The sequence below is a fragment of the Neolamprologus multifasciatus genome, chromosome 10 (genome assembly GCF_963576455.1).
Source record: "Neolamprologus multifasciatus chromosome 10, fNeoMul1.2, whole genome shotgun sequence".
Classification (NCBI taxonomy): domain Eukaryota; kingdom Metazoa; phylum Chordata; class Actinopteri; order Cichliformes; family Cichlidae; genus Neolamprologus; species Neolamprologus multifasciatus.
In genome coordinates this window covers 20,506,141-20,578,229 of record NC_140448.1, presented here as the reverse complement: position 1 = coordinate 20,578,229, position 72,089 = coordinate 20,506,141, and the positions used below count along the sequence as shown (strand labels likewise).

General features: G+C 39.3%; 2 protein-coding genes and 1 long non-coding RNA gene across 4 annotated transcripts; 1 reads left to right on the top strand and 2 right to left on the bottom strand.

The window, feature by feature from the left end:
• The first annotated feature begins 16,438 nt into the window (after positions 1-16,438).
• On the top strand, positions 16,439-18,701 carry LOC146510188 (uncharacterized). Its single transcript, XR_014876500.1, has 2 exons — positions 16,439-17,983; positions 18,141-18,701. It is a non-coding gene; the product is annotated as an uncharacterized LOC146510188 (long non-coding RNA).
• A 7,074-nt stretch (positions 18,702-25,775) lies between these two features.
• On the bottom strand, positions 25,776-27,494 carry LOC146510187 (uncharacterized). Its single transcript, XM_085175160.1, has 2 exons — positions 26,588-27,494; positions 25,776-26,350 (listed from the first exon to the last, which is right to left on the bottom strand). Exons 1-2 carry the CDS (start codon positions 27,492-27,494, stop codon positions 25,776-25,778), a joined length of 1,482 nt encoding a protein of 493 aa, XP_085031286.1.
• Positions 27,495-30,510: 3,016 nt separating this feature from the next.
• Positions 30,511-54,817, bottom strand: grxcr2 (glutaredoxin and cysteine rich domain containing 2). 2 transcript variants are annotated; one of them, XM_085175162.1, is made up of 5 exons: positions 49,723-51,541; positions 49,052-49,235; positions 46,374-46,483; positions 41,528-41,755; positions 30,511-39,825 (listed from the first exon to the last, which is right to left on the bottom strand). In XM_085175162.1, exons 1-5 carry the CDS (start codon positions 49,777-49,779, stop codon positions 39,652-39,654), a joined length of 753 nt encoding a protein of 250 aa, XP_085031288.1. In that variant the 5' UTR covers positions 49,780-51,541; the 3' UTR covers positions 30,511-39,651. The 2 variants fall into 2 exon arrangements, with proteins under 2 accessions (XP_085031288.1, XP_085031287.1); XM_085175161.1 differs by lacking the exon at positions 30,511-39,825 and having other exon boundaries at positions 39,842-41,755; positions 49,723-54,817.
• Positions 54,818-72,089: the final 17,272 nt, after the last annotated feature.

Here is a 72,089-nt window from a genome sequence, read left to right as displayed (position 1 = left end):
GGAAAGGGAAGGGGAGATGAGTGAGTGCTTATCAGTGTAAGTGTGTGTGTGTGCGTGTCCATAGTTCAGCTGAGACAGTGTCCTTCGCCCTATCAGGCTAAGTAAACAGTCCTCCAGCCAATCCAGGTGGCCTTGCATGGGATGGGGAGAATAGTCATCACACAGTCGTTATCAGGGAGTGTTTGTCCGGCTTCAGCCTTGGGCCTGTGCAGCTGGCGCCGTGGTGGTGTCTGCATTTGATCCCGAATTTGTTGATTGTTGAGAATTTTCAAAGCTGATCTTTTAACACTCTGATACTGGTCTCTCGATCTCCCGTTGGAGAGCCGCGAGCCTCCCCATGATGGTATCAAACTTCTGATCTGTGGTGTTATCATTCTTTTGATTCTGATACTTCACAACTGCAGTGATCCGTTCTGTGATGTGATCCAACTTTCGCTCAAGGTTGTCGTTTTGAGCAGGGCCCTCTCTGATTCAATTCAATTCAATTCAATTTTATTTATATAGCGCCAAATCACAACAAATGTCGCCTCAAGGCGTGATGTATCCCACCATACGCTCAATGGTGTTGTTTTGAGCCTTCACAGCAGCTGTAAGCGTCTCCAAGGTGTTAACCATGCTGCGTTCGTTGTGAGAGGTCGCGACTCGTCCCGTCGCTTCGATTCCAGCGGGCAGCCTTGGGGGGGTTTGAACGGCCGGTTCCGCTCTCTCAATTTCTCCGATAAGTCAGGGCCATGCCAGCTCCGATCAGCAAGAACCCTGTTATCATGGTTCCGAATAGGTAGATATATACACACACAGAGACACACATAAATGTGTATTTTATGAATGCTTTAATTCCATAGAGGCTGTCTTTCCACCCTTTCCTGGAAAAACATAATTACACATAACCTTGGCACTTTTGTGTAAACCATACACAGTACAGAAGATGGACATGTTATTGTGATATCTCTCATTGATTGCTCATTTTTCTCAAGATAAATCATTTCGCCCTTAAAAATTGGCTAACAGCTTATGACTGATGATTCACTGGCCAACAAGCATGTGGTTTTATACCACAGATATTTTTAACAATAGTATGACCAAGATTTATAAAGCAGGCCTAATTTTTTACTTAGTATGACCCAAAATAAGTGACTGAGCCCATCAACTCAGCAGGAAAGTGCTTACAGAGGTCAAGACATTCCCTAATACTTCTACAGGACCAGAAATCTTAACCACAGCTGTAACCACAACTATTGGTGGCCTGCATTTAGAATGCAGGTCTAAAGTGCTTAAGCCTATATAGGCTTAATTTTTCTGACCCAGAATCTATTTCGGTGTTTTATACCATCTAGGGTCTAAACTGAATTCACCCTTGTGACTTATTTTCCTTTAATCTACAGGTTGTGTTTATTCACAAAATTTTAATCCTGCAAAGACATCCATTGCACTATAGAGATGGCAAGTCATAATACTTCCTCTGCTTTATTTCACTGTCCATAATCATCAAAGATATTACATTGCCTCATCACTTTATAATGCATTAGCTCCACAGTTTTTAGCCATTGCACATGCCTTCAAAGCATGGATCAGCCATCAGTTTTGCCTCACAACTACTCAATCATGTAATTGAATATCAAGCCTACTGGGCTTTCATAACTGACTGACCCTCTGAACACACATCATTGCACACCCATTTGCAACTGTGGAAGCAGACACGTGCAGATGCATTTAGTTGGCTGTCTGATGCTCTTTTCCACGGTAGCTTATAGTGAGTGTTCAGTGTCTTGCTTAAGGGCCACGTGAGAAAGACGACATGAAATCACACAAGAGAAAGAGCAGGATAAAGTTGAATAGTTTTTCCCACATAAGCCTTTGATCTATAGATAGAAAAGTCCAGATAACTGGGCACCATAATACCACCAACAAAATAAAAATACATACAAACAGTGTCATTATCATCAGTAACATCAAAATCATAAATAGATTTGACATTTTAAAACTATCTAAGGTTCAAAGGAGTGTATGGCGTTTTTGGCTTGCAAATGTAATCTCTGGATGAACCACAACATAACCAGAGTCTGCTAATTATCTGTGCCTCAAGTTACAACACAAGCAGCTGCCCTAAATACACAGTGCGGCAGATATATGCAAAAAGGATACAACTATCATATAGTTTGCTTTAAAATAAACTTGTGTACACATTATGACAATATGATTTCTCTATCATTTTAAACAACTGAGAGTGCTAGTTAATATTTGTGTTTTAATATAAATATTAAAAACTGAGAAAATATTGAATCTCAATTTGCAAATTCACTTCATGTATATCTGACATGACTGATTTACATTGCCCACCTAAGCATAGTTTAGTCTTGTGCATTTAATATAATCTTTAAGACTATTCAAGAATGAAACCCTCTCCCGTTAATGCAGCAGGTAAATAATCAACTAACAGTGCATGTTATGTTAGCACGATCTGCCTTATTACAAAACCTGCCATTACTGTGCATTTAGGTGACCATGATGAGAGAGACAGACAGAGTCTGGCTGGCTCAGATGCTGGCATTTCTCGCTGCAGTCTACCGGTAGCGTCTCCTTTCAGGCCAGGATAGACGAATGTGACTAAGTTTGTGGTCAAAGGCTTGAACCCATTTGCCACAGCAGATGCCCCCGATTTTCGGTAAGTGAATGTGTTTAATTATAGGCAGGGACATTACTGGATATTCTTGTGTAATTGCTACATTATAATTTATGTTATACTTTGTTATTGCTACAGAAGAATATTTATTTTTATTATTTTACATTTACAATTTTTTTCCCGGGGACCCTGTGACACCCCATTGAAGAGCCGTAGGCTGTGGATCTCTTAAGATGTCACTGCTGGTTTTGTAAGGCCATGTTACTCCTAAATGTCTGTCTTGTTCAAAGAGAAGATATAAAACAAAGTTCTAAGCTAATCGACCTTAGTGTTCTCCTTTTTTAAAAATAAGAATTGATAAAGAATCGAATCGTTAAACAGAATCAAAAATGGAATCGGAATCGTGAAAATCTTATCAATACCCATCACTAACCATGTGTGGAGGGTTTCACCCCAAATCCAGCACCCTGAGACTGTACACTAAGCAGAAGGATAGAAACCCAGGGCTAGTGAGAATCAGAAGCATGATACGGGATGAAACAACAAAGATCCATGAGTACAATACAAAAATGGTCAAGGAGCAAGAACAGGAACCATTATGGGAGGACAGGCCGCTGCACAGCAGACAAAAGAAATGGCTGAGATCAAGAAAATGACTGGACAGATTTGGCAATCGTTTGTTCCTTATACATTAAAGCAGTCCATATCAGATGTCTGTATAGCTGCAGTATATTTGTCTGATCTTAAACTGTGTAATATTTGATCTTTCTTCTTTGGTCCAGCTTCTCTGCCTGAAACTCCCATGCTGTATGCTGCCCCCTGCACGAAGCCTCCAACATTACAGTATTTCACAGTCAGCTGTAAGTGTAATTAATTTCTCATTAGTGTGGGCAATAATAACTCTTGCTTGCCCTTTCTCCCTCTTGCTTCCGCTCTCACCCTCTCCCTGCATATGTATTCCCCCCACACCTTGCCACACCTCCCTCATTTTTGCAACGCCACCGATTCCATGCTGAGGGGGACTCATGTGTGTACTCACGTTTGTGGAAAAAAAAAACACGCAAACAAACAGCAATTAGCTTCCTGTTGACATGGAGAATAGTAGACTCATCTCCTGCAAATTACCACTCACTGAGGAATAGGCAAGTGGGGCTTTTATTTTAGGTGTTTTTAATGACCCACCTACATGGAAGCTAATCATGAAACTAAACACACAGGAAAAAAAAGCATCCGCAGTAAGTAAGGCACCTCAATAAAATTGCTATCCTAATTGCAATCATTTTAAACTACTTGTAAAAGCTTATTAACTTAATATTACTTGTAATTATTCTTCTTGGACCACTAAGTATCTTGCTTAAAGTCAGCATTACTGAACAACTTAAATTCACTTATTTGGTATCAGCAGAATAACAAGTTAGGCTGTAACGCCTTATTATTTAGGGTCAATGATAGTGCCTACACATTTATCACTATTGTCTTTCATTTGCTAAACCACACGCTGTCTCCTCATGTCTGGGGCAAACTCTGTAATCAGTTAAATAACTTACTGATGACCGAGTTCTTTCTCACAGAAGAAGGGTTTAATTGTGTGAAGGAATATCAATTTTCTGGCAATCTTTAAACATTTATGCTTCAATACCATGACATTTGGAGCAGAAGAGCATGAAATGCTGTTCTTCCTGTGTTTCGCAGGCTAATGTGCCTCTCTCTCTCTCTCTCTCTCTCTCTCTCAATGCACATAATCCATCTACTGCATATTTTATCTCTTTTTCTCTTCCCTCAGTTTCCTTCCTTCATCCTTACTGGTGTGAGTCCTTCTGTCCCTCGCTCCAACTGCAGTAATATGTCAGATAAAAGTTAGACTTTGATCGCTCTTTGACTTCGAGCACAGCTGTGCCCCTCACTTTTCATCTAATAGATTTACCATTTCACCACAGTCCAATTTCAAATCAGCTCAGAGCTTCTTTTCCACTCGTTCATTATGCATCGCTGAAAGTTGAGAACTTTTGGGCTTCCTCTTGAATACCAAGTAGTGTCACAATGAAGCAACTCATTAAATACAACTTTTCACTTTGAAAGAGCAACATTTTTGTAGTGACACGTTTTGAATTTGGTTGTAAATAACACTTTAGCTGTGAATTCATTAGATGCTAAGTGTGTTAGAATCGAGAATTAAGTAGTGAAACGCGAAAGAGAATGTTGAATCAGCATTTCTGTGTCACTTATCACAGCAGCCTCTATCTGTGTGAACACACCCGAGCTGAACTCCAGTAAAATGCGTGGTTTTAGAGGACCATAAAATCTGTTTTAACCAACTTCAAACATTTTCAGTGGGATGCTACATTTAAACATGTAAACGTGCTGCATTTTGATATAGAAATGAATAAATTGTGAGTTAATAATTACCCAAACATGGATAGCTTTAAAAAAAAAATCCACATAGGCACAAGTAAAAATATGTGGATTCCATTTTTTTTCTAAAGGCCGTCTACAATAAGAGTGAAAAAAATCCAAAACTTTTACCATATGATCCTCAAGACTTTCATATATGGCAAACGAAGGAAAAGATAGGTGTCTAAGGGGAGGCAATGAAACAGTGTAGGGTCCATCACATCTCAGCTGCTTTTATCCCAATTAAAAGTGGTACTAACGTGCACGCTACACAAAGTTAAGAATGCTAAATAATTTAACATCTTGCCTACTGTTATCATTTATTGATGAAATGCAGAAACATTCCCTATTATAAAGCCCAACCTTTGATATTACAGTGAAACGCTTTCAATCACCGCGTGCTCTCTTTAATTGGGTAAACAATACTGAGGCTTATTACAAGAAAGATCAGCCTATTAGAGGGACAAGGAATTAACCTGACATCGTTACCATTTCTTTTTCTCTTTGTACTTATAAAGACTGAACACATAACACAATCATATGTGAAATGTTGCATTAAAGGATGAGCATGTGTCAATCAACCAAGAAAAGTAGTTTAACCACAAAAGGCAACCCCCCCCCCCCCCCCAAAGGAAAAAAAAAAACCCCACAATGGATGTCAGTGGATATGATGCATTTATACAGAGCAGAAAGGAGCAGCTAGTGGATGCCATTTATAAACACAAGCATAGCATTAATTTACCCTTTTCTAAGCACACAAAGCTCTTAGCCTCAGTTTAATTGAACCCTTTTGAGACTTTGTGATGACTCTCGGATGATAATGACTCTTTGTTCCTCCTTCCCTTCATTACGTAGACTTACATGTGTAGGAATCCTTAAAAATGCTGTTATTGCTGGTTTATTGTATGCTCCTGTCACTGAGTTTCTTAGCATATATACTATACATCCAGTTGCTTACCTCTCATTTTCTTGTTTGTCTTGTACTCTTGTTTCCTTACTCAAGCTTTCCAGCTATTATTTCCCAGTTTTTGTGTTTCTGTTGCTTTGCTTGTATTTTCTCATGTGACCTTTGCTGTTTGAATGCTCTGCATTTAGCTCTGTCTGGTATGACCACTGCTTGTTTTTGATTAACTATACGATTTCAGATTTTACACAGCCTCCTGCATTTGGGCCTCTCCTGTAGTATGTCCGTCACACTACATAAATAAAAAGAACAACACATGCTCATGAATGCCAATGCATACATTTACATACATATATCACTGTTTACACATTTATCAATGCAAATTATAAGATAAAAGTAGCTCCTGAGCTATAAATCAGTCAGAACAGTTCTTTGAAGCAACAATCAAGTTTAGCATCTCCTTTTTTCCATTTCCCCCCCTTTCCTTTGGATCCTACAAAGCTAAGCTAAGAGCACACCTTCACCCTGTGGGGAAAGGCTGATCAACCCAATAGCTGCAATCAGAATATTCTTTGTTACTGAGAAAATCTTGGAGCTAATTGTGTAATCTTCTGTGCTGCATGTTGAATTTGCAAACAATGGAGAACACTGCGTTCTGCTCACGGCTGATCTCTGGGGACTGTTCTTACAATAACCATTGCTGTCTTGTGGCTAATGGAACGAATAAAAGATGCATTAAAGAGGTTGTGGGAAGAAAAGAGAGAAGGAAAGGAAAGTTACAAGTGCTGGAGAAACAAAAACAAACAGCAGTTGAGTGTAGTCTCCAGCATACTTGATCAGTATAGGTCCGAAATCAGGGAGGGGTTGGAAAATGCCAGTATGGGCATGATCGATTGTGGCTTTATCGCCAGGAAACCAAACAGGAGAGAGAGAGGAAAGCATCCTCTGACTACAGTTTGTAAACTATGAGGACTCTAAAACGCAGAACTGCCATATAAATGTTACCTCAACCAGAAAGGAGTGATTGATTTAAAACAAAAGAGAAACCCAAGGTGCTCTAAACTTTCTAACCCAAACGTATAAGAGTACTTCTTTTTACTAACGTAAGCAGCACACAGTCTATATTGAGTCCCCAAGCTATATTTTTTTAATTTGACATTTTCCTTTTCTTGCAGTTTCACTTTACAAAGCCTCTCTGAACAGTCAGTTTTCATCTGTGTTCTCAAAGACTGATTCTCTGAGTCAAAGAATTAATAAATAGAATGACACAATTTATTTCATTACAAAATGACCTGTCAGTGTAATCATTTCTCGTTGTCGATGGTGAACGGTTAGGAGATTTTAGATTCACATTGCATTGCCACAGTGTTGACATGTAATTCAACATTCCTGCTTATTTGATTTGAGCCTCGGCAATTCCTGCCCCCTCTCCTACACCAAAAGCCACAGTCTGGTTGTACATAGACTGCACACCACCAGCCTCTCAGCAATATAACTCTTGCTTTTTGTCTCTTCTGTAAAAATTTACTGGCACTATGTGCAGCACAAAATCTAATTACGGTTGTTAGTGGCGTTATGGAAAAAAGGAAAATTATTGGCTTATATCTTCATTGAAGCAATGAAAACAAAGTGTGTTTGTTTGGCTGCACTGTCTACATATATACAAACTGTTTTTTTCCCGATGCATTTCTCTGCAGTATCTGAAAACCCATATTATAAACAGGAACAGGTACAGGTGTTGACAGATCTGTCAGAAGTATTATCTTTTCTTTTTTTAGAAAAAGAACATGGTTTTTGAGGTCTTCACACAGCAGTTGGCAACACAGCAGATGTTGCCACTATGTTACAGTTCAAGAGCTTTAAAAAAAATTCACACGGAACAGTTTTAAGGAATATAAGTTGAAAGCATATTGTAATAAAAAGTATGAAAATGATTTAGGAATACTCCTTAGAAAGACACCATGTAGTCAACAACTGCAAAATCTCAGATGCGATTCCAGGTTTCTGGTCCTAGTGTTTGTCCAGGAACTGACAGCAAAATGATCTTGTATGCTATCTGTTAGTCATTTTGCATGTACACGGTGACGCTGCCACAGCTCTGTGTCACTTACAACCAGTGTTGGTCAAGTTACTTGAAAAAAGTAATTAGTTACTAATTAGTGATTACTTCTCCAATAAAGCAATCCCGTTACTTTACTGATTAGTTATTTTCAAAAGTAATTAGTTACTTAGTTACTTTTCAAAAACATGATGCACAACCTGAATATGTTATAAAGCAATAAACCTTTCAGCCCAATTCTTTTTTTATGCATAATCCATCATATAAAATTGAATCAAATGGAAAACCTCTTTCTAAAAATTGTTTTATTAGTTTTCCTTTTAATTTTATGCACATTTCATCAAGCAAAAATAAAATTATATGCAACTGTCTTTGACAGAATTTGTTTAACATTTAAACCTATTTTCTGCATAGTCCAGTATAAAAAATAAAATAATGTTTTGTGTTTACACTCACTCGTTCAAATAGATTCAAGTAAAACACAACAAAAAATGAATAAAATCAGAGATTCAGCAGCACTAAGTCCTGTTGCTCTTAAATCTATTGTCACCTGTTTAGCAGGAGTGGGGCGGGCGGAGTTTTGCCCGGTGACACAGCGGTCATGTCAGTGGGGGGATTCGGGGGTTTCTCTGTGAATTTCACATTCCTGTGGCGGCTTGCAAGGTGCTTGCTCAGATTTAAGGTTTCCTTTTTCTTTCTTAAGTTTTCTTCCCACGCAGAGTGTACAGCGGTCGCTAATGTTTTTGTCACTTTTCACGGAATAAAACATAAAGTAATGTAAGTGCGTCCACGCTTTAAACGCTGCATGGTCGTACTCTCTCCCGCACTCCATATTATCCATTGTTGATCTACACACGTCTGTTGCTGCCGCAGACGTCGCACGTCATTGTCATGAGACACTCTCACAAACAAAATCATGGCAGTTTAGTAAGTAACATTGGAAAGTAACAGTAATCTAATTACTTTTTGGCAATAATAATCCCTTACATTACTTGTTACTTGAAAAAAGTTATTGGATTACAGTAACGAGCTACTTGTAACGCGTTACTGCCCATCTCTGCTTACAACAACCCTGGTATATGAGAAAAAGTCAAAACTGGGGGCAAATTCATTGCAGTTTTTCCAAAAAAGTCTCATCTCCTATAATATATGAATCTCTGAGGTTCTGTTCTAAGCCATTAAAATGGAAAATAAAAAGAAATAAATTAAAATGGAAATAAAAGCTGACACAATTTTAACATCGTGTCTTTGATCCAGCAGTGGCGTGCCAAACAATACAGTCTGAAATGGCACCAAAGCACATTTTGTGAGAGCGGATTTGATATCACTTGTCATCCAGTGTCATTTGCAACGGCAAGAACAGCAAGTGTAAATTGGGAATTATTGAGAGGTAGCCATACATTTACAATGGCCTTGTTTTTATTAGGATAACATCGGCCAGTATAAAGGAATTGAAATTACAATCTACAGTAGCTTTCTTTCCTTTTTTTTAGTTTCAAGGTTTACATTTGGTTTCACACTAAAGTATTCCATATCCACTGCATAATGGCATCTTTCTTTCATGCTTTTCTGTTAATGTTTTTATGTCATCAGCTCCACCACCTGGCCAGGCCCTTGCTGTGTGCATGTTCTTCCTGCGTCTGTCTGGGTTCTCTCCAGGTACTGCAGCTTCCTCCCTCAGTCCAAAGACATGCAGCTAGTGAGGTTAGGTTAATTGGTGAATCTAAATTGTCCATATTTGTGAATATGAGCGTGAATGGCTGACTGTCTCTCTTAGCCCATGCCCTGCAACCTGTCCAGGATATACCCTATAGCTGCCCCTCCCACAATCCTGACAAGGATACGTGGAAGAAAATGGACAGATGGATGTTATGCACCTAAAGGGGTCCAAAAAGTCCTGCGATGAGCTAAAGCTTCCTGTTAGGGACTAGATTTACTCAAGTTTAAAACAAACCTATTTCCCTCTCAGACCCTATGACAATATGACAATACGCTGAAAGGCTGTTAAGGACTACTTCCCTGTCCAATGATCCTAAAACCACGTTGCCTACCCCTGCTGTAATGCACTCAGTGATATCATTCAGAGTTTAATTTAGATACAGCATATTGAGTACTTGGCGAGCTAACAGTTATGATTGCTGTGATGTCTTCCCCCATTCAAGTACTATACCATCTACTTTCACTAATAGCGTTCATTTATAAAGCAAATGAGTTCATACCACTGCTGTTCACAAACAGAACACTTAAGTGTGTGCAAACATGCACAAACAGAGGCATATTGTCATTCATGTCACGGGTATTAATACATTTACAGCTAATAGTCACACACACCCAAACTATAGTCACATCACTATTCTACAAACCTTAATTAATCACTTGTGTGCTCCTGGTCACAATGATTCTTTGACCGTCTGCACTGTCACTCGCTTCATAAAGAGGTCCGCACTGAGGAGAAGACAGGAAATGGGAGTCTATTCAGCCACGCAATACTAGTAAATGATGGTCTGGTGCGTTCCTGCAGACACTGGGTAATATGTCCACTGCTGAAAATAGGATTCTAAATGAAAAATATATAGCACAATGAAGGACAAAGACACAAGAAAATGCATCAAAATCGAAGGACCACATATGAAAAGAGTTTGAGAACTACAGTGGGGCAAAAAAGTATTTAGTCAGCCACCGATTGTGCAAGTTCCCCCACTTAAAATGATGACAGAGGTCAGTAATTTGCACCAGAGGTACACTTCAACTGTGAGAGACAGAATGTGAAAAAAAAATCCATGAATTCACATGGTAGGATTTGTAAAGAATTTATTCGTAAATCAGGGTGGAAAATAAGTATTTGGTCACCTCAAACAAGGAAAATCCCTGGCTCTCACAGACCTGTAACGTCTTCTGTAAGAAGCTTTTCTGTCCCCCACTCGTTACCTGTATGAATGGCACCTGTTTGACCTCATCATCTGTATAAAAGACACCTGTCCACAGCCTCAACCAGTCAGACTCCAAACTCCGCCATGGCCAAGACCAAAGAGCTTTCGAAGGACAGCAGGAAAAGAATTGTAGACCTGCACCAGACTGGGAAGAGTGAATCTACAATAGGCAAGCAGCTTGGTGTGAAAAAATCAACTGTGGGAGCAATCATCAGAAAATGGAAGACATACAAGACCACTGATAATCTCCCTCGATCTGGGGCTCCACGCAAGATCTCATCCCGTGGGTCAAAATGATCATGAGAACGGTGAGCAAAGATCCCAGAACCACACGGGGGGACCTGGTGAATGACCTGCAGAGAGCTGGGACCAAAGTAACAAAGGTCTCCCATCAGTAACACACTACAACGGCAGGGAATCAAATCCCGCAGTGCCAGACGTGTTCCGCTGCTGAAGCCAGTGCATGTCCAGGCCCGTCTGAAGTTTGCCAGAGAGCACATGGATGATACAGCAGAGGATTGGGAGAATGTCATGTGGTCAGATGAAACCAAAGTAGAACTTTTTGGTATAAACTCAACTCGTCGTGTTTGGAGGAAGAAGAATACTGAGTTGCATCCCAAGAACACCATACCTACTGTGAAGCATGGGGGTGGAAACATCATGCTATGGGGCTGTTTTTCTGCCAAGGGGACAGGACGACTGATCCGTGTTAAGGACAGAATGAATGGGGCCAAGTATCGTGAGATTTTGAGCTAAAACCTCCTTCCATCAGTGAGAACTTTGAAGATGAAGCGAGGCTGGGTCTTCCAACATGACAATGATCCAAAACACACCGCCCGGGCAACAAAGGAGTGGCTCCGTAAGAAGCATTTGAAAGTCCTGGAGTGGCCTAGCCAGTCTCCAGACCTCAACCCCATAGAAAATCTGTGGCGGGAGTTGAAAGTCCGTGTTGCTCGGCGACAGCCCCAAAACATCACTGCTCTTGAGAAGATCTGCATGGAGGAATGGGCCAAAATACCAGCTACTGTGTGTGCAAACCTGGTAAAGACCTATAGTAAACGTTTGACCTCTGTTATTGCCAACAAAGGTTATGTTACAAAGTATTGAGTTGTATTTTTGTTATTGACCAAATACTTATTTTCCACCCTGATTTACGAATAAATTCTTTACAAATCCTACCATGTGAATTCATGGATTTTTTTTTCACATTCTGTCTCTCACAGTTGAAGTGTACCTCTGTGCAAATTACTGACCTCTGTCATCATTTTAAGTGGGGGAACTTGCACAATCGGTGGCTGACTAAATACTTTTTTGCCCCACTGTACTTCAATTGACCATTACTGGTTTTATGCTGTAGTTCTAATAATACATTACGTTCCTGTAGTTATTCACAACAGCAGTTTATGATGTGTCATGAATGTTCTCTCCTTCTCTTGGACCTGACAAATTTTTGTATCCTCTTACTGTCTTTATTCAAACGAGACTCATTTGAATAAAGACAGGCACTGGACATGACAAAAGCCTGTTCTGTTTCTAGGAATCATCTGCTTTTATTTGGCCCTTAAAATAAGGCAAAAGCTGAGACATAAAAAAATTCACATTCAGCTTTAAAGTGATTATGTGGGGAATAAGAGTATCATTATATATCGGTGGCATTCTGTAGTTATTGCCCATAAGGATACAGGACTTAAAAGAACCACTAAGGGCATATAGAATTCACCACTTCAAGTGGAAAAAAAAGTGCCAAACATATACAAGAATGGACTTTAAATAAATACAGTTAGGGGTCATAAATATTAGGAGAGAGACAACTTTTTTGGTTCTGTACATTACCACAATGAATTTTAAAATGAAACGACTCAGTTGAAGTGCAGACTTTCAGCTTTAATTCAGTTGGATGAACAAAAAGATGAGGAACTAAAGCATTTTTAACACAATCTCTTCATTTCAGGGGCTCAAAGTAATTGGACAAATTAAATAACTAAAAATAAAATGTTCATTTCTGATACTTTGTTGAAAACCTTTTGCTGGCAATGACAGCCTGAAGTCTTGAACATGGATATCACCAGATGCTGGGTTTCCTCCCTTTTAATGCTCTGCCAGGCCTTTACTGCAGCGGCTTTCAGTTGCTGTTTGTTTGTGGGCCTTTCTGTCCAAAGTTTAGTCTTCAATAAGTGAAATGCATACTCAACTGGGTTACGATTATGTGACTGACTCTGCCATTCAAGAGTATGCCACTTCTTCACTTTAATAAACTCCTGGGTTGCTTTGGCTATAAATTTTAGGTCATTGTCCATCTGTATTATGAAATGCTGCCTAATCAATTTGACTCCATGTTTTACAGATGATGTGGTAATGCTTTGGATCATGAGCTGTTTCCCGCCTTCTCCATACTTTTTACTTGCCATCACTCTGGTAGAGGTCTATCTTGGTTTCGTCTGTCCAAAGAATGTTGTTGTTGTTTTTTTTTGTTTTTTTAGCAAAGTCCAATCTAGCCTTTCTATTCTTGAGGCTTATGAGTGGTTTGCACTTTGCAGTGAACTCTCTCTATTTACTTTCATGCAGTCTTCTCTTTATGATAGACTTGGATATTGATACACCTACCTCCTGGAGAGCATTGTTCACTTGGTTGATGTTGTGAAGGTGTTTCTCTTCTGTTGTCTACCTTGGAAGTCTAGGTCATTTTGCGTTGCTGAGTTCACCAGTGAACTTTCAGTGAACAGGATGTATCAAACTGTAGATGTTGCCACTCCTACTATTGTATATATTTGTATAGTTTTGTACATACTCCTAATATTGTAGCAATTTCTCAGATGGGGTTTTTTTTCTGTTTTTGCAGGTTAAGGATGTTGTTTTATCTGTATAAAGAGCTCCTTTGACCACGTGTTGTCTGTTCACAGCAAAATTTTCTAAATGCAAGCACCACACCTCAAATCAACTCCAGGTCTTTTATCTGCTTAATTAATAACAACATAACAAAGGAATTGCCCACACCTGCCCATGCAACAGCCTTTGAGCCATTGTCGAATTATCTTTGGTCCCTTTAACAATGCACAATACACAACTCCTAAACCCTTTATCCAATTTGAATTTGAATTTGGATACCCTCAAGTAAAGGTCTACATAGTATGTCCATGTCCATGTCCATTATATAACTATTACTGATATGTTTCTTTAAACATTAAAAAAACAAAACAACAACTTGTCAGTGTCTAAATATATATGAACCTAACTGCATGCAGAACTTGCAAACACTGACAAATAACTTCTTTCACATCTCATATAATTTACCTTGTTAACTATTTATAGAAACTGCAGTCAAACCTTGTTTTGACCAATCTGATTAAAAGTTACAGGGATATTGTGTTTGCTGTTGGTAATGGAGAAATGACACCGTCATTGTTTAGCTTGGTTGCCTAGAAATCTTTTTTGAGGAAGTGTGTCACCAATCACACAAACCCAAAGCTCTATGTTTTATCTTTATAATTTTGTAGATTGTTATGCTTGTTGTTGTCATTGCTTGTCTGTATTCTGCTGTGTACAGTGTCCTTGAGTGTTTTGAAAGGCGCCTTTTTAAATAACATTTATTATTATTATTATTATTATTATTATCATTATTATTATTATTATTATTATTAGCTGATAAACTGAAACCTGGAAACAGCTAGCCGTTAGCAGCTAACTATAGGTTAGCCTAATGATGTGAATTGTTTTCAGAAGCCAAAACAGAGCAGTTACTTATTATATAAGAATTTTTTGAGACTCACTCATCAAGGTTAGGATGTTCCATTAGCATTAGTAGGCTAGTACTTGTTGTATAATATATACACAAGTGTGTTGCATTTTTGTTAAAAATCCATTCTCAAAAAAACACACTGTGAAAAAAATTATCAGCCTATGATGAGCTGGTGCTGATTTTTCTAAACAAGAAAAGGAAAAAAAATAGATTTTGGGCTCCAAGCAGGGTGAATATCATGGTTTGAGCCGGGAGTTGATGCTGAATCATGGTCGGTTTCATCCATATTTCAGGATGTCAGTGGGGCAGTTTGAGCTCTCGTTGGCAGAGTTGGGAACACATTTAACAAGTCTGGGAAATAATTTGAGAGAGCTGATTGACCTGGAACAGCATCTAGCTCAATGCTTGAGTTAAACTAGTATTATTTATACTATTTGTATATTCAGTAGTGGTGCATGCTTTGAGCTAGAGTGCAGTTGTTGCCAAATGCAGTGGTCAGATCAATTTTTCAGATCTGAAAAATCAAGCTTTAAAATTTGTCCAGCAAATTAGTCTAGCGTCTAGCATCATGTGTCCAAAAAATATTTGTAACCCACTAAATATTTGCACAGATTTTATGCGTCTGGTGTGTAAATGATTCATATTTTAGACATTTTTGTTTTATTTATTTCCTTTTTTTTTAATTTGGCTTATAGATAATACATTTGTGTAGTTAGTAAATATAAAGACACACGAACAGCAGTTTTATTATAAATGTATTTTAATAGCCCGTAATGAACAATGCTCTTTATCATTATGGTAAACTGTCGTCTACTTTTATAAAGCATGTATAATGTCTCCCAAAGGGAACTTACTACATCATCTGTCTAAACTCACTCAAGAAACCAACATAAGTCTGTGCCAAAACCAATGCCACAAGCTGGTTACTAGGCAAGGTAACCAGGTGGCATAATTGAAGTGAGGCTATTATCCAATCAACGAAAAGAACAACTGAGCTCAGCTTTCTGTTACAAAACGTGCTACAAAAGAATTCATACATTTATTCAGGTCCTTTGGCAAGTGGAAAAGAGATCCCAGCCCACTCAGAAACACCCAGATAACACCACTGGATCACTTCTGGTACCACATAAGTTGCAATTTAATTTTATTTACTGAACTTTTACTTTTTTTTTTGCCTGTGGACGAAGGAGATGATTGATCTCAAAATGGTTAGTTATCTGTACTGCTAGAGCATTATCACTATAAAGCTGTATTTTCTAATGAAATCAGTGCTCGGACCCTAATTTATTTTTTAATTGATTCTGATTTTTCATTTGATCATTTGTTAATAAGTCCTAAGAATTTATTTAAAAGTTTGGTCTTAATTCTTACATACCCAATGCCTCCATGGTAATGTCAAAATAAAAAGACAGACCAACAAACTTGTAAACTTATACCTGATTTGAAAAAAAATCCTGGAATCAGACTCAAAATTAGAATTTCTATTTTTCATGACATTATATTTTATATATTTATATGCTTTTAAAAAAACTGCATTACTTATAAGTGAAAAGGCGGCACGTTTTTCTTTTGAGTATTTGTCAGATAATGATGTGACCGCTATCAAAAGCTGTTGCAAAAGATCACAGAATTTTGGATAATTAAGTCTTTCTATCCTGCAGTACTGCGTTAAAAGGACAACACTTTGGATTAACTCAGGAAAGTGTTAAGTTCTCAGGATATATGCTATGCTAAAGAATACTACTGGCTTTCTGTTATATTTACATCGGCTACTAAGAAGTTAATTTGAGGCAAAAAAAAAGATGGACTAGCTCACCAGCTTCCAGAAAATGTGAATTGCTCATGAAAAAAAAACATAGTAGCTTCTGTCATGAGAAGGCTCTGATTGAATCCCACACCAGCTCTGTTCTCAGAAGTAACTCCTCCGCTCTCTCAAGCCTCTTCTGCTGTCACTTCAGATCAGCTTGCAAGTTCACTTTTAGCTGGATAGCTGGAGGTTAACTTGCAAAAGGGAGAAGTCAGAGTCAGCAGAGCACCCAGAGTGTCTGCAGACAAGAAGTCCATTTCTAAACACTCACACAGTGACAACACTCCATTCCTCGCTCGCTCTCCTCTCTCTCGCTCTTTCTCTCTCTCCGTCTCTCCCTTCTGCACCCCCTCCTGCTCTTTGAAGTATATAAAACAGATTCCCAACTTGGCAACTTAATTTTCCCAATTGTATCACACACTGAGCCTTGAGCTATGCATAATTTTTATAATGCACAATTTCACACTTAAAACTCCAGATGAATCTTAAACCAGAGTTGATCAAAAGTGTTGCAGTAGCCTGTGTGTGAGATGGAAAAGGAGAGTATATGAAGTTTTTATTCTTCCTCAATTTATCCATTTTATAGTCAAGTGCATTATGATGTAAGAAGTATTGATTGGACCCTTTTATAAGCGATTATACCGTTCGATCACCCAGTCTTTGTTTACACAGCTACATCAGACAAATCACGATGCATGCTGGTGGACAGACTGACAGACAAGACCGTGTAAAAGTCTCTGTGAACTGTCATGTTAGCAGATGACTTTGTGATCCGTACTGAGAGCAGGAGTGTGTTTGATTGAGACTGAGGACAAGAATATAAGGAGCAAAAGTGGTAAAGGTGGTTGAGTTAAAATAGTCCACCTCTCTTCTGCACACCCTGAGGGTGCGGGCAGCGTTAAGTGGATGGATAAGAATCTCAGGAGTGATTTGGGGCAGAAAAAAAAGAAGCAAGAGTAAAAGAAAAAAATTCTAAAATGGTGTTGAGGCCAGCTGTGATATACAGGCTGGAGATGGCACCTTTGAAAATAAGACAGTAGAGGAGCTTAAAGCAGTTGTGTTAAAGATGCTAAGATTGTCACGGTCTGGGTTGAGTGTTAGGTTTTTTGGTGTAATTTTCCACTTTGGCTCCTGTGCCAGGATTCGCTCTGTGGGGCGGAGTTCTGCTTCCCGCTCCAGCCTCCTCTCACCTCTGTAATGGATCAGCCGTAATGAGCAGACCTGCATTTAAGACCAGCTCAGTCTTCCACTCCCCGCCGGATCATCTGCTAAACTGCGATGGTAACTCGGCCTTCATGTTGAGCTCATACCTTGTTACTCCTTGTGTCTCCAGTTTCCTCTGCATTGGATCTGTCACCCTTCTGGTTTCGCTGGTGTACTCTGCCATCCAGCTACTGCTGAACACTTCCCTGCCAGCCTCTTCGCTTCTCTCTTTGCTCAACGCTTCTCCATGGCACTCCAGATATAGCATAAGACTTTTCCTGCCTGCCTTCCTGCTCGCTGCTTCCCCTTGGAATGCTGGGAAAGACAGAGAAGGTCTGATATCTTGGTTCTTTATGCTCTCTGACACTCACGCCACCTCTGAATTTATTGCTCTACGCTTCTCTTCTAAGCATTCCTCACCCACGCTCTGAAGAAAAGGCTACCTTAACAGTCTTTGCCTGGCAATAATACTCCTCTCCCTCTGTTGCAGTGGACTCCACTCAAGTGACACTCGCTCCCTGCCTCGCTTTAATCATTAAGACTCTTGAGGAGGTTTGTACATTGAGGTAGTTGGCATAACAGAAAAGACAGTAGGAAGTGTTCCCCTATGATCAGCTTTCATGGCCAATAAGAAATACCAAAAGAGAAAAAGAAGATGAAGGTGATGTCACTATTGAAGACGGGGAAAAGATGAAGACACTTAAAAGATCATTAGCACTCCACAGCCTTCTCTGCAGAGCAACTAACATCGCAGACCCCAGAGGACAGATACCCCCATCCTCAAGGACCCTACCTACTCTGACATGGGCTATTTATACTTCTATCCTCAGGCAGAAGGGATAGACGTGTGAAATCTAGAACCTGTATACTAAAGAACTCAGTCTTCCTCACTGTCATTAGACTCCTATACACCTGACAGGGGTTGATAACCTTGGTCTACCTCAATCTACGACTGTCTATTTCTATGTTTGCACACACATAATTGTGCAGTCACTCCTGTCTACTCAGTTTGGTATTCTTAATTACATAAACAAGTACATCTCTTATTGCAGCTCAGAGGTTTTTATTTGTATAGTTATATTTTTTGAAAATCTTATATTTCTTATTTGCTGTTTTTATTGTTTTTAAATTAAATAAAAAAATATCATTTATTCTATTTATGTATTTTATATATGGAATTTTCTGTTACTGGTTGTGGACAGCAAATTAAGAGTTTCACTGTACAAGAAAACGTGTGTCTTTACAATAAAATGTTTATGACAGGAGATGAGCGGGTAATATGTCATACAATAATGCCATTTTGCAGATTTGGGTAGTCTAAAATTTTAAAAAAGACCCTCATTGAATTCAAAGTTTCCTCTTTCATCAGTAAATAAAAACTTGGATGCAGATTATTGTTCAAAAAGTAAACATTGCCAAACGTGACATCGCATTATGCTAGCAGATAAGACTTACTTATGGGGAGGTATTGTGGAAGTTTGGATACATAATACATATAAATAAAGACTGAATAATTACATCCATCCAGCACTGAACCTGGATAGAGGTGGTCTGTTTGTGTTGACTGACTCAATGATATTAGATCTGAACACAAAATATTCTAGGCTCAGCTAGCTCCTCCTCATCGGTATCTTAGCATATTTGCTAAAAATAGGAATGATCATACTCTCCAGATACCAAGGTATAACTTAATGCCAATGTAGTCTAGCCACAGGAAAAAAACTTTTGCATTTGTGTATTTTAAAACATAAATGAGACCGTTTGAGTTTGACAGTTGTTTGAGTAGCGACCAGCTAGGTAGAAAATGCCACATTACGGCTGCAGGCTATCTATATGATACGATCGATCATCCTGTCATCATGTAAAACATTTGGAGAAGTCAAAGCTTGCGTCCACTCTGGCTTGGTCTTCCTTTTTATCTCCTTCTCTTTCTCTTACACACACACACACACACACACACACACACACACATCGTGATTCACACATTATTTCATTACCTCCTTGAGGAGTTGTTAGATAATGAAGTCAACAGTCTCAGGGATAACTAGTGGGGCTTGAGTGTAAACAAGTCACTCTCACGTCTACTTTAGAATTCTCTTTATTCTATCAAGGATGTCCTCTAAAGGAGTCTGCAGGCTATAAAATTGGCAAGGTAGAAGAGCTTGAAAATTCACTTCAGTGCTATTTAACTGGGCAACCTGAGAAAAGGAAAAAGGAAGAGGAGTACAAATAGCCATGTGGAAAACACAATAGCACATTTTTAAAAAGAGAAATCTGTGTGTGCCAGAAGTTTGAGTGTATCTGTCATAAATAAAAGGTTAACAGCTTGCATATTTCATAGTTATTGAAGAAAACAACATAAATGCTTTCAGACTATAATACATGATCACTACACTAACTGATTTCATAGGACGTACAGTTGGAAATTTAATCTACACAATTGGTAACATCCTTTACTGCGGCACTTTCATGTCAGGGGTCACTCTTTGTCTTCCTGGATATAAAGGCAATGCAGAACCAGAAGGCAATTTAGATGTAAAGTAAGATGCACCACCTTTAATTTTAAAAAATGAATAGCAGGAAATAAATAAATACATATTTAAGAGGTGCCACTAAAGGAACAAGCAGAAAAGGGAAAAGGCCAAGAGATCAGAAGCACAGACAGGCATACTGATTTTGTTTTTCGACAGTTAAGGACTTGGAGAAATTTAAAAGAAACTGAACAATTACCTGATTTATGTGTTTGTCTCAATTCTAGATTAACATCTTTTAGTAAAGTCTTCCCATTCCCAACTAGTTGTTCAGTCAAAAAGTATATTTTTCTGTCACCAGTTGAAATACCACAACTCTTTACGGTAGTTTGATGACAGAAATGTTGTTTCTGCTCTTCAAGTACAGATCTAAAGATGGTAAACAGTCTTTAAACATTTTCCACAACAACATTTTCCCACTGCAATGGAAATTAAACAAACAGCCTAAAATCTATGTCTGACTTCATTTACAATTGTTAAAAATGAAATTTATAAAAAACAAAAACTAAGTACACTTTTACTGCTTCCACAAGAAGTCCACAAGTTCAAACTGATCAGAATGATCAGAGAAATTGCAACAAACCCAAGAGCTACATCTTACTTACTCTCTTACTTTGCATGTATATGGTAAACGTCATGACAGTATAGTTAAAAAGAACATGCCAGAATACATTTGAGCAAATCACATGACTTGTGGAACAATGTTCTTTGGACAAGCAAAACCAAAGTGGAGAAGTGTGGCCATAATTCACAGTGCCATGTTTGGTGAAAGCACAATAGCATATCTGCACAAACACCTCATACCAACTGAAAATTACTGTGGTGGTAGTGGTGGTAAGATATTCATGGTCATGATTTTCAAAGTATTCTAGAGTGAAGAAATCCGTACAAACACTAAAGCTTTGTACTAATTGGCTCATGCAGCAAAGCAATGATCCTTAGCACAGCGGCAGGTCTACAACAGAATGACTGTAAAAGAAAGAGAATAAAGGTGTTGCAATGAGGTCAAAGTCTAGATCGCAATCAGATTAAAATGCTTTAGCAGGAACCTAAGAGAGCTGAGGATAAACAAACACCAACAAACTCCAATGAACTGAAACAACATTATAAAGAAAGGTGGGCCAAAATGCCCACTCTGCAAGATTTTCGAGACTACATAAAGTCATGATGAAAATAAGTACTGTAATGGCCCAGTCAACAGCCCAGGCTAAAATACTGAGGTGGGACCTCAAGAGTGCTTTGCATAAGTGAATGCCAGTGGGTGAGCAAAAAACCGATTGTATCATGATAGCACAAGTCTGAACGCAAAACCACCACACACTTGTGCCCTCAACAGCTCCTCCAAAACTGTTCTTGTTACAGTCACTGCAATTCCCAACTAACGATCTTTCTGTATCAATCAGCTTTTCTCCCATAAGGCAATCTACTGCTACAGCTGCTTCCACCATCACAGCAACTCTCAGTCTCTGTGTTTCCACCAGTCTGCCTCACACTGCCTCAGTCCAAGAGATGTTGGAGAGCGGCCCAACAGGGTGTGAATTGATGCCTCATACCCATCTCCTTTTCTGATTGGACTCCAGCTCTTCAAAGATGAGCATCTTCTCAGCAGCCGGGCCGGAGCTGCCAAGGCTGCTGTGATGGGATTATGGTGATTATTGTGTGGCACATGCAGCCAGTGACGAATAATAGCTCGGTTGACTGACTGTCGTTCAGTATGTGGCCATTTAGAAAATAGTTTTACAGGTACGATGTAACAAAAGTTCAATTTGTAAATGTATGTTATTATTTTTCCTTGAAGCTGTGATCCAGTCTTAAAAAACAAACATGACTACGGGAACATTGTTTTCTGTTGTTCTCACTTCAAAAGTGTGGTGAGCTCAGATTAGTGCCAGTATTCTAATACTATTTCTCTTTAAATAGCAAAGTGTGTTGCTGCTTTATTAAAGTTTAAAATCTTATTTATAGAACCTTTAATTCGCAACCTTGCACCTACCCACACAAAAGCACTAACCTCATGCCTAATCAACTGAAATTACGTAGGTGAAATTGCATGGTGAGATATACTGTTATTAGCTTGTCCTCTATTATAAATATTTTATATTTTTTCAAGCTGTGCACCATTTTCAACAACATGAAAAATGAAGAAAAACATTTAGCTTCTGTTTATTCACATTGGCAGCAGAAAGTGCCATTATTTTTCTTCTTTTCTTCTTCTTTGGTCACTTGATCACTTAAAAAAAGAATGAAATCCTCAAAGAATGAAAATCTGTTCCTCTTTCTAACCTGCTTATCACAGCAGGTTTCAATGACGGTGTAATTAATGACCAATCAAGGTGTCTTCTGCTTCATATTTTAGTAAACATCAATCATTCACCTCTTTAATATTAGGAGATATAGTACTTACATTTCAAATTTGCCACAAAACTATTTTAAAAAATAGTTTTTTATGTATCTGTTAGCTATATTTACTTACCCCTCGATTATTAGTAACTAAAAAGAATACATGAACACGCTCCTATAAGCTACATTACATGACAGGATAATAAAAATAAATGATTTTACCTTTCACTCGTCTTTATCGGAAATACACTTTACACCATATTGCTACCATCATTAATAATCTATAAGTCTTGCCACATTTATATCACTGTGACACCAACTTTATACCAACCATCTTTACTGACTGTCTCAATAAAATAGATTGACTAAGGACCAAATAGATTTTTCAGCCTCTTGTCTTCTTGTTAGGAATGAAACGTTCATATTTTAAATACATTAAGTGCATTAAGGGGGTCCAGAAGAGCCATTACTTGCTAGCATTTCCTGCTTATGTAGCAAAACACAATAATTATTTAAGCTGGCTGCAAACCAGTGATCCCTTTCTTCTGTAGCCTTCTTTGTTGCTTTCAGTAGAAGATGTGCAGGTCCACTTATAAAGTGCTCACATTTGAACACACACAGTACATTTGGGCAGTCTTTGATACAATTATCCTAAGCTCATGCAAATCCAAAACAGTGATAGTTCTTAACATTTAAGAAGATTATTTATTGTTATGATAGATGCATTTCCACATATACAAGCAAAACGTGTGTAATGTAAAATAAATAAATAAGTAAGAGCCATGCATTGTGCTTTCCGGATCCTATTTTGGGATTTTTACACATTTCTAACCATAATGTAATATTAAGTAAACTGTAAAGAAGGCCAAATGTAACATTCTCAGAAGGAACAGAAAAATAATACAATGTATAGAGGAAAGAACAATAGATTTGTTTTCACAAGATTGGGTGAAGATTGTGTGGTTCTTGTGATTTTTATGATTTGCGCTTAAAAAATATTGTGACCACGCCAGACAGATCTGCAAATGATCTGATTTTTTTTGTTATTGTTAGTAATAATACTTTTGTCATAGTCAGTAGAGCTGTAGGACTCAATATGCAGGACTTGGAAGGATCAGTTACAGTGTGTTTATTCACAGAGCAATGTTAACAATGGAAGGTTTGTTAGTTAGTGGGTCCAGGCCTCCAGTATTAACAGGTTCTACAGAATGAATGTTGAGCTGCAGTCCACGAAGAGCATCCTCAGGCCTTCAGACAGGTGGGAACTGTGGCATGAGTCAGGGAGAAGTTGAACAGCCTGATGAGAATCCCTGCCAGTTGGTCCAGGCAGGCTTTAACCACAGCCCCTCGGTCAGGGCAGGCAGCTCTCCTGGGGTTTGCCACTCTCAGGTGATTCGGGGGCTCTCGGCTCTTCAACTTGGGTGTTGAAGAGAAAGCCCTATATCCTCCTCCTGTAGCTCTCCTTGCCCTGTTTGAATCCCCTCCTCAGGTTGGCTCTGGCAGTGCTGTACAGAGAACTGTCCCTCAGCCTGAAGGCTGAGTTACGTGTTTTGATCAGAGCTTGTACTTCACTCGTCATCCAAGGTTTCCGGTTAGGTTTTAGTCAGTGTCAAATTCTCTACAGAGCACTTAATGTAAAAAAGGACAGACTGAGTGAAGGTCTTCAGGTCCTGCTGTTCAAAGCTGGACCAGTCTGTCAGATTGAAACAGTCCTGCTACTGGAGGAGAGCATCATCTGGCAATGCTTTAATGACCTGGGTGCTTGGAGGAGTTTGTTTCCTGAGAGGGGTGTGGCCAGGGATGAGAAGCAGAGAGAGGTGGTCAAGTTGTCATAGATGGGGGAGGGGTGTCACTCTGTAGGTATGCTTGATGTTACTGTGCACATGGTCCAGTCTCCTGCCCCCCTGCAGGTCACTTAACATGTTGGTGGAATTTGAGGAATACAGAATGCTGAGCTAACATTAGCACTGGTAACTATAGCTACCGTTAGTTAGTAAGGTTCAGCAGGAAGACACAGTGAAAAGGCATAAGAAACACAAAAAAGGTGTGCAGTATTTCTTGAGGGCACAAACGTGTGTTGACATTAAATTTTATAGTGAAGTAGCAGGTGTTACGCCCCTAGTCTAGGCGTGTAGAGACGCACATAAGGTTGGAGGAGAGAGAGACAAATACCCGCCCTGGTTCCCAAGCCAAACATCCGAAACCTTGTCCCTGACCCACTTGTTTTCCTAAGTACGTCACCATGGCTTTACCGAAATCACACTTGGCGAGGTTGAGGGTGAGGGATGCCTTTTCCAGGCGATGGAACACTTCAGTGAGTGTCTCCATATGCTCTGGCCAGGTGTCTGAATAGACGACAATATCATCTAAATACACCTCACACTTGCAGACGCCTCCCAGCACGATATTCATGAGCCGTTGGAATGTGGCGGGAGCGTTGCGCAACCCGAAAGGCATGACAGTGTACTGAAGAAAGTGGTCAGGAGTAACAAAGGCAGAGATTTCGGCCGCACGTGATGTTAGAGGAACTTGCCAATAGCCCTTTAACAAGTCCAGCTTGGTAACAAACTTCGCAGAACCGACCCTATCGACACAATCTTCCATTCTGGGAAGAGGATAGGAGTCAGGTTTGGTCACGCTGTTCACCTTCCGAAAATCCGTACAAAACCGTGGGGTCTTATCCGCTTTAGGCACTAGGAGACACGGGGAACTCCATGCACTAGAGCTAGGAACAGCAAGACAGTTTTCCAACAGATAAGAGACTTCTGTCTGGAAAAGAGCATGTTTAGTGGGATTCACCCGGTAGGCACGCTGTTTGATTGGAGGATGGTCCCCCACATCGATATCATGCTCCAGCACGGTGGTACAGGATGGAGTGTCCAAGAAAAGATTAGGATGATTCTCAATCAACCGACACACGTCGTTTTGAACATCCTCATCTACCTCAGTTAAATGTGACCTTAAATCACATAGGATTTCAGAATTCCTAAATCGTGCACAGCCCACAGCACAACCGAAAACCAAATCATCAGCTACTGGGTCATACCGGGTTTCGGAACCTGGCACCCCCACAGTCGCAACTGTTGACACACCACCAGCAAAGTAGGGTTTCATCATATTAATATGACACACACAACACTTTTTCCTTCGCTCTGGGGTGTCGATGACATAATCCGTGTCACTCAATTTCGCCTGCACTGTATACGGACCACTGAACTTAGCCTGGAGAGAAGATCCAGGGACCGGTAGAAGTGTTAAAACTCAAATTTCCTTTGCACAGCTTTCTCATCAAACTTCCTCTTCATCTTACCTTGCGCTGCAACGATAGCATCGCGTGCGATTGCACATGCCTTATGCAAGTGCTCTCTAAATGAACTCACATAATCCAACACATTTTCCTTAGGAGCATCTGTGTCGGACAGGAAGTTCTCCTTGAGCAGTCGCAACGGGCCACGCACTGTGTGACCGAACACCAGCTCAGCAGGGCTAAATCCTAGCGACTCCTGCACGCTTTCCCTCACTGCTAAAAGGAGCAGCGGCAACCCCTCATCCCACTCCTTTTCAGACTTAAGGCAAAATTTCCGCATCATAGATTTCAATGTCTGATGAAACCGCTCGAGTGCACCTTGCGACTCCGGATGGTAGGCACTCGATTTCTGATGTTTAATGCCAAGTGTTTGCAAAACTTGAGCAAACATCTTAGACATGAAATTAGAGCCTTGGTCGGTTTGGACAGCCCTTGGTAACCCGAAAGTAGAAAAGAAGTTCACCAACGCCTTAACAACTGGTTTAACCTTAAGGGTGCGCAATGGAATTGCCTCGGGAAAACGTGTAGCAACACACATCAAAGTCAAGAGGTACTGGTGGCCCGATTTTGTTTTAGGGAGTGGACCAACGCAGTCGATGAGTATGTGTTCAAAAGGTGCCCCTAAAACTGGAATAGGGTGTAATGGAGCGGGTGGAATGACTTGGTTAGGCTTACCGCTAATCTGACAGGTGTGACAAGAACGACAATACTTAGCAACGTCATTCTTCAATCCTGGCCAAAAGAAATGACGCAGAATAGGGTGGTAGGTTTTTCTAATACCTAAATGTCCAGAAAAGCTGTCATGGGCAAGACTAAGAACTTTGTGTCGGTACTGTTGAGGCACCAGAACCTGCTTAAACACATTCCAGCCCAGATCACCAGCTGTAGGCGGATACCAGGTACGCATCAACACATCATCCTCAACACTGTAAACACGAGGATACTGGTCGCTAGAGTTGGCAGCTGAAAAACAACCCACAAGAGTCAGGTCACTGTGTTGTGCCAAAACAAAATCCTTTTTGTTAACTCCCAAAGGCAGTTGAGATGTCACTGATGGGCTAATAGACAGCATCGCCTCAGAGTCGCCCGTCAGCGGGTCACAGGGTTTAGATTCAGGCTCCGGCTCACCACCAGCGCAGAGAAAAGAATCAGACAAATCAACATCACCATACCTGCACTTGTGCGCGTGAGTTACAGCGCAGGCAGGAAAAACAGAGGGGGAGCGCTTAGCAGCAGGGTCAGATAACAAAGTATCAGGCACAGGATTCTCAACCACTCTCGGGGTAGAAAACACTTTCCCGTTCGCTAAATCATTCCCCAGAATCATCGCAACTCCGGGCACTGGCAACTGATCGCGCACTCCAACCGGTACCGAACCCGAAACGAGCGGCGATTGAAGAAACACATTGTGTAGGGGTACTCGCAGCACATCCATTTTTACTCCCCAGACAAGAGCATCCGAACCACAAAAAGTGTCATCAGAAAAAGGTAGAATACCCCTCAAAATGAGTGTCTGCGCGGCTCCAGTGTCACGCAAAATCGTGATCGGCACCCGATCCTCCTCTTTTCCGTTTAAAGAAACAAATCCTTCCGACACAAAGGGACGGTAGCTGTCATCAAAGCTTTCACCTCCCACTTCATTGCTAGGTGAAGTGGAAGCAGACATAGAACGAACGAAACCCACACTTTTCGGCTTCCTTACCGTGTGGACCTGCTCCCTGCGCTGTAGTGATGGGCAAACAGCGACGAGGTGCCCGATTTCATGACAATAAAAACACTTGCGATCTGACACAGGAATAGCAGCAGAACGTGTCTGGCGCTTAGGGGAAACCCTATAACTTTTGGCAGGATGTCCAGGCTGTCAGCAATGGAAAGACTCGCACAGACCTCCTGCGCTCTTCCTACTAATTTACATTGCAACAACAAACTCCAGACATCCTTTGGCCATTTTAAAGTGGTTGCGATGCGCTCAAAAGCAGTGAAATAGGAATCAACCTCCCCCTCTCTAAAAGGAGGTACCAAAACAATCTGCTTGCTAGCGTTAAACTGGTCTACGATGGAAGTGTCGGGGAGTGTACTCACACAGACGGGAACAGCGTCTTTCGCTCGAGAAGGATCCAGCTCCATAGCTCGTATGCGGAGATGCATGAGCTCGACTTCCTTAGCCTTAGCCTCCAGCTCCACCTCCTTCAAGCGAAGGGCAAGCCTGAGATCCTCCGTCACCAAACCCACCGCAGCCTGGCCAGTCGGGTCAAATTTAGGAGATTGAACGGCGACAGGAGCTTCCGCCCCCGACGCCACCCGCCCCTTGGAAGGTTTCAGGACGGCCCCAGCAGCTTCCGGCCCCACTGCCGTCTCCAAACCCCCAGACCCACTCGGCGAGGATTTCTGCCTCCCAAACACTCCCCTGTCCACCAGTTTCTCTATCAAACATTGTTTAATTTCTGCCTTTTTAGAATGCAACGGAACATCCACATTGAATAAATTAGCCACTACTAACAAATCTGCTTTTGTGCACCGCTCCAACTTTTCAATGGAGGGCTGTTGCGCAAAATCATCCATGTCAAACGACATCACAAGCAAAGCAAAAGAGAAAAACACAACTCTGCAGACAACTAACCACATCCGCACACTCCAGAGCCGCAAAACTCGCACCTACCGCTAGACGAATGAAACTCTCCGCCTTCCCACACCCTCCACGACGTTTCCCCCCCACCGCAAACGCAAAAAGGAAGCGAACCAACCACATGAACGAAAAGGGACGAGCCCCCATTTATGTTACGCCCCTAGTCTAGGCGTGTAGAGACGCACATAAGGTTGGAGGAGAGAGAGAGACAAATACCCGCCCTGGTTCCCAAGCCAAACATCCTGTTAGGAGATTTTTTATTATTAAGACATTTTATTAATCATTATTGCTGATATACTAAAGCTAAGAGTGTTCATATTTCTGTTTGCACTCAACCAGCTGCACAACTAACTGTCTGCACTTTGCCTTAAAAAGACTTGTTTGCTCTCACATTATCTAACAGGAAACCGCCACCCAAGAGTAAGAAACAACCTTTTAAGAACATAACCTTTTTTGAACATAAGTTCCGAGATCTCACACCTGCCTGTTTGACTAGAGAATGTTACTTCCTTTCTCGTATGTTTCATGCTGTGTATAAATAAAGGCAGAGAACTGCTGCAGGGGTGTGAGACTCCCTTGAGCTCTCACCCGTGCACGTTGAACTGTTACAAGTGTCTGAGTGTTATTTCATTATACCTGATTACTTGATAAATATTGTCTCTTATCACATCCGAAACCAGTTGTGAGTAAAAAAAGGTGATTTTATTGAAGGTGATGAAGCACAGCTCCAAGGTGAACCCAGGCCAAAATAATAAACAAAACCAACTAAGTCCCACCAGAGAAAACTAACTAAACCCTACGAAAGAAAACAGAACAAACAAATGACAATACTAGCCCTCGCTCCCTAACCCGGAAAACAGGAGAAAACTGTTCCCAAAGAAAAAGGCGGCTCACCCCTTCCGCTTCAGCCTAAGTTTGCCTAAGCACTAAGTTAACACAGCAGGAGCGGCTCTCACAGAGCACGCTCACACAAATGTACAGCAAAAGTATAGGTTGGTAACCAGGGTCAGGACCGCGTTGGCTGTCAAGCTACTTGCTCGCTCCACTCTCTCTCTCTCTCTCTCCGGCAGGAGCTGTCAGAGCGGCTTTTTGAACACTGTCACGTGTTCCACGGTCCAATCAGCTGCTCACTACTCTTCATTAGGGGAGGGACCTGCAAAGAGTCTGAAACACAGTAAAGAGACACAGAACAGAACAGCCCACACAGTGTTCCTATGGCCACAGCCGTAACAGCAGGTAATGTACAACCAGTGTTGGGGAGTAACGGAATACATGTACCGCCGTTACGTATTTAAAATACAAAATATGAGTAACTGTATTCCGTTACAGTTACCGTTTAAAAAGGTGGTATTTAGAATACAGTTACTTTGTTGAAATAAATGGATTACACGGTGGTACTTCCCTGTTTCATATTGTGGCAGGTCAGGACTGTTTGGGTTTTGCTTGACAGCTATGTTCTGTTGTTCCAGGTGGCAGCGTTACGGTTGCCATGGTTACAGGGTGACACTCTCTCTGCGTGTTTCTTGGGTGAGAGAGGCCTTTTTGTTGTTGTTGTGCTAAGCTAATAGGCATAATGCTACAGGTATAGCTCTAAAGAATGTAGCATTATAGGCAGTGTAGTCCGTGCTGCAGGGAGAATGGACTGCCATACCCGTTATGTGTCTGTGAGCGAGGGAGGGAGAAAAAGGAAAAGTACGAGCTGTCATCGAGCAAAAACGGGAGCTGGAAGCATGTAAATATAATAATAACCACTGCAGCCAAGAAGAGTGCCTGACGAGCCCAGTTGTAAGTAAGCTATTAAGACTCGACTGTACACTGTGTTCGTGTTTTCCTCCAAAAACAATAAGCTCCGTTGGAGCAGCCTTTCAACGCCTCCCTCTGTCTCTCGCTAGCAAAGTTGACCCAGACAACAAAGTAAAGCTAGTTTTCGGCCCGACACAGAACCCACCGTATTAGCCAGAGGTCCTTTACTATGGTTCGGAGCCGCGGACCTTCAGTAACAGTATTAAATCACACAGCAATAGTACATTCATGTAGTTGTAAACAGCATGATAATATATTAAGTAATCTGTAAAGTATTCAGAATACGTTACTCTCATTGAGTAACGTAACGGAATACGTTACAGAATACATTTTGGGGCATGTATTCTGTATTCTGTAATGGAATACATTTTAAAAGTAACCTTCCCAACACTGTGTACAACTTACCAATATAAGACATGAGCTACAGGCAGCAACACAAAAACAAAGACGTCTCACTTATCTATCTCACTCATTTGCATTGAATGAGATAAATAGTTGTGGGACCTCACAATTTGCAGTTTAGTAATAAAACAAATGTAAAATTCTTCCAGTAAGGCAGCATCAGAGTTAATAACATATGAGCCATGACAGTGATTCTGAAAGAGAACTGTAGTCACACACCTCAAGCTGATCAGCGTCAGGTGAAATACAGTCGTCAATCACGTTCAAACAAAACCAGTCTTCATCATCAGCTTTCACTCCCAGCTAATGGAAGCCTTCTGGTGATTTTTTATTTATTTTTTGATTGGCATGACTGATTACTCTGTCCATCAGTGTGCCTGTTTCAGTTCTTATTACCGCACTGAGTGATCATTTCTCTCACTTTGTGAATTTTGTGTATCACATATCTCATGTGACACTGTGTCTTTTGGGCTCTGCTCTGCGCAGCATAGTGCAGATTGCTCCAGCCGTAGCCGATTCATACTCTGTGCTTAAACACACTGGGGAGTGCCTTCAGGAGCAGAGCCTATTTCATGATATGAAAAGCCCCGCCTTTCCTCTATATACATCTCCCTCTCTGTCTCTAACAAGAAGGTTGTGTGAGGACCCTTTTTGTCTTAAATTATAATTGGTAGATTTAACTTTGCCTTTACTGTGTTGCTCAGTGGTATTTGCACAAGGTAGTTTGTAAACAACAGGAAATCGACAGAAACAACATGTGGCACAGTTCACTTTACACTAAAGGATTGTTTACATACCGAGAAAGGAATTAATTCTAGTTTGCTGTTGCATAAATGTTTGCTTGCTAGCGTCTCAATTCCACTTGGGAGATGCTTTAGGACTATAAATAGATTTCTGTTCCGACTGATAAATATTCAGTATATGATGAAATGTTTGCATTTGTTTCACCCTGAAGCAGCAAAGCTAGTTCAGTCAGGGAGATATCATGCTGGTCTGCATTTGCCTAAGGGAGATATTTTGCTGTCTGGCCTTTTAAAGAGAAACGATTAAACCCACTGTTTGGATTCAAGACACTGCATGTTTTAGTTGCCCTTCTAACCTCTTTGCTGCATCATAAAACCTGCAGTGTCTGAATTATTATTTTTTTTAATCAAATCATGGCTGTGAAATTAGTTGGAAACGCACTGGATGGTGCAAAAGTTTATGATGCTTTGGATGTTGAAATGTTGAAAGGCTTTTGAATCGTTCTAAATTCGGTCTGCAGCATGACAATGACCCTAAACATCTGTTGTCTATATAGCAAGAGACGGCAAAAGGATGACGAGGAGTCCCACAGACAGTGGAATTGCCCCCACAAAGCCAGTCTGGAGCTAAATGAAGATGCCACTGAACCCACCGAGACAGCTTAAAGACAAGCTCCGCCAAGTTCCCCAGGAATCTTGTACATTAGTCAGTCACCACCAAAACAAAATGACTTATGAGTTAGCATGAAGTTAAATAAGAAGAATATTCTTGATGTGACTTTAAAAAGCATCCTCACTTTGTTTTTAATGGCAAAATCTTTTTGTGTGCTTGCTAATATAAGAAAATGTACAGGCTCTGAGCGGCAACCTCGAGAATCTGCTACATGGATGAATCACTTCATTTTTTCAATCCCTTTAAATAACTGCAGCTAAATGTGGTGATGACTAGCTAGTGAAACTTTTTTAAAAGTCCTAACTGTATATAAAAGTTGGCTGCTTGCCTCTTTTCTTTTCTTTTCTTTTCTTGTCTTGTCTTGTCTTGTCTTGTCTTGTCTTGTCTTTTCTTTTCTTTTCTTTTCTTTTCTTGAAGGTCAGTAGGGTGGAGTGGTACCTGTGTTATCAGGTTTATGAGCAAGCATTACACAGACATATACAAAAAATGCTACTTGGAAATATTAAAATAATGTCACTTATTAAAAACAAAAGTGAATAAACTTGCAGTCATGTGTTTCGTTATTTTCCATGTTTCAAAAGTGTTGCTACCACTCAGCGAGTTGCAGGCAAGTGTTTGCAGACAAGTTGCCATCTTCTATACAAACTACAGGCTGTTGCAACAATTTGCTTGTGACCGAAGTATTCACAGGGACATTTTTAGTCTTTGTGACCATTTACATTTCAGGATATACACTCTTTCCTATTGCAAGCTGAGCTATAGGCCTGTGTGACTGGGCCCTAAGAGATTGCTGTCACCTAAAGTGGCTGTGCACCTGTTTTTGATTTATATAGGTTTCAATCTTATAGCTTAAGGAGCTATACGGTTGTCATTATGTTTTTGACATGGAGACCCATGGGGTTTGACATGATTTTTGGCCATTTGAGGAACTTTTCTTTGGCACCTCACACTGGCTTCAGCTTTCAGCCACATGGTTTAAACAGACCAAAATGCATGTACCACAATAACGTGTTAGTACTTGTCATTTGTGATGCCACCTTCCTGAAAGGTGCCACCTAGTTAAAAATGATTACACTTTTAATTCAGTTTAATTCAATTTCATTTTTATAGCATCAGTTTACAGTATTGGAAGGTAAAGACTCTACAATATTAGAGAGACATCCCAACAATCATAATGATTCCAATAAGTAAACTCTAGATTTTAATGTAATTTCTTTTTGTTCATATTTTGCTGTTGCACAAATGACCATTGCCACAGGTCTGCACTGTAGTACAGCGGCTAATACTTTTACCTCACACTAAAACTCCAAAAAGGAAAGCAGGTATGGCTAATGCTGTGGTACATTTGCCTTAGTGCAGACCTTTAAATCAGTCCACTCTACTGAATAGATTTTTTATTTATTTTTTGATGGATATGTTATGTAATAAGCTGAGAATTCTATCTGATATCAGACAATTTAAAGTGCGCTGAAGCGCTTGTAATGGAATAGGTCAACAGTTTTATGAATTCAGTCCATAAACTGCAGAATTCCCCATCCTCTGTGTTTTGCGGTAGTTTAATCTTTTGTTCCTAATTCCGGAGAAGACGAAATTTGCCAGCAAAGCCTCCAGAATGAGGAATTAGAGGCAGCGAAAAGAGTCATGCACAACTGCCGTTGAAAAGCCACAAAAAGACTTTCATTTGTTCTCTAACTTTCTGAATCTCTCTCACACATGCATGAGCAGGTGCACATGCTGGGAATGGATAGAGTCATTAGAAGTTTCCACAAACTTGGAGGTGGACTCCAGGGATGTAATTCGAAAGATTCGTCACAGGTTTACTGTCTCTTTGACACCACAGTCTAAGAAAGCTTTTAGTATTCAGGATGTTTCCATATAGACTGCTTTGGGTGGCAATAGGCCTGGCCAGCTGATAAGGCAGGGGGAAATCACATGACACAAATTTTTATGGGACTGATTTATAAATTCGGGTTTTAGCTGCACTCTCACCCTTAGGCAGTACCGAAAGAGGGCTTTGGGTGTTGGACATTTGATGGAATTGTACAAACAGATTTTTATTTTTCTTATTTGCTAACACAAGAGGGGGGGGGGGGAGTGCTGTAGACTACTGCACATAAACTGAAACTAAGTTGCAGCAGGACACACAGGAATACATAGTTATATATTTACATGATCTAGCACTAAAAACAAACAACTACGGGATTCTGACTTGATGCAAGAATTATCCATGGATGCTGATGTTCCCAGACAGTGCAAAGAGCATTGCATGAAGTCATCCTGTTTTGATGGTGTGCAAGATGAAAACCATTGCTCACAGAAGTGGAAAGAACCCTGTTGAACACTCCCACGCTTTGGTCAGATGGAACCAAAATGAATGTATTTGGATTAAACATTAACAGTGACTTACCATGGCTTTAATGTTGGATAAAAAATGCGTGACACTCTTCTTTGATGCTTTATTTTTTGGATTTTTAACAGTCCACAAGGTTTACTCAGAAAGGTTTGAAAAAAAAAAAGAAGAAAGAAACACTTTGTTGATGAGAGAGGCCAGAGGAGAATGGCAAGGCTGGCTGAAGCTTAAAGAAAAGCTACGGTAACTCAGATAACCTCGCCTTATAAATGTTGTGAGCAGAAAAGCGTCTCAGCATTCACAACACATCCTTGAGGCAGATGGAGCTTCAAGAGAAGTGGAAGTTCACTTTGGGTCACACACATGTCAGCCAAGGAAAGAAATCTGAGACTGCAGCTGCCAAAAACTCGCCAAATTGGTTTTTATACGAAGAAACAGATTAAATTGAGATGGTTGTAGCATCAGATATTTCCAGATAGATTTAATTTTATTGTACGTTGCTAGAAATATGACTATGATCATACTTATTGATGATGGTAATTTTTACTTGTTTATTTCTTTGATTTATAATCACTAATTGTTGTGTTGTTAAATGTTAATTGTATTTGGCTACTTTTTGTAATTTAAAGGAAAATGTGATTGTTACTCGCCCTGCAGAGAGGTCAGAGGTTGGGAACAGCTAATAGACGCTGAAGCCAGGGCGAGTGGGTTGGAGTAGCATTTCGCCTGACAGAGTACATACTTGCTGTGATGAAGGTTTAAAGCCACAACAGCTTCTCTAATCAGCTTCTCTCTAATCACTACACAATCACTATCCTGCTGCTGTGATCTAATAAAATGAGGCTGTAGCCAGATAATATTCTAATATTTAGCTACTGCTAAGACATTATGCTGGTAAATCTAAAATCTAGAAGATTTCTTCTTTTTTCTCCCAGAAAGTATCTAATTATATGAAAACTCCTCAGTACTAAGCAAAGAGAAAAAGTTAGGGTTTTCACCAACACGTTATTGTATGAGTGCTTATGATTAATGCCCACAGGCTGCTCCCGGCTTGTTTCCTTTGTGTTATGGGCTTTAGGAAATCACAGATATTTTTATCTATGAAACACCAGAAATGTTGAATCCACTAGTGGGGGAGTGAGGGGACTGTGCTCTTCTCAATTTAAAAGCCATTGTTAGCTGCCGTGGGAAGACAGGACACTATCTGAGATTGCAGTGGTTTTGGTGTTTTTATAGTTTTGACTCCTGTTTTTTTATGTTGTAGGACCACGTTCCCAGTATCTCAGCTGATATCCCTGTGTCACTGTTGTTGCTATTGTTGTTCCTCCATCGTCATAATTAAGTTGACCCAAGGCCCATACTGCAACTGACCAGAGATGTTGCCTGAACATTCAGTTAGCCAAGAAGTTAGTTAATGCTATTAAAAACAAACCAACACGAATAACCTAAAATCTGGCTGACAGCAAACCTAACTTGATGTTTATTAAACTGTTTAGTTAATAAAGAAAACAGAAGGCTTGAAATGTTCCAGAAAGGAGTTTATACAGTTTAATTAGGCAGTTTTTTCCTTTTTCCCGGAGCTATGACAAAGCTATGACATCACAACATTACATGATTGTCCAAACATGATTGGTCAGTTGCAATGTTGATCCTGGATCAACAATATTATGATGATGCAGGAACATTATCAACATGGGGGTATCACATACACTCTATGTGGTTGTATTACTAGTCTAAGCAAGATTTTTTTTTTGTCTTTATCAGCCCAGAGATGTTTAATAATGAGTCCTATTATTTTGATTTAATAAAAGCTAAATTAGAAAAATAAAGTAAAATAAATTCATAAAGTGTTTACTGAGGGTTCTGCATAACCCGACATCCATTGGCAGCCAGTGAGGATGCTCCCTGCTGGCCATTAAGAAGAATGTATGTTAGGTCAGGTCAGCATTAGGGATGGGTATCGTTTAGGTTTTATCCAATACCGGTGCCAAACTGGTAGTTTTGAAATGGTGCCGGTGTTCGAACCGGTGCTTAAAGAATGGAGAACACAAACTTTGTCCAAAAACCTCTCATGTTTAGCTGTTTTTTTGTAAAAAGATAACAATTTTATCTTTTACGTTAACAAATGCAAAATGATTGGCTAGAATCTGAAGTGTATCACATCTCAGGAAAAATAAAGCACCGAAATGTGCGCTGCTTTTCGGTCAGGTTACTACCGTTTATGTCAGAACCCATCCCTAGTCAGCATTGGTGTCCTTTTTTCAGACCCAGAAGTTGCTCCTATTTTTCATAAAGTCTGTAGTGATGAGGCATCACAGACAAAACACTGTGATTCAGGCTATGAGTACATGAATTGAATTAGCTCCCAAACCTAATCAGACTCAATCATACAATTATGATTGTTTCACTAAAAATAATTTTTTACACACTTTGATTTCCTGCGCTCAGTGACGCCAGTAATTTGAGTGATTGGGACAGGTGAAGTGGGATGATATTTATCAGACTTAATGGGCTGTATTCCTGTTTTTGGGTACCTATGCATAATTACAGTCCATGGAGGTCATCACTAATTCTCGGTGACTGGCTGGAGCATGCATCCAGCTCATCTATATCCCCATAGAAATGTTTTATTAATTATGCCTAAGACTCAATAAGAAGTGCTAATTTTTATTTTTTTTATTTTTCTTTTATAGTTTCCTTAGTTGTACTGCAATAAGACCTGATAAACATGACATTTTTTGGATATGTGTTGATATTACCTCACTAATACATCCTGGGACATATAATCAAATGTACAAGGGCATTTTCTTTACCGAACTTTACTTTACTTTTCTGCACTCATTAAAAGTAACACTTGTACGCACAGCTACCCTTTTTGAACTTACAAAGTGCGTGATTTCCACTCCCCAGTGAATATCATCTGTCTCAATTCCCCTTTCTGGAGTCCTACAAACTTACAGTATTTAGTATTACACTTGAGTGTTTTTACCTTCTCCCTTATCACTGTAGGTCCTGCAGGATAGAGGAGGCCAAGAACAGTGGCAGTGACCCAGTTTCCCTTCACTTTGGTTTTCCCCGTGGAATACTGAGTGAGAAGCGCTAAAATGACAATGTTGGAAAAACACAATTTTAACTTCTGCATGGGTGGCAGATTTTTTAAGCAGAGAAAGAGAGCGAGACAGAAAAAAGAGAGAATATAGAGTGAAAAAAGAATAAGAGTGTGGATTTGGGCTACCGTGGTCATCCCAGAAATAGACAGAATCTGATTGCTGATGGGGCTTTTGACCAGGCTGCTGCTAACCCTTATAGTTTCCTTTTAAACAGAATAAAATAGCTGAAGCCCAAGCACAAATAGGTGCAGAGGCAGGGATAGAGGGCTCTAATGGTGCTTGTCTGGCATGACTTTTTGCCACTGACATCCCAGAAGATGTGGTCAGTGCTATTGAAAAAGAATTTGATTGATCATCTCTGCCTTGGCAAATAAAGGTAGTGGTGAAAAATGCTACTTCAGCAGCCACTGGAAAATGTCCTGGGGATCATTGCAGTTCAGATTTGATTATAAAGGCATACTAAGGGAAGCCTGCTGTTTTGAACTGCAAACTATAGTCAAATGCACAGACATGAGACAGCCTCTGATTTTGGACTTTAAAGTTAAACTTTAAAGACTTGAAAAAGCCTGATGGGTAGATTTTATTAGCGCTTGCGATGAGTTGATGTAACCTTGCACAAACCAAATGCATGAAGGTGATCACTCAAAGCTGACAACAGCAGTGTCAGAGCTATTAAAAGCCTTTCCCAGTGAGGCAAAAAGATTTAATTTTGTTTTCCTTTTCTGTTAAATCATCCTCAAATGTCATGATAGAAAGTAATATGGTTGATTGCCTTTGATTTGAGGTGCAATGAATACGATGCAGAGACTGGGGATTATGTGGCGTGTTGCATGTTTCCTATTTTTCACATTTGTAACAATAAACAACTAACTCAAAGTAAAAACAGCCATCTGAGGAAAGACTTTTAGGTAATCAAACATGTATGATTGGAGACAGAGAGTGACGCATAAGGCTTTTAGGAATAAAGTCAATAAAACATATGCTCACTGCAAGCGTCACTGTTTTAATAGATAAGATCTGAAATGTTGCCATAAAAGCATGTCTTCATGGACACCCTGGGATGTGGATTATACAGAGGAAGATTTTAAAAAATCAGTAATCTGATCCACACAACAATCCTTTAAAACAATAATGAATAAAATAAAAAAAAACATTGAAAAGGTATCCAGGTATTTTTATTTAATTAATTCACCCCCCGAAAATGTGTAGATATATCTTTAAATGATCTAAAAATGTTACAAAACAATCCCAATCTCCTGAGCGGGTCTACAATAAATCATTTCTGTCATTTAAATCATTATTTTCATTCATATTTTCATCCATAACACCTCTTAGACTTTTTATTATTAACATACCATCTGAAATCAATACTGAGAATGTCAAACATTTATTATCTGTTGAGATGAAAAGTGGTTTAAAAAGTTTGCATATTTACCCCCCACCAACGAGAAAAGCTCTGGTCGACACGCACGTCTGTGTTGCAGTAACACCGTTATTTGGGGGGAACTCGCATTAAACATCATCTCCTGATTATTGCTGTCGCCGTTTATCAAACAGTCCCATTTGTCTCATTCCTCTCTGTATTTTTCTAAAAAATAATAGCATCAATTATCCCGGTACAACCCATTATGTTCAAGTGAAAAAGGTTTCAGTGTCTCTGGTGAATAGACAGGGGAGCTATGAACAGGGAAACCTTCCCAGTAGACACAATAAACTGTGAAATGTTTGCATCATTTTAATTAAAATGATAACTCTGTTGTGGAACCAGGTTTTATCAGGATGAAGGCAGCAGATGCTAAATAACGTGACAACAAAAAAAAGCGATTATGTATTTGTGTTATCGCAAGCCATGTTCACTGCACACAGTAATTGTATTTTATGATTTTGTGCCCACAGTCACAATCCCCCTCTCCAATGTCCAATGATGGCTTATGTTTCCTAGTAGTGCTTCGAAACACCCCACCAAGAACGTTTTGGATTAGAGCAATACTGCCACTGAGACAATTCTGACAAACCTGTAGCACACTGGGCTTACACTCAGTCAGCCACACACTCTCATTCACTCACTCACACGCTCGCTCTCTCACTGCCAGATATGGGTGTCAGCCAAATGGTGCTATTTATTGGAGCAGGACTGGCACTTCTCCAGACCATAGGGGTAGCAGGCTTGGCAACGCAGATCACTGATGGACTCATTGAAGCGGTTCGCCAGCATGGACAGCTTGCTACCGTGACACAGAGAGCAGGGAGCGGAGCCCGAACCGCCACAATGCTGGCAGCTGGCAGCCTCCTGGAGACAGAAAAAACACATTAGGAGATGGAAGAGGGGTCCTGTGAGGTGAGCAAAGGGGTCACAAAGGGAGGAAGGGGTGAAAAGGAGAGGGGATGCAGGGATAAAGATTGAGCTGAAAAGGGGAGTCGGTCAAGTTTGAAGGAAAGGCTCATGTCCCCCCATATCTGAAGGCCTGTATGAAAAATGTGTGCAAATGTGAGGTTTGTTGCTTTTGAATTACAAACATCTGTTTCTGATAATAAAACACAGTTTTCCACTTAAAGTTAACACAAACATTTACAATGCCACCAAAGGCCGCGTCATAATCAGCAAAGATTAACGCCGCTATCATGTATAACTGGCGCGCCTGCTGGCAAAACACTAGAAACCTTAATGATACAAAGAATTTTTCCAATAATATTTCTAATTAAATGGCTGTGGTAAGTAGCTGTGCTGCAGGATAATGTCCAGCCAGTCTGTCATTTATTATACCCAGTTGGTCATTACTGCAAAGTTTACAGTAATGAGCAGCTGCTCTGTATGTTATCAACCGAATGATGACTGAACAGAAACAGAAGCTGGGCTGTGAGGTTACATTTGAAACAGGATAATTAAAAAAAAAACAAAACATATTCACTTAGAATATGTCCCAAATTGTTGTAAAAGGAAGAGCTAGACAGCTCGGTATGCAAGGGTCAGCCAGAAAAAAGTCTATAACACACAAAAAAAAGTCAACAACAACAAAAAACCCTCTAAATGTGCTGCTTTAATAGGGCCCATTATTTGCTTCTATATGAGTGCTATACAACAGAGTCATATAAAACAGGACACAGTATTTTCGAGCAGAAAGCAGCTACAAAAATAAAAAGGTGCTGAAATTCACAAGGCAAAGGGGCAGGTAAGGTTTGTCTTTCAATTAAGGTTTATGTTCTCACTTATAGCTTTGGTGACTCCAAGATAAACATAAGGATGCTTGTATATACAGCTATTATTATTTCACAATCAGGTTCATGTCCAGATTGCTGTCCAACAGTTGCAGAAAATTTTCATGTATAAAATCAAGTGTGAATCTAAGCTCTTCTTGGAAAAAAAGGAAGATGATGAATATGATGAATTGCCGCTGCTAAAGATGGTGAAGAAGAGAATGGAACAAACAGGAGTGAGATGACAAAATATAAAACAAAAAACAGGCTGAGAATGAACTTGTATGGAGGCGGAGAAAATGCGAAAATAACAAGAGAGCTGAGAAAATGATGGAGGGATAAGGGAGAAGAGAACAGTAATCATCCAAGGAGGTGAGAGGGAGGGAATAATAGCGACCTGGGTATCCTTGCTGGCTGGTAAGCAGCAGGCAGATGCTGCAAGGGCAGAGTAAAACTGTGGACTCATCAGTATTTGTTCACAGTTGTCAGATAACACCAGGACAATAGGTTGGTGGCTGTTGCAGCAGGAAGGTAGAAAAGAAAGCGAATAAGGATACAAACAAGTTTGCATTTACAGGGAAACACAGAGGAGACTTTGGTGTGAGGCAGAAACAGAAGAAGATCCTGCAGTTGTTTTCTTGAAAGCAAAGATAAAGTGAAGAAAAGATGGCTGAAGACACATGCAGAGAAAGTGGGATGGGGAGGAGGACATGGCGAGAGTGAGAAAAGCAAGAAACAGAAATGGGGTGATAAAACCTTACCACACCACTGAGAATAATTTGACCAAGGATCATTACCTTGGTATCAGTGTCGCAGATCTGTTTCTCCTCCTTCTCCGCCTCCTCCTGTGTGAAAACTGCTTTAGCCCTCCTCCTGCTCCCCCTTTCCCTGGCCTTTGGGTATCCTTCCAAGTCAATGAGAGGCACTGTGTGCTGCCGAAACATTTCAGGCTTCTTCTGCGGTGCTTTGATAATGCGCAAATTGCTGGTATAGATGATTATCTTACCAAAGTCCAACACTGGGGACTGAAAGAAATGTAAAATATCAGATAATCCTGCATCATTTTCTATTAACAACATCAGTGCCATGTTGCCATGTTGTTGTCTGTGTCTGTCTATGTCCATATGTCTCTCATCCAGAATTATGAGTTTTGTTGGTTCATGATTTCTTTTTGGTTTTTAGGAAGGAATTTATGATTTTTAGTTCTTGTGTATTCTTGTAAGCTACAACATTAAAGTTGATTTTGTTTCGTTCATTCACATCTCCCCAGTCCTGCATCTGAGACTGCATTCTGTCTGCCACACAGCTGTTTCATGACAATTAGGCCCAAACAGACAAATAATTTTAATTAACTTATACATCTGCTAGATGTCGTCTACATTTCCCAACTCTAACTGCTCTCTGATATTAAGAAAAAAAGATTTCATGTTGAAAAGTGTCATCGCTTGTCTAGAAAAACATGCACATCCTCAGTGGTTATCTAGACAATGAAACAGTGCATCTGAACAGGGCAATAGCCCTAATCAGTGCTAACAGCTGACCTAATTGTCTACTTACCGGCACTGTTTTGGGGGCAATGATGTGCAAATATTTATTCTTTAATCTATTATTCATACCCTTTTTGTACTTTTATCCACTTTAAAGTTTACTGTGTTGTGTCTGACGTGGGATAGTTTTCCAGTTTCACTGTACTATTGTAAGTATGACTGTGCAATGACAATAAAGAGTTATCTTATCTTATCCTATCTTTAATAATGACAAATATTGATACTTTTTATATACATTATATTCGCTGGCCACTTAATTAGGTGCACCTTACTAGTATCTGCTTGGACCCCCTTTTACCTTCTGAACTCCTTTATTCTTCATGGCATGGATTCAACAAAGTGCTGGAAACACTCCCCTGAGATTTTGGTCCATATTAATCTGACAGCATCACAGAGTCGCTGCAGATTTGTCAGCTGCACATTCATGATGCAATGTATGTCCATTTGGTCAATACAGTTTGAGTTGATCTGAGCTGTGTGACATTTTATGCTATACTCCTGGAAGCAGTCATCAGAAAATGAATACACTGTGCCATTGATGGACATAGTTAGAAAGAATACTCTGGTAGGCTGTGGTGTTGGTACTAACGATCCCAAATTATGCCAAGAAAAAATCCCACATACCATTATACCACCCCCATTTGGTTATGCCAAAATTTGACCCCTATAATCCGGATGCTGCAGTAGAAATCGAGACCCATCAGACCAATCTTCTATCGCACAGTTTTGGAGAACCGCGAAAATAGACTCTGTGTTTGCAGCTGACATGACTGGCATCCCAGTGTGGTCTTCTGCTGCTGTAAACCATCCGGTTCAAGGTTTGAGGTCATCTTCACCGTGTCTATTTTAGAGCTTTTTTTTTTTTTTTTTTAAATTCTTCATTACATTTAACCCTTTGTTATTTTGATGGCTGCTTTCTGTGGGAACAAAGCAACCAGAGAAGATTGGCAACCTTCATCTTATTATGCAGGGATGTCTTACTGAATCCAGACTCATATTCACACTCTCTGTAGTATTCAGGATGATGTAAAAAAAAATGAATACATATATACAAAATAAAAGAAACATATTGATTCAATGTATCTCTCTTACTTTAAAACTGAGAGTGAAACCCTAAAATAATGCAGCCTAGAATTATCATTAAACCTTGTTAGGTGAGGGACCTCTGTAGAACCACTGTGCCATCCTTTCAATAATGCCTAAAAGGATAAGCTAACTCCAGATTGCTGCTCTCTACTGATAAATGTGCTAAATACTGACTTGGTGACCACGGCCAAGCATTCCTTTGTTTGGAGGATAAAGGAATGAAACTGACATCAAGCCAGCAGGATATGTGGCTAACCTCCCTTTTAGCCTGCTGCACTAATGAAGCTGCTGTCGTTGTAGCTCAGTAAAAATGCTTTTTTCAGTCAGATTAACAATTTTATTGCTTTTGTTGCACAAATTTCATTGAGCAGCATGCAGCTGATGTTCTAATTGCCTAAGATCCCTGTTTCATATTTTAAATCTGGATTGTATGTTTTGTTTTTGTGTAGCCATAAATTAATTATTACATAACTTTGCATTCACTGATAATTGTGTAATGCTTTACTGTGGTGTGTCTGCTTGCTTTTCAGTACATGGACTCTTACTATGCATGTGTATAGTGTATAGTGTAAATCACTGAAATTAGTTTTTAGGTGTGACAACTGGCCATAAAACATATTGAGAAGATCATGTAAACAGTGTAAAAACAAAACAAAAAAATCTTGAACTGCATAATATAGAACTCAAGATTATTCATTAAACCAAATATATTAGAAATTTACAGTTAATTGCTAGCTCAAATCTGTAAAATCTGCAGTATAGCTCGTTGGTGTTTGCAATTTCTTTTAGCATCGCGTAGTCTGACTTTGGGCTAAATTTGTTGAGAAGTCTGCATTGTTCTTTTACACACCTGAATGCTCCAGAGCAGAAATCTTCTGCTTTCACAGAGGTGGTCACAGTTAATCACAAGCATCTACAATGAAAACTCTTTTTCACATGACAGAAAATCTAAAAAAAAAAAAAAAGTTTAATAATTGGGTGGCACATAAATATAAGAATAGTGCGATTAAGAGTTTATGAGTTTAAGAGTTTATTAAGTTTATGAAACATTAGTTTTTGTCTTGATTGGCATTTATCCTTGTCAAAAATGATTTTTAGTTTTCTTACATAAAAAAAACTATTAATGAAGACAGATAATTGCTATCATTAAATCCAGATGGTGTATTTGCCTAAACTATAAATCAACTGATGCATGTAAGTTATCAGGCTTCCACTACAGTATATGCCACAAAGTAGCTACGAACTGCCCAGGGAGACAACCCTTGATATTTGGTCAGCTGTGATGTGCTGTGATATACAGTACATGCTGTAGACAGGGATGGTTATTGCAAAACATGTGATGAGAAAACTTTTACAAACCCAAAGTATTTGTTTGTGCATTGTATACTGTTTCATATACCAATCTGGACCAATCTGAATATCACCTGGTACAGCTGATACTGGCCAGCCTCTTTTTTATGTACACACTGTTCCACTGTAACCCTAAGTGTCTGTATATCAGTGCTTTCATTTTATATGCAGAGAGAAACAATGACACTTTATGCTTTCCATAAAGCATCATTGAGATGCTAATGACTCAATTTCGTTGCCAGTATGGTTTTTTTTTTTGGAGAATAAAAGTTAACTAAATCATTCGTGAAACTCTTAATAGCGACTGACTGTTTTGGTTCCAGCTCATTTAAACTGACAAGTGAATTAGAGTCTTTCAGAATTTACAAAATCTGAATTATCACAACCAAATGGACAGTGTCCAAAACGTATTTACTGAATTAATCTTGTTTTTTGGCAAAACCTTGAACAATTATATACAGTTTGCAGATAAACACTTTTTAACTGTCATGTGTGGCATAACAGCAATGATGGGTTGCAGAAAACATGCAGCACAGATGCCACTGCATTAAAAAAAATGCTACAAAATTTTTCACATTTGTTGCTAATGACATGATAAAACCAGTAAACACCAGTTTACAGTGCACAGACAGCAGTGAAAATAAAAAGGCACTAAACACTTATATTAGTTAATAAAAAAGAGCATGCTGCCTAAGAGATTAAGTGGTGTTGTATCTACACATCACAGATAACTGATGTGCTAGCACAAAAAAACACGCATAGTTACCATTTCTTTTTAAACAAAACTAACAAAGTTTCATAGCATTTCTGCACCAACAATGTGATTCAAAAAGAGCCATTGACTGAAAACTTGTCATGCCATAGCATGGAGTGCACCCAGATTAATGTAAAAACCAAACAGTTACAGTTTCACGACTTTCAGTAGTCCATAAGATTAAAAGCAGTCACACTGACTTCTGTGTTTTCTCAACCCTTTAAACTGACTTAGACCCAAATTTCAGGTCCTTATGTAGCAAGTGTACAACGCAAACTTAGAACGATCAAAGATGAGGTCAAAGCCTTTTCTCTGGTATTCTCTAGCTCAAAAACGTGACGCTGATGAATAACTATCTTGTTTACCATATGCTGTAAGATGCAACAAGTCAGTGAGTCAAAAGTAAATGTTTTACTTGTATATGCGAGTAAAGCATTGATCTTGACCATCATATATGATTTATTTGTAAGTTGGAAAATAATCTGTAGTTCAGCAGTTAACAGTTAGCAGTTAAGTTTCCCAGCTCAGGATCTGGGAGAAGACACGAATGCCTGGGAGGGTTTCGTCAGAAAGGGCATCCGGCATAAAAAATCTGTGCAAATCAAATATGCAACCCCTTGCAAAAGGAGCAGCTGAAAGAATCTTTCTTTTTTTTTTTTCTCATGACTTCTTCTTATGTTACAAATGAAGCACCTTTCATGAAATCTGACACCTCAGCCTAGACCTATGCATAAAGCACATTCCTAGCCTTACAATTCATGCCCAAACATATAGTTCTTTAAATTAATGAAGTCTGAAAACAATGTGTTTAAAATTTTGAGAAAAACAGACATATATAATTGGCACTGTTAGTGAAAAACCTACAATAACTCATCTAAAATATAATATCAAATTCTGGATTTTTACCTTGCTGTCTCCCTCTCCTTCCTCAGTCTGGCCAACTGCAGGTTTGTAGCTGCCCATTCCTCTATATACATTTATTCTCTGGGCTATGAGCCCTGTTGGAGGATAGACACCTGGGTACAGAATAAAACATGTTGTCAGGCTAGAGTGAGAACTTGTATACATAGTATTACAGACTCAAGTGCAGTTTTCATCTGTAGCAACAGCATGTGCTCTATTTCTAACACATCGATGTGCAGTGATCACTTAGAGCCAACTACTGAAACCAAGCCTATAAACAGTGGTATCCAAAGCGGCTGGTGGGAGTGTGGACCAGCAAAAGACATCCAAAGTGGTAGAGTCCATTTCCTTAGAGCTGTTTTTCTTATTGGGTGTGGATAAGTTTTGGAACACTTAAAATATTGCGACCGTGTCCAATCAACTTGCAATCGCTCTGCCTTTGAAATGGTCGCTTTGAAGAGGGAGACGAGGCTTGAGGCCACTCTAGTCAGTTGTCCTCTTCAAACCAACTCTGTTGCATCAAAACAGTGATAAAATGGTGATAAAGTGGCAATAAGATGGGTTCAGATTGCTATCTGATTTCCCCAATCTATTTGTGATAATACAGCAGTCGGCTGTGACAAATAATGCATTTGTTGCCATCTGTTGCAATTATTTTGCCCTCTGATGTAGATGGCCACCAGTAGACCGTGCAGAATTCACACATGTGGCACCAGTGTTGAGAAGGTTACTTTTAAAATGTATTCCATTACAGATTACAGAATACATGCCCCAAAATGTATTCTGTAACATATTCCGTTACGTTACTCATGAAGAGTAACGTATTCTGAATACTTTGGATTACTTAATATATTATCATGCTGTTTACAACTACATGAATGTACTATTGCTGTGTGATTTATTACTGTTACTGAAGGTCCGCGGCTCCGAACCGTAGTAAAGGGACCTCCGGCTAATAGGTCGGGTTCTGTGTCGGGCTCGTAGCCGAAAAATAGCTTTACTTTGTTGTCTGGGTCAACTTTGCTAGCAAGAGACAGAGAGAGGCGTTGAAAGGCTGCTCCAACGGAACTTATTGTTTCGGAGGAAAACACGAACACAGCGTACAGTCGAGTCTTAATAGCTTACTTACAACTGGGCTCGTCAGGCTCTCTTCTTGGCTGCAGTGGTTATTATTATATTTACATGCTTTCAGCTCCCGTTTTTGCTCGATGACAGCTCGTACTTTTCCTTTTTCTCCCTCCCTCGCTCACAGACACATAACGGGTATGGCAGTCCATTCTCCCTGCAGCACGGACTACACGGCCTACTATGATGCTACATTCTTTGGAGCTATAGGCTACCTGTCACATTCTGCCTATTAGCTTAGCACGACAGCAACAAAAAGGCCTCTCTCACCCAGGAAACACGCAGAGAGAGCGTCACCCTGTATCCATGGCAACCGTAATGCTGCCGCCTGGAACAACAGAACATAGCTGTCAAACAAAACCCAAACAGTCCTGACCCGCCACAATATGAAACAGGGAAGTACCGCCGTGTAATCCATTATTTCAACAAAGTAACTGTATTCTAAATACCACCTTTTTAAACGATAACTGTAACGGAATACAGTTACTCATATTTTGTATTTTAAATACGTCACGGCGGTACATGTATTCCGTTACCCCCCAACACTGTGTGGCACAACTCTGTCAGCCACAGACTGAGACAGATGGAAATAGGACAATACAATATATAAATTTAGAATATCTAAATTTATGTAAAGTACAATCAAAGATGAAGATACTTCATTTAATCAATGACCATAAATCTACTTAGAGAAGTGTACAGTAGACCTGCATAAAGCTTCAAGATCATCAAGCAAGAAACAGATGACTAACAGCTGACTGATCAACAACATTAGCTGGTTATAAACTGCCATTATACCAGCTAATCTTAAACTTGAGTGTCCTAAAAAGAATCACACTTTTCCTCTGATAAATAGTGTGATTACATTCTCAGATCATATAAAAGTTTATTTGTTAAGTGTTTGAGTCCCACATTGTTAGCTCCACTTCAAAAAGAGTTTTACTAACGGCAGCTAATAGCAGCAAAACCAACAATGCTAACCAACATAAATGTTCAGGATATTCTTAACAACTCACTTCAGTATCACTGTCATGAGACAGAAATGAGCTTCATCTACTTGTATTGTACACCTTTTATAAAGTTTTACAGCCTCCTCCAGCGCAAATAGAAGTGGACACCTGGCATATTTGCAGGTGAGGTAACACTGACACCTTACGATCACTACAGATGAACAGCAGCCAGAGAATTCTGCACTACAGCAGCCGCTATAGTTAGGACTATGAATTTGAACTGGGAGGGTAAGAAAAGAGAATTCAGCTGACTGAAACTACTGACATCTAGTGGGGAAATTTTACACACAGTACCTTTAAATACATTGATTAGGCAGTCAAATAATCATCTCGGTCACCAACATCAAAATGGGCTTTAAATTCATTTTATGCTACTGGATTCATTCTACTGGATTAACTGTGCATGTTTTTACTTTAATGGTGAAAAAAAAGATCACTTTATGCAAACTACTACACCTTGCTTGCCTTGCCTGCTCCCAGTTTACATGCAGTACTGCCCAAATAAACAATCCTAAGGGCAACCATGCATATAAAGTAAAAACCCACTCTGTTGGTCTCCATGAGTGTCCTCAAACCCGCAGAGCTGCTCCATCTCGAGGTGGCTGGGAGGGATTTTGCGGTGGATAAAACTGTGAGGGTATTTCTCCTCGGGGCTGTCCAGCTCTTGACCGTCCTCGTACACGTGCTTCAGTACTCGGCCACTGTAGGATGATGCCAGCTTGAACCTCACCTGCAGTTTGGAGTGGAAGGTGACATCTTTGATTCCACTGCTTGTTGTTGCTTGTCACACCAAAAACATTAATTAGTAACTAATGAGTGATTAACAAATAACTGTAGAGTTTCTTTTATCTTATAGTACAAAGCACATTGAGGTGATTGTTGCTGTGAGTGGGGCTATATAAATAAAAAGAATATAGGTAGGTTCATAAGCAGAAAAATATGGTATTTGACCATGTGTGCAAATATTTGCAGAATGATAATACACACATCAACAGTCCTGCGTCATTCTCTATTTGCAGCTTGACAACATGAGCTGCAAACAGAGAGCTCTTTAACTATGTGCTTAAAATCACCTGCTAATAGTTTTGCAATTGTTTAGAAAAAAGAGAGAAAGAGGAGGCTTGATAATTGAAATGACCTTAACAAGTCTTTCCTCTGAAACATTTATAACGGTGAAACCTATAATTTCAAAATAAAGTGGTGTCATAAGAACTCACCTTTCTTGGCTTGGTGTCTTCATAGCGCTGATTCAGTTTTCTCTGGAGTTCCTCCATGATGGCTGATTGAAGAGTGGATGCAGAAAGGGGGTCACTCCATCCAATGAGCTCCTTACCTTCTTCGAGCTGGACACCGTGGAGCCTGCTGTGCTGAAGGGTTGTTTGTAAGGATGGATAAATTCAAACTTGGATCAACATACAGCTCGATGGAAGCACAGCAGCCGGACTAAAGAGCTGTAAGTAAGGAGTGGGCGGATGACAAAGATAGGATGGCAATGCTCTCTCTCTGTGTGTGTCCTGCCTCCAGAGTTTGCCTGTACCTGCTGTTTTAAGGGACCCACCTTTCTAGCTCTCAGTGCTAAATTATTCACAGATAGATCGAGTGTACAAAAGGGTGGTTGCGAAACCAGAAGCCCTGTCATCAAATAATTATGATCACAAAAATAGAAAGCATTTGGAGCCTGCGTGTTGCTCTGTGTTTGTGTGCAAAATGGAGAGAAAGAGAGAGTAAGGCAGTGAGTATGGGTACATGTGGGAGTTGTTAGATAGTTGTAGCTGCAGCCTGTCATTGGACAGGAGCCAAGAGTATCTGTGGTGAAAAGTAAACATGGCATTTGATGTCTGTTGCTGTCATAAAGAAAACATTTAGCCTTATCAAAATATCTCTATAATTAGCGAGCTTCAAGTGGCATCTGACTGAAATAACATATTACTTTTGTAATGTGTCTTCACATTATTATACTGTTAACAGATTGAGTGGCTCATCCCTCAATCTGAAGTGCCCTGGAAGTGAAACACTAGTGTTCTAATTTATATGTGCTTGGGTCTGATTGATGTAAATTTCATCAACAAAGAGTGAACACAAGGCTCCAAGAAGACCTCTGTGTGACCTCTCAGTGTGACTCTGTGCTACCTGCACTATGAAGGCACCAACTACATATGAGTCTTTCAAGTGGACTATGCAATAGGATTATAAGAACTTTCCCATTATATCTGTTATCCATGTCTGCAAATTGAGGGAATTCTGGCATGATGTGCCCAGAATCACCACAACCTCAAAATCACCTTTGCTCCATGAGTTAAGACTTCACAGACATTCCAGAAGATTTTGGATACAGAAATATCAAATATCCCAAATGTTAGTCCTTCACAAAAAACTGAAGGTTATTTCAATGCAGACATGAAATAAATATTACTAAACATTGGTTTAGGCTTCAACATTGTGATTTACAGACATGAACTTAGAGCAGCGGTCCCCAACCTTTTTTGCACAACGGACCGGTTTATATCCAACAATATTTTCACTGACTGGTCTTTAAGGTGTCGCGGATAAATACAACAAAATAAAACCCAGTACCGGTACCACAAAAAAAAAAGATTTCTTCATAACACACAGGAAAAAACCCAGGGAAACAGAGTTAGCGATAAAAATGATTTAAAAAAATAACGATAAAAACCCTGAAAACCATGAATTTCACATGTGAGCCTCAACACTCGTGGCCTGGTACCAAGCGACTCACAGGCCACGGACCGGTACCAGTCCATGGCCCGGGGGTTGGGGACCGCTAACTTAAAGCACTCCTCTGTGTCTTTTCTGGACAAACTTCAAGCATGAATAAGTTCAAATGGTACGGAAAAATGATCACAATGATTTTTTATATGAACATTTTATTGATAAAGTAATATGGGATTCAAATGGTTTGCTTTATTGATACAGAGATCTTTTTGCTACCTATAGTTAAAAAAAAACGTTTTCATAGAACTCTGTGAAGTCCAGTGAAAGCTAACCCTATTTCTTCCATAGAAATTAAGAGGATATGTAGCAGCCAGGTGCTGCTAAACAAATGAACTTGATTAATTGGTCATCTGCAAGTATGAACATACATCTTTTTTGAGTGTATGATAAAACAATGTCACAATCAATGAACTACATCACAAACTCTACAATCTCTTTTCTCTAAAAAGAACATGGCAACATAACTTAGGTTTGCAAAATTGCATCTGAACAAACCACAAGACTTCTGGTATAATGTCCTTTTGCAAACCAGAGCAAAGTGGGAATGTTTGGCCATAATCCACTGCACAGTGCAAAAAAGAGCACAGTATATCAGCACAAATACGTCATACCAACTGTCAAGTACTGCCACAGGACCTGGGCACCTTGAGGTCATCGAGTCAACCATGAACTCTTCAGTTTACCAAAGAGTCATACCAGAGTCATATGTAATGCCATCTGTCCAATAGCCAGAGTCATGTGACAGTACCATGACCCCAAATATAACAAAACATCTATAATAGAATGGCTGAAAAAGGCCCAGGGACGGTGCAGACCTCGACCCAATTAAACTGTATTTAATCAACAAGATTGATAAGCATTAGTGAGACCTTAGAGTTTTGAATAAACAAGTGTCTGCAAATTTCAGTGAATTTAAACAACATTGTAAAGAATAGAGGGCCAGAATTCCTCTACAACGATGTGGCAGAGTGATGAGGTCATACAGAAAAAGATCGCTTCAGGTTATTGCTACTAAAGATTGTTCTACAAGCTACTGAACCATGGTTTGAGTTAGTTTTTCACAGAACAGCACAGAGCCCTAAAAAATGTTCACAACTTGCCCAATTAAGCAGTGCTGTGGAAGTTTTTCTTTTAATAGATATTATATCAAATCCAGTACATTATGTTACACTGTCCACCAAATGGAGCCACACACTTTCTCAAGTTTAAGCCTTTTTAAGAGGGTCTTTGATATGAGCAAAGGAATACACTGCTTTCCAGGAGAAACGGAATTTTACACTATGTACAAGAGTGATATTTGATGCCTCTCTAATGCCTTTGATAAACAATGTTTTTCTGTTTTTCAAATGATCTCATCATATAAAGGGGTCACTCATATCTCTAATTGTGTTCTTCATCTTTTCCAGAATTGGCCCATCAGACTATTATTAGGACTAACTGAGTGTGATCAGCATTCATTTAAGCTTTATCCACAAATATAAAGAGTAATTTAAGATTTCAGCGACAATTTTGAGTGGAGGTACTAAAAGAAAATCCTGCATCCCCTCTGCTTAGTCAGTTGTAGGTCATATCCTGGTATCACGTGTGGGACCTTGTGTGTATCTGTGTGTCAGTGAGTATGTGCATCTATTTTCCAAAAACCTGGAATATACCGATAGCTATTTGAATTGCTCTGTTTACACAGTTTTCTTATTCAAAGTTTGAAACTGCTGACGGCAGTGGCAACTTTTTCTCTGCATCTTCAAGAAGCGATTTTACAGAACAAACACTAATCTAACAAATGGATCTCATTTACCCCATGCATGTCGAGATCAATCTCACAATTATCCTTACAGATGACTGTTATTAAATCGAGAGGGAATGGATGGTCTTAAAGTAGGGGGTGAGAGCATTCAGATCACACAGAGAGCCTCCCTTGTCTCTTCCGTGACCGAGAGTCAGCTTAATCAGACTGCAGAACAAGCAAGTATGCCTACTCAGGCGAGAAATTGTTTTGGGTGCATCGCAAAGAAGGAATCATTTAATGTGCCAGGATTCTTGCTGCTTTCGGTTTAAATGATTGCCACTGTAAATGCGTATCTATGTCTCCACATTAACAGTTCATGTATATTCTATTATCCCCATTAAAGCTCCCCCAATACAATATTCAGTATGAGCTTCATCACTCAGGTGCAATGCGTGGTGTCTATCTATAAATCACCTAATTAATTTTTAGTGCTCTAAAGACAGTGATCAAAACTGGGAAATAACAGTTTTGTTTTTACTGTACTGGTGATAATGCACTTTGACTCAAGTGAATAAAAGAAGCTTCAATGAAGCACAAATTGAAATCCAAATAGAGGTCCAGCCACCCAGATGGCCTGATGCAACATCTATGTACTAAATTTGGATTTGTAAATTAGAACTACAACTATAACTTGTATTGCACCAACAAATCAGTAATTATTAAGATGAATGCATGTTGTTCCTCTCCAGATCTTTTAATCTAGTTCTGGTCTGTTACACCCCGTGTACATTTAATGGCCTCGTCTCAGTTGTTTATGCCTCAAACCCTGCGCAGCTATCGTACCACATCTTACTTTATGCTACATCAATCATAGACACTTTGTATTCAAGTTATCGTGTGTGGGCTAAGTTTGATTATCCACACCCCCAAACCCAAAGAATCCAAGCGCACTCAAAGGAAGTTGGTGTGTTTTACTAGACAAGTCTCACTTTCAGGGCCTGAGGGCAGCATATGCCCTTGCAACCCTTTTTTGTATACCCTAAAAGTTTCCTCATCTTTGTCTCTCCAGATGTAAGTGCAACAATAAAATGAAAAAGAGAGAGAGAGAGAGAAAGAGGTGAAAAACTCACTCACAGGAGACATACTCATTATTTTTTCTTTTTCTGACACCCTCCCAAGGGGGATGTTATTGACTGACTCTCACACGAGCTGCCTATTTTCAAGCAACAATAGAATTTCTTCACCCTGGTCATGATCGTGAAGGCAAATGGTTTGGGCAAGGTGGAATTAGTGACATTTAAGGAGTATATAACTATGAAAAAAAAGGACAGGCGCTTTGCCATTTTTAATGAAACCACTTATATTCTACAGCCTCGCTCTCTTTATCTACCCGTTTCAGTACCAACCTCACATTTTAACTCTACTGCTCTGCCCTTAGCAGACTAACAGGCAGGAGCATCGGAGGAGGAAGACAAAAAGAAAGAAATTAAAAGAATTGAAAGGCTGAAATTAGAGATGGATGGGACTATGAGGGTGGTACCCAAGAAGAGATAAAGGAGGAGTGATGAAGCTACAGATGAATTTGAAAGACTGTATTTATCTTCAGACATTTCCCAACACACTAATGTCACATCTTTTCTGAAGGTTACAGACAAAAAGAAAGAAAAAATGGACCCCAGACAATAGCCTGGGACAGTTTCTTCTGTGTTAACTGAATGAAATACAATTATCATATGTTCACTGTAGAAAGAGATCACATTTACGATTTGCAGATGATATAACATGTTGTCTAGACACATGAAATAGTATAACTAAAATTACTGTGTGAACAACTTCTTGTTTTCTTCTTTTTTGTTTTTTGATGAATGTCATTGAGTAGATCAGGAAAAAACCCTGGTTGATAACTTCACATCACAATTTTTAGCCTAACAGTTATAAAGGTATATTGTAAGAATCACATTTAAAAAAAAAAAAAAACACATGAGAGCTAGTGGTCCAAGTTTACAAAAAGACTTGATGACAACGCATAAACCTTTAACACTTAATTTAATTAAGCTGCCATTTAAAAAAAAATCTCTTGCACTGCAGCAATGCTTTAAATAGAACTACTTATGCATTTAAACTTCATTATCTTAATTACAGTGTCTATCAAATGATAAATGTGGCAAGTAACACTGAAATTAATATTTAATATTTTAGTGGGACTGATTTTCTATCTCATTTTAATTAGCTGTTCGCTGGTGATGATGGTGTGTGCAGCTTTCATAAAAGCTTATGCACATGCAGAAACGCATGTCTGGGATGTTTCAAAGGCCTCCTCCTGTGACCTCTCCACCCCACTCTAATTTCATCTTCAGGAAGAAAAAAAAAGTCTCAGAAATGATGCATGGCTGTCTCTGCCAACTGCAATCCCAGCCACAATGACATTCAGGACAGCGGCAGGGAAATCATGGCCAAGAATAAGCATTTCACTTGTACTATGCTTTGTATTTTGCCGCAAGGTCTATTTGATTACATTGTCCAGAAAATAATTGAAGGTGGCTTGAGGTGGTGCCCACAAGCAAGACTAGTTAGTCTCACAAGACAAGTTAGTTCAAGTGGAACAGGGAAAGAATTAAAGTACAAAAGTTCAAATATATTTAGACGCCTTTTACACTGTACTTATAGAGAGAAGTGCTGTGAACAAAGATTTATTATAAATCTTCACTATTTATTTGTCACCATCTCAGTTTAGTGTGTTAATGTTAAAAGCACATATGGGGCTGTGATTAATTTTGCACTTTTTATTTTATTTTATTTTTAATATTAATATAAAATACTGGCTTTTTTACTTAACCTGCATGAACTCACTCAAATGATGCAACAATGTAATAGCAAGCAATCCATCTGACAGAACACTGTCGCTAGCATGGCTAAAAATACAGAAGTATTTTGAGTAATTGTTACAAGTTGTTTTTCTTAAGCAAACCTATTGATGTGAAGGCTAAGAATCCACCAATAGAATTATGTGTCACTGATAAATCAGCCTTGGCTGACAGAACCAGCCCAGTGGGACCTTTTCAGGTTGTCTAGCTAAAGTCCTAAGTAACTAAGTTAAGTATGTAAGTAAAATTTATCATAAAGCACGATTCAAGACACCTTTTTACTGAACAAAATGTGGTACATAGTATTAGGAACTACGTTGCTTAGGAATAACTCATTTACAGAAAACACAAATATTTTACAAATCTGTCAAAAACCTAATACTTAAACTGATGTTTTGGCACACCGGACTTCTCTGAGAAATCAGAAATTATTCAAGCATCACACTCAACCAAAAAAAACAACTAATTATTCTGTTCAGGAATACAAATAAATAACTGTAATTTGGCATCTTGATCAAAAATGTTAATTTGCTTTATTGCTTTTTTCAGCTTGTAAAGCAGTAAATTTGAAAATTAATGGATGACAATAATTACATGTCAGTATTAAAAATATCATTTTGATTAAAGTGACTGCAAATACTAATATAGTTAACATTACAGAAACATGAACAAAATTATTTTGGTTATTAGCAACACTGTTGATTTAGTGCAGCTGTGACAGAAACCTTACATCGACTGATTAGATAGATAGATAGATAGATAGATAGATAGATAGATAGATAGATAGATAGATAGATAGATAGATAGATAGATAGATAGATAGATATCCATAAAAATATGAAAATATTATAGATAAATACATGAGACACAGATTAAGAGACCTTCACCAGTATACTGACAGCAACAACCAGAGAACAGCAAAGGAGAAGCAAAGTTACAGACATAACAACAAATGGGAGACTAGTGGGCTGGAAAGGACAGGGAATAACGGTGAGTGTTGAGCTTAGACTTAAAAGCAGAGATGGAGGCAGCACTGAGGGAACATGGAGGGAACTTTTGATTTGATGCATGACCTTGGGGCATGTAACTTTCCCAGTGGAGCTGAGAGACTGGAGGCAGAATGTAAACAAATGGGGTTGGTGGTATATGTTAGAACCTGCCTGTTAAGAGCCTTAAAAACAATTAGTAAAATATTGAGAATATTGAGTTGAGTGCAGAGAAGCCCGGATACAAGTGATGTGCATCTATTTTCTAGTACCAATGAGTAGTCTTTTGCTTGTATTCTGCACCATTTGCGGGGGAGACCAAGGTCTAAGAAACTGTAATAGGTGACTTTGGCATAGGTGACTTTTTCCAAATCATGATGAGACAGAATAGACAAACTTATCTGGTAAAGTCACATAGAATGACCTCATACCAAAGCCCACAAGAAACCTGGACATAATGTTGTTGGTACATCCCATAGAAAGGCAGATATTGTGATTGAAGTTGTATATAATCTGCAGAATATGACAAGGACACTGGAGACTGAATGAATTCAAACTGACTGAGGTCACTTGATTTTAACCCATCTACATAGTAAATACAGTTTTTCTCAGTCACCTTGGTGCTTTTCTCAGATCAGAATGAAATGCAACCTCCAAACATTTAGTCATTTTTGCACATGATAGTAGCAATGTCTCCTTCCTCTGAACAAATTGAAAATGCTCTTGGACATGTATCAGTTGCTTTCATACAATTCTCTGGCGTCGACAACATTATCATTTGCTTATGTCATGTCAGTCAAAATGAACTATACTTTTGGATGCTGAATAGTCATTCCCAATAAAACTAATAGTCTTTATTTCATTGCTTGGGTCATTACATACAAAATTGGTGAATTAGCATATATGAATCGAGCAGGACATAGTGTGTAGGTCAGCATCGTGGAAGAGGGGTGAGGATGCGGGGGGGGGGGGGGGGGGGGGGGGGGACAAAACAGGGGAAGAGGGAGAAGACGTCAAATGCATAGGCAGATCCATAATGAAATGAAACACTTGTTGACCATGTTGTCAATCACGGCCTCACAACGGATGATGCTGGTCGGAGGGTGCAACCAAATCTTGGGAGAACCACTGTGAATTCAGTCATTCAAACATTTTGTAGGGAGAACAGGTATGCATAGTATTGGACAGTAATCCAACATCTCATAATATCTCATGTTTAGTGTACATTACTATAATTTTACTATACACGGCTGTACAAAAAGTGTATAGTGCTGTCTTGAGCATTTTCAGGTAGTGTCACCGAATTCTGACCTTTTTTTTGCATTGGAAAACACTGAGAGAATACTGTGAACTGTCATAATGGAAACATGACAAAGCCATTTGACTATCTTGTTCATCAAGATGATGTCAAGACTTCTCATTTTGATGACAATGGCAGTTTCATTGACATAAATACTTGCTTTTGAAGAATGGATTATCGATTTTGAGCAAGTGACCTGCTTTTGCAGGTTATCCAGTAGGTTTTGCAGTTTGCACCAATTGTTTTGAGAAATACACTAACTGCTGTGCAAATGTTAATAATGATGTGAGAAAAGCACCAAAGCAACTGAGAAAAACTGTAATACACTTTCATTTCCCTTTTCCCCCCTTTTGTAACAAAGAACTAACAGTTCATATTTTATACTTTTATACTTGTATCACAATTACCTAATTACCAATGTTCAATGCATCATGCAAACCTTTTATATTAGAGAAGATCTCTGTCCCGAGAGAGAGAGAGAGAGAGAGATAGATAGATAGATGGATAGATGGATAGATGGATTGTTGGAAGCTGTGCGGAGATACAAGAGTTTTGTTGTTTATTCCCTTGGTTCCAAAAATAACTAAAGGAGCAAAGGAAATTGAGGCAGCATGTGACTGCATCAGGCTTCATCTAATACTTGTCACTACTTTGGAGCAGCCCTTCATTTCAAGAGGATCTGGCTGTACAGCAAAGAGAGAGATGGCCATGGCAGATGTCACTTGAGTAGAGGGAATTTACTTTGGAGTGAAATCAAGTAAACAGACAATTATTAATCCAATATAAACACAATGGCTTCACAAAAAGCTAAGAATTAAAATGAGGCTGTGCACCACCAAATGGAGGCTTTGAAAAACCAGAATCATGTTATACATTATCAGGAAACTTTAAAAAAAAATGCGTTGTGCAAATTCTAAAAAAAACTTTTTTTTAGCATGTCTCATCAGTTTCCAGTTTCCATCACAGCACGCATGGCAGGTGGTGAATAAGCTCACGCCCATGTGTTGAAGTGTATTTTTGAGATATTTTTAGACAAGTGACACACACGGATTGGCTGCATCCACTGTTTATTAACCCATCACTAAAGCTGTGTGTAAAATGATTTCTAAAATCCGATTCATAACTTAAAGAGACTCTTTTTTCAGGCTTACATTTTTAAGTCTCGCATGCTCATATATAGACATAAACACAACTGCAACTCCTCACATCTTTAAAAAGAAAATGCTGTTCAGTTTTTAATTAATGTTTATATGAATTTGATGTTTTCTGTGTTAGTTAAATGAAATAAGAACCCAGCAAATGTACCGTGTTTACAAAACCTGTTACCATGCCTCCAGAGTAGGTGCAGTAGGTTAAGTTAAGTGAGCAGATGGTGCAACTGGCTCCTGATGAAGAGATCCATGTACAAGGAAGCGTTGCACAATGAATGGGAAATTAAATGTCAGAAAATAATTAACTTAGTCATGAACTCCTCATACCTTTTTACATTTCTCTTCCTATTGTTGTGCATAATGTACCATAACAAGTCTGCAAAGTTCTGGAAATGTAGTTATGATTATGCAATTTTTGCAAATGAATTCCCCGAGGTGTCACATTTGTTTTTCATCTTTGCTGTCTTCCCCAATCTCTCTTCCCCCTTTCCCATCCAGCATGATAATTGGACTAATAATGGCGTAGACAGCCTGTGGCTGTGACTCTGCACTCGGTGTATTCACTCTAACTCGGTGCTTCAACCTGTCATAGATTTCCATATTCCTATAGGGAGAACTCATAGTGCTCTCTGTGCATGCCCCTTTGTTCAGATATTACTTCTCTCTGTGTGAGTTCACGGACATAAAACTCATGAAATTCACTCTCTTCTTCTACTCCTTGAAAATGTTGGTGAGTGGTAAAATTTTGGATTAGTTTTCTTCTGAGGAAAAAAAGGCGAAATGTGATCATGGATCTCACAGCGACTGAGAAGAAAATGTAATCTGAATACTCTTCTATGCCACACGAGCATCTAGATTCTGGTGGCTCCTGTATGACGCAGCAAATCTAACGATGACCTTTAGAGGGATATCACTGTACATTTATAAAATAGGCACATAGGATAAGGCCAGAGAAATGTCTAAATAATCCTCTCCTCATATTTATTATAGCTGTCACTGTTGAATATTATAGCTACAGATGTTAGAAATTAAAACCTCCACAAAAACTTTTCCAATCCCCACTGCAAAATAGCCAACAATAAAAAAGTACACCAAGGTAAACTCAGTTACTTAATGGAGCAGGATAGACGACCATGCATTGTCTAATGTTATATTATGTATAATATATAGCATAAAATTCTATGCTTGATCGGTACAGCAGAGAAGCAGCAATAGAGAAGGGCTGCTGAAGCCCTGAACCAGGATGCTTGACTGGTTTGCAGAGCGAGCAGTGAGGCAAGCAGTTTACTGCTTTTTGTACTCTGTGTCTCTCTCACTTGTGCTCTCTCTCTCAATCTGTGTGTGTGCGTGTGTGTGTGTGTGTTCCTGTATGTGTGCTCTGCTATCTATCTTTTTTTTTCTGCATAACAAAAAGCAGCTTAACATCATGGCTGGCTCTGTTGTCTGCCTGCACAGTCTGGTCTACTTAGCCTGTCCATCTCCTCCTGAATCCTGTATGATAAGCACAAAACAAGAGAAACATTGCCAAACAAACGCAAATACACATGCACAAAAGAACATTTGAATGAAATAATTCAGAGTCCCACAACAATACAACCACTGGAAAATAACAATTTTGACATGCCAAAAACAAATTGGTGCATCTGCAATCAAAAGCTACTGCTTAACAGAGCAAACAATGCTGCTGCTGACATACATGTAGTAGTTCTGCTTCTAATAGTAACAAGAAAATGTACAAGGACCTCAGAGACTAGAACACCAAGCAGTGAAACCTGAAGACAGTGCAGTGTAAATTTGAAAACAGTCAATATGAATGTGAAAGAAATAAACACATATCAGAGGAGTCGTGATCTTCGTTTTGTAGAAAACTGACAAAACATGCTAAGACATGCTAACAGGGGAGTTTTAGAACAGCCATGATGCAGTTTTTACCTCGTGCATATCCATTTGCACATGCTTGTGTGCATTTGGTCATTTTTCCACGGCAAATTAATTGATTTAGTCACCAATGGCCTTTGAGCAAATGTTTATGCTTCAGGCATCATATTGCAATTCTGTCAGCGACTTTGGCATCAAAGCAGTCTCAACAGTCTTTGAGAATTTGAGTCTTTAACAGTCTCAAATTCACAAAATCTATGTACTGCATTTATTTCACTTGCATATTAATGTCACTTACACTGAAAAAAATGAATTCTGTCAAATAACTTCAAGCTCAAACTCAGTTTTAATAGACATTCAGTAATTCAGTAAGTCTTGATTGGATCCTGCTTCTAAAATCAAAATCCTGGCTTCTTTCCTTCTGGAAAACTTTGTGAAAATCCTTCTTCTCCTTCTATTTCTTCTTCATCTCCTTAGGGGTCATCATAGCATATTATCTGACCCTAGTATATTCACTTGCTGCATAACCTCTCTAGCTGCATCCATGAATCTTCTCTGGGGTCTCCCTCTCTTCATATTCAACATCCTTTGTCCTCTATATCCACGATCCCTTCTGGGCACATAACCAAAACATCTCCGACTTACCACTCTATTTTTTTCCAAAGCAGTCGGCCTGTTCCTCTCCTCATCATGTCAATCCTACTCACTCCCAACAAAACTCCAAGCCTCTTAAACTCTGTCAATGAAAGGGTGGGCTGGAGTTCAGTTATTAACTTCTCCTTTTTTAGATTACATTGTATTGTAATGTTATTTCCAGTTAATAATATATGAAAAAACATAATGTAGAGTATGCATTCTAAAATCCTTCAAGCACCGTTATAAGTAATTATGATGTAATTATTATACATAATTCTCCTTGACCCCGTGGAGCTTTGACCCAGGGAGAGTATACCCCTTCATCTACCTCATATCAGCTATAATAGGCTCCACCCCTTCCACATCGCTAAGTTAAATAGCCAATATTGAATAGTAAGTAATGACAAGCCTACCAAGAGCTAAAAAAGTCAAAATGTATTAAGATTTTAAAAACAAATGCTTATACTACTAAGAATATATGTTAAAATTGACACCTGTCTGCTTACATTTCTTGAAGCTGATTACAAAATGCTGCTGTTTATCATCTTTCCAGGCCACTGATGAATTTTGACAGCGCTGAGCTGAGCACACTCATGTAGCACCCTGGCGGATGACATCGTCTCCTAACTCTTTTCCGCTCCACACTTCCTCCCCCGCATTGACCTCCATCTCTGCTCCCCCTCTCCCTTCAGTCCCTGATCTTCCTCTCTTCTCCTCCCTCTAAGCCTGATTTGTCTGTCACACTGTCACGTCCCCCCAGTCTCTCTCTTTCCTCCCTTCCACCCCCAACGTATTCCACCTCTTTTTAACTCTCAGTAACACACAGCCACTCTGCCTTCCTCTGACTTAGCTAACAGATTTATTTGATACCATGAGTATTCTTTTACAAAGCAGAGTCTTCCTGAACCAAGGCTAAGTATTACACATACAACTCTCCTGCACAAGCAGCTTTAATTACACACGGCTGTCTGCACGACGACCGAGTGCATATAGAGCATGACACAAAGCCACAGTGACAGAATATATAAGGATGGGAGGAGGGAAGGGTGAGGGAGAAATGAGGAAGGGAACAGCTAATAAAGACGCAGTAAAGGATGGCTGATGGAACAACGTGGAAATATCAGGTAATCTTGGATCCCTATAAAGCTGAAGATGACTATCACTTCAATTTTCATAAAACAATATACAGGGTTTGGCACACCTGCTCAGCAGTTGAGGATATGTATGTCTCTAAAACTGCATTGACAGCCACTCCCAGCAGACTGAGACAATGCTCTAATCATGGCAGACATTAATATCACCCTAACCAGATAAAGTTATTTGAATTAATGAGAATATATTGATTCTGTCAATTACATTCAATTTTTAGCACATCATGGCGGAGCAGGTAGACTGGTGTCTGGAAATAAAAAGGAAAACACAGCATTTGTCTATTGTAGCAGGAAACAGCTGCATTTACTTTGTTGTTTTGCTTTGCTCTGCTGTTCTTTTGGCAGTAAAAAGTAGCAGAAGACATACTTTTGTGGAAACCTTCATATTAAACATCATTTTCAGTGCGTTTGTGTTTTACTTCCTGTGTGTGACAGTCACAGATGGGCAGTAACGCTTTACAAGTAACACATTGAAAAACAAAAACAAAAACGAAAAAACAACTGAATTCAGTTGAGCTGAAAAGAATGATACCAAACAAGCCAAGGGGGAAAAATAAAATGAAACAATCTGAGGGTGAAATACAAATGGTTGTATTTCAGACCTCAGTGGGTTAATCCAACAAATCGTGGAAAATTAGGTTTAAATTTTTGTTCATGACAGTGCACATTTCTGACATTTTGTGTAATTTAAGCATGTAACAATTTGATTGTTTTCTAACAAAAAACAGTGTGAAACTTAAGTTAGACTTGTCTTTGTAAACAAACCACCCCATGTTGTGTAGCTTTCTGGATTTTCTACTTATTGGGCTTGTTGCAAAATCAGTTTCATCCCTGTTCTTTTATTTGTCGAGGCATCCAGAGACGGCACCGGAACTCAGTAGTTATTTCACAAAACCTTTATTCATCTTCATTTAAGCATGCACTTCTAGAAGGGAAGACGAGGCCGGTGTATCCCTCTGCAAAATCTTCACCCCTTTGTTAGTTACTGCCAGCTTTATAGAGGCGTCCCCATCATAAAACCCCCCTACGGTGTGCTGCAAACTCTGTGTCTGTGTCTATGGGAGTGCTCGTGTGTGACTGTGTACGCATACCTGTATGTATGTGTGTGCACGTGAGTGGGTGTGCGTGACAGTTAAAACACTGTGGGTATAGGTGACTCCCTAGAGGTCATAAAACCCATCTCCCTTCCAGACCACAGTTATCCAGTTACAAATGTTGAGACCTTTCACAGTTCAAATGGGGGAGGGGTCTCCTACAATCTACTCCTAAGTTCATGACACAGTCAGGCCTTTATTACATTGAGGGCAGTGTCAGTGTCTCTACAATAATTCTACATTCTATGTTAACACATTTCTAAACTCTAAAATAAGCTAAACATTTCTACAGGCTACATATTTATTTATTATACAGGCTATACAGTACATAACATCAAAACTCACATGTTTTATGTAACTAAAGTGTGTAATTATGTGGACTACAGACAATAATTAAGTTATAGACTATATTTATATGAAAAACGTGTATACTTACTGCATTTGAATCATTTTAACCATATGTAACCACCTGCATATGTGTTTGGGGGAAAAAAAGGCTTTGATTTTGCCACCCCATTTGATTTCTTTGCCACCCTCATGCCGCCCTAAGAAAATTTCTCTAGATCCGCCCCTGATCATCTGATGGAACTGCAGGAGAGATGGCTAATGTGCACATCAGGCAGATTTAACATTAAATGGTATTTAGCCTCTCGGCTGCCTAGTACAAACAATATTGTTCAATGATGTTAGTTTGTGCAAATGTGAGAATCCTGCCTCCCACATGTTCAATTCCAGCAGCGAGAGCATGTCTGAATTCGACTCCCGCTTGCTGTGTGCTACATGTGAAAGAAAAATGATTTAATAATGTCCCGTCCTAATTCTCTTGACATTATCTTGATATTATTGTGCATATTTACACATGTAAACTATTTTTTCCAGCAAGTCCACAAAATATCCCTGCATGACAACAAATTGCTGCTGTTCTTAAAACTTCTTCCTGGGTTTTGATACGTTTTTGTGCACATTTTGATTTATTCGTCCTCACATCCTCTCTTTTTTTCTTTTACGTTGATAGATCATACCATTAGTGTGCCTTTAGCATCTCTGCCAACATCCTGTCCCTCAGGAGCAGGACTGGGAAGGCAGTATTCATATTTATGGAGCTCAACAGAATTCTGTGATACACTGCTAAAGAAAAAAAGATGAGTATCTAAACCTAAAAGTAATAAATAATATAGTAGCTGTACATAAACAGTCTGTCAAGGTTCCAGGTTCTCTGCTGTGTAGCTGTGCCAATCCTCTGCAGCATAATGCTGAACAAATCATTGTGGCTTGTGTCAATACCTCTAGTCCTTCTCCTTTCCATATTTGTACATGTTCATGGATGATGTTACCCTGCAGAATCAGCAGGGTACAGTTTGTAAGAGTCTGTGTCGCTGAACTTAGATGTTAGCAGTTAACTCTGACCTCATACCCTTAAAAAACACCTAACCTGACCAAGTAATTAGGGTGGCTAAAACTAATCAAACAGCCCATTAAAGAAAAAGTAAGCAGTGCTTTAAAAAAGTAGCTGAAACAGATGAGGCATGAAAGACACGTGAATCTACTATTACATACTGGCAGCACCAGTCAAGTGACAACTATGCGCTAGAAGGCAGTGGAAGCGACTTAAAGACAATATACATGAGACTGATAACTAACAACACCCATTTAGTGAGTTGACAACATTTGAAATGGGGTTCCTATACACCACACACCTATGTGCACTCACTGTACACTTTATTGAGTACACCTGTCAAACTGCAAATATCTAATTAGCCAATCACATTCAAGCAACTCAATGCATTTAGGCATGTAAACATGATCAAAATGGCCTGCTGGGGTTCAAACTGAGCATCAGAATTTGGAAGAAAGGTGATCTCTAGGGTTACAAAGAATGATCGGAAAAAATCAAATGCAGCCTACAATAGCAGAAGACCACACTGGGTACCACTGCTATCAGCTAACAAAAGCCTCAACATAAGTAGACAGTGGAAGACTAGAAAAATGTTGCCTGGTCTAAATAGTTTAAATCTGCTACTACATTAAGACGGCAGGGTCAGAATTTGGCATAAACAATATTAAAGCATGGTCTTTGCAGTATTAAGCCTGCCTTGTATCAGTGGTTCAGCCTGCTGGTTGTTGGGTAATAACATGGGGAATCCCATGACACAGTACCAAGTGAGCATTGTTTAAACCCCATGTCATGGACATGTCGGCAACATTGTTGCAACGTTGTTGGTGACATGTCCACACCTATGACCACAGCATACCCATCTTCTGATGGTTTTTCCTGGGTTTTTCCCAAGTCTGCCCTTGACAAAGAAATATCTTGTGTAAAATCTTGTACCTGTGCTGTGACTGCTGTTTTTCTCCAGTCTTTCTTTAAGTATCTGACTCAGCTAAAAGATAAGTTCTTCAGGCTCTTCTCACATACATTTCTAAAGAAAAATGGGTAAAAATCTGGTCAGGACCTTGGTCAAAGCTGTTGTTTCTCACATGATACACACAGCAAGAAAAATCTGCATCAGTGCAGTTCTAATGGACATACTTTGTTATTCCTGCCAAAACAAGCACAGGAGGTACAGACCTCCAGTCAGGGAGGCAGAAAACAGTCAACATCCTGCATGACAAATAACACTTTCTCTTCTTTTTGCTTCTAGTATCTTTTAATTAATGGCACTTGGCACAGAGAGTAATTATCTAATAACTACAGACTACACATGATTTCAAGTGATGAGCAGTCTTTTTTCTCTTTATTTTTAAATGTCTTTAGTTCTTTACTGTCTGTGAAACATTGCACTAATTAGTGGTGATGGCAGGGGACAGACAGCCAAATGTCTTCAGATGTCAGATGGCCTTGCTAACACTGCTGCTTTGATTGCTGAACACCAAATGTGCTTTTTCAGGAACGCTACTTTCCAGTTATTTGTGAAGTTTTCCACTGTGATTTGTGATTTTTTTTTTCCTTTTGTTTACCAAGATGCATCTACCTGATTGTAGTAAGTAAACAGCACCTTAATTTTATAATTATATGTGAAGCGGAAGACAATAACATGTACTCCACACACTTTTCTCCTTTCTGTTTGTCAGTAGCTAGCTCACCAAGTTATGTGTCATATTTCATTTTACTCATCTTCACTGACCGAAAGGTTTGGCACAAATGCACTATCATGACGCTTACACAACTTTGGATAATAATTTATCAGTAAATAATCTGATACATCTATGTGATTATCAATCATTTCATTAGCATATTGTAGTAATTTGCCAGTAATGCAAATTCACACACATATAGATATTTCACTGATCAGTTTGATTAAGCTTGTGTCAGGGCTCTGTGTGTGGGAAGGTGGAGATGTGGATCCAAGTGCAGGACTCTGAGTTGGAAATATAACTGAAAACCACAGCTTTATTGCTGGCACCAACAAAACAGAAACCAAGTATGAAAACACTAACTGGAACACACAGGCAGGATCTGAGGGTACGACGCGACACTGGGTTGAGGACAACACAGGGCTAATATACACAGGGTGGTAATCAGGGAATGGGTAACAGGAGGGAGACACAGCTGGGAGAGATCAGGGCTAACGAGACAGGGGGAGCTAAGCTGCACACACTAACATAAGACAAAGACTTTCACAATAAAACAGGAAACCAGAAACCACTAAATAAAGATGCAGACACGACACTGAGAGACAGACCAGACACTGAACAGAAACTGCAATACACATGAGAACCCAAAACCAAAGAACTGATCCTTCACCAAGAACAGAAACAGATCTATAATGATAATAACAATAAACAAAGCACCAGAACATCAGGAAACAATCCATAATGCAAAAATAAACCAAAATATAAGAAACTCAAAATGCTGGGTCAACACTGACCCAGAACCGTAACAGCTTGTTTGCTAGTTTTAGTTGCTCCCTTGTTTATAAGAGGTCACCAGACTATACCAAATGCCCTTCATGACAGAACATCAAAGGGATTTGTTTCTTCTCCCAGAATCACACTGATGATCGTGTGTTAGGCAAATTTGTCATCTGCATTGGGGAAAACTCTGTAGCAAATGCTTTACATTCTGATCATTCTGAATGTTTATTTCAGCCAAACTATTCCGATATTTTCAAAGATATGTTTCCATATATGAGAGTGAGACCAAAGGTGATGGATGTCATTATTCACAAAGAGCTTCCTGCACTATAATCGTCATGTTCATGACCTTACTTGCTGAAACAAATAGTACCCTTGTAGCACCTTGCCATGCCACCAGATTTTTGTTTTGCTCCAATATGTACTGCTCTGATACAAACCCTCAGAATGATAATCCCTTCAATGAAACAACTGCATTTAAAGCACTGCATGCAGAACAGTGCATGCAGAATGAAACCCAAAGGTATTAAATGTGTTTATGTCTTCACAAAAGCAGTTCCTAATGAAATTTAATATGTACTCATAGCTTATATTTAGATTTTCAATTCAATTCAATTGTCAATTGTCTCTGAACAAGGACTTGGCAGCATAAAAATTATTGTGAGAGCAGGTTTTCTTCAGAAAGGTGAACAGCATATAAATTCATACAAATACATACATTATGGAAATTACTTTATATCAAGGGATTTACACTATTATTTGTGTTACACCAGATATCAACATCCCCATTGAGAAGTTATAATCTCACACAATTTCCCACACCCCATCTGAAGTCTACTCTCCAGATAACAAAACACAATGCGCATGTCAACTTTCAAAAAGCAGCTCGACTCTCCTCAAGACCCTAAAAGTAGACAAAACAAATATTGCCACGCCTAAGACGAGCTCCAAAAGGTTCCATCATATCTGACCATATTCAGTTTCTCACTGGATATTGAAATCTCAACAAATACAGGGATAACCCAGAAAAATCCATTACCCTGACCACTTACACTCGTGCAATGAACACTAAAATTCCTTAAGTGACTTTAAGACTTGACTTTTTGGCAAAGAGGCCAGTGCCAAATGTGGCAGTGAGGGTGGGTTTTAATCAAAGAAAGCATGAAATTTGTTTTCAGTGCAGGTGATAGGACATCAGGAGCACATGGACATTGCCCAGGGGCCTGAAGGTCATTTTGGCCTGCCGAGCACTTAAGCAGATAATATAAAAGGAGGAAAGAGTAGACGGGCAGCTCAGAATGCACCGGTAAGGCTCAACTCCATCACACCCCAGAGATGCACATGCATGTGTACACAAAGCTTATCTCTCTCTTCTCAACACATAGTGTTGGACAAGTCCCTGGTGTAATGAGCACTCAAAGAAATGTTGGAAGTGAGAGAGAGAAAATCATTTATTTTTGAAAAGAAAATGATGGAGCTAAATGCTGAAAAGTCAGTCAGAGACCAGGCCAGTCAAGGAAAACAATAAAAACTAGCTAAAGCACAATTGTCTGTCTTTACCACCCACCACTCATATATTGTGTGTCATTCATTTTCCCAAAACAGACAAAATCAACATCCCATAGGACTGTTTTTTTTTTAATTTTATTTTAATAATAGACATCCGTAATATCACAACACATAAGTGGCTGTGAATGGAGTCAAATTCCCAGCCTGAGTTACTGTTTCAATCCATCCCTGAGCAGTTAATCTGGTTTTAGTCCTGACCTGAGGCATCGCAGTCAGACCTGGTAACTGTTGACACTTTAACTGAAAACTTCTCTTTGGTCTCTGAATCATAGCCCGAGACCTAACTCTCATCACTGGTGATGATCTTCAACACAAAGTCAGATCAGTCTGACAGAAGTTGATGTTGGCTCTCATAGTTGTGCAACTGTAAGTCGTGCAGACGTGTCTCCTGGGGAACAATCTAAAAATAACAGACTGGATGGAAACTGTCAAGGGGTGCACAAAGATACAACTTTGAGGAAGCCAAAGTTAAGTCAAGAGATGTTTTTTTTTATTTGTTTTAGAGGCAGTTGTTTCACTTCATTTTTTAAAACTCACTTTGTATATTGTTTTTATTTACTCTGTACGATGTTTTGGCAGCTTTATGAGCTGAGATTTGCAATTTCATGTCTCTATTTTCTGTCAACATTTATAAAAAATAACAGTCAATAAGTGAACAAGCACAAGTAAGTATAATACTTTATTTAACAAACACTCAACAAAACAAAGACTAAGATATAACCATACTTTACCCTTACAGAAAGATGTAGTTATAATAATTTCTTTCTAAAGGGCTAATCAGGGTAACTGCTACAGGGATGAAAGATCATGTTCAAGGAGGAAGAGAGAAGATAAGAGTGCTCAAGGACAGACTATTTGAAAGGTACTATTTGAAGTTATTGATTTTAACTGCCTGTTTGAATGACCTTGTTGTGCCGTCGCATCCAAGAAGGAAGTGCTCATCACAGGATGCAGATCCCCATGTATGTTAAGTATAACAAATTTAATTAAATGATTCATCTCAGCAATTTTTTTTTTGTCAGCCAGCACACCCTCTGACACTTTAATATAAACATCTTTCTCCACTTTGTTTATTTAGCTGACCTCTCATCAAATAAATTTCTTATTCTTTGCCCACCTTTTGTGTATATCTCTCTCAGTACACCATTACTTTGCCACATTGAGCGGAAAGGTGATTTCATTGTAATATATAACAGAATAGGACAAGTCATAGAAGCATTAGTCTAACATATCTTGCAGTAGCAGAGCAAAATCCATATTTCTGACATGGTTTTCTCCAATGGAAAATAGACCTGAAACCCTTTGGTGCCACATTCTCTCAGTTCAGCTACATTTGTCATGGAAAGTGCAGCAGTGCAGTCTTGCAAGGCCAGCCATATCAGTGAGTGTGTTTGCAGCTGTACATCTGGAGTCAAATGTGGCTGATTTTAGCACAAGTATGGGTGGAAAGGGCTGATTGGATATTTTATGCAACACCTGGAGAAAGCGGTACAACATACAAAAGAGAACTAACCTATTCCATGCCAGCTGTCTCCCAACAGATTTATTTACCTTAATTGTATATCTAATTGAATTTCACGGTGCTCTGTACTTGGTGCAGCATGTTTGAGCAGCTGACAACAGCAATATTGCGGAATCGTTTCATGCAGTCACCATGTGGCTAATCACAAAATATGGGTAATTACATTTTATCTGGTTTATTATCAGTGTTTCAGTCTTGACCCATGCAACACTGCATCATAACCATACATAACATCAAAGATCTACTATTGCCTTGTAAAAAATACTGGTGTAAGTTGGATTTCGGCTACCTTATAGTATTGGAATTAAAGAAGTGGATTCTCACAAGTCAAGACTCTTGTTTTTATCATAATTATGAGATAACTTCAAGTTGTGATGGTGCGTGGGAAACAGAGGAAACTGGAGAGTACAATCTCAGAATCAGCTTTGTTGACGAGCTTATTAAGTAATTGGGTTCCAGCTTTTTATTTGTTCTCAATGTATGTAACAAAATAGACAACAGGCTTTACTGACAATAGCAACATGGCACAGACAAGAACAGCACATATAGCATGTTTATATATAAGGTGCAGACTTCAAAGACGTTTGAATAAATCATGGAATAAATAAGAGATCGATTACTTGTTATTTTATATACAGTTTATACATGAGGACTAGGGATGGGTAATGGAACCGGTTCTGACAAAAACGGTAGTAACCAGACCGAAAAGCAGTGCACATTTCGGTGCTTCATTTCGGTGCTTTTTTTTCCTGAGATGTCATACACTTTGGATTCCAGCCAATCATTTTACCTTTGCAAGCGTAGTAGGCGGGCCCAGGTATGTACGTTCTTTTATAGCAGAGCTACAGATTAAAAATGCCCAAGGCGAAGTGGTCAAAAGTCTGGCTGTACTTCAGAGCAAAAGATGCAAAGTCAGCAGCCTGCAACAAGTGCTATTATGCTGATACTGTGCAAAGGAGGTAACACCTCGAATCTGATGAAACACCTGGTGACGCATAGCGTTTTTTTAAAAGCCGAGAAATGCACCGTATTTGATAGCTTGCTGTGAGACCTCACACCGTGCACATCTACTGCGGGTGTGGTGCCTGTTATCGACCCGGAGTTAGCAACATGAACCCG

Bases quoted from the DNA above. Each gene is read 5' to 3' on its own strand.
- LOC146510187 (XM_085175160.1), bottom strand. From the start codon at position 27,494: ATGTCTGCTTCCACTTCACCTAGCAATGAAGTGGGAGGTGAAAGCTTT. The intron at 26,351-26,587 runs CTATTCTGCGTC...GTGTTGCTACAC, and splicing joins TATTAGAAAAACCTACCACC to GTTTTCCCGAGGCAATTCCA.
- grxcr2 (XM_085175161.1), bottom strand. From the start codon at position 49,779: ATGGAGGAACTCCAGAGAAAACTGAATCAGCGCTATGAAGACACCAAG. The intron at 49,236-49,722 runs GTGAGTTCTTAT...TCCAAACTGCAG, and splicing joins AAGACACCAAGCCAAGAAAG to GTGAGGTTCAAGCTGGCATC. The intron at 46,484-49,051 runs GTGGGTTTTTAC...TTCTGTACCCAG, and splicing joins CACTCATGGAGACCAACAGA to GTGTCTATCCTCCAACAGGG.